This window comes from Mastigoproctus giganteus, chromosome 8 (genome assembly GCF_048544385.1).
Source record: "Mastigoproctus giganteus isolate SK-2022 chromosome 8, ASM4854438v1, whole genome shotgun sequence".
Classification (NCBI taxonomy): Eukaryota; Metazoa; Arthropoda; class Arachnida; order Uropygi; family Thelyphonidae; genus Mastigoproctus; species Mastigoproctus giganteus.
The window spans coordinates 132419206-132491294 of record NC_143582.1 but is presented as its reverse complement, the minus strand read 5'-3'; the positions used below and the strand labels follow the sequence as shown (position 1 = coordinate 132491294).

Genomic DNA, 72089 nt, shown 5'->3' with positions numbered 1-72089 from the left:
TGTTACGATGGTGTCTCTGGAGCAGATTAATATCGTAAAGTGAAGGTACATCGTATCATATAGCTATGAGCGTGGTTTGAAATGTGGTATTTATGAATGTTTAACAATCATTTTTTTGCAATTAACGTTCATATTTTTGACATTGTTGGTATGTGATACTTGAAAAAAAAAAAAAAAAAACTTGTAAAGCGGGAACTGCCTAAGAAGGTATTAAACATAGTAATAATCTTAATGGAAAACAATCAAATAACATCTGTCCTATTCTACCACATACGGAGACACCCAAGATTTCTATGGTAAGGGTAGACCTGATGAGGTGTAGGTATCCTTTCCATGTTTCTGACATGGCTTGAGCTACAGGCCTGAAACACTGCACAACACGATACCCCATCCTATGATGCCAAGTTCCTGTTAAATGTTTATGCATTTCCAAGCAGCTTTCTAGTTTTATGGAGTTTTTTTTTTTTTTTTTTTTATGAAAACCCCAAACACAAGAAGTATTAAAACCTAAAGTACTACCATGCATGGGTTGGAGGGTAAGAAGTTACTTGTTGACATTAGACTTGAACTTCTGTAAACTGTCATTTTCAGGAAATAAGATGGAAGGTTGTTCCATTATGTATTTCCTGAAAATTGAAATTGAATAAAATGGAAGTTGAAGGAATAATGAGGAAGAAGAAAATCTGGTTCTATGAGTTTCAAGATGGACAGTAAAAGAATTGCCCATGGAAATATCTATAGAAAAGGAATGCGGACAAAACAGAAAATGAGACAGATAGTGGAGATGCTGTTAGAGACGAGTCATTAAGTAATCTAACTGCCCTCTTTTGAATGGATTCTAGAAGTGTGAGAGAGGTTTCGGGGGCACTGCCCAGATGTGAGAACAATATTCCATGGTAGGGCAGATTTGAGATTTGTAAAGAGTGAATAGCTGTTTGGAAGAAAAGTAACGCTAACAGGGAAAGAGAAAACCCAGTTTTTAGATGCAGAAGGAGCAATATTTGTATATTCAACAACCTGAAGCTGTTTAAGCAGGGCAAGATTTCTCAAGCTGGAAGGTGAAATGCATTATCCTATCATCAGCAAAACTATGGATAGGATTTCCGGTCAATGGAAGATGGTCATTAATATACAAAAGAAAAAGAGTGGGAGAAAGAAGTGAACTTTGGGGAACACCAGCATTAGTGGAGAAGTTAGAAGACCGCCATCTACCATCACCTGCAGTGAGTGGTCAGAGAGAAAACTGAATATATGGATACCCAATTACAAAAAACAGTTGGCAAACCATAAGATGGAAAGGTCTTCTAACATATTTAGAAGACCTTTCTGCCAAACACGATCAAATACCTTTGAAATGTCAAGAGCAACTGCTTGAGTTTCATCAAACGTTTCCACTGAATTTTGTTCACAGATGGGTAGCATAAGCAAGAATATCATCAGTGGATTGGCATTGATGGAATCCATACTGGCAATTGTTAATCAGATGGAAAGTTTCTAGATAGTTTAAGAGTTGGCAGTTAATTGATTTCTCCATTACTTTAGAAAGAGCAGAGGTAAGTGTAATGGGATGATAGTTGGATGGAAGAGATTTGTCACTCTTTTTAGGAACTGGCTGGATATGAGCAAATTTCCAAGCAGAAGGGGAAAACACTTTGGAATAATAAACTGAATAAAGGCAACACAGAACAAGAGTGAGTTCAGGAGCACAAGTTTTGAGAACTAATGGAATAATACCATCAGGACCTGGAGCTTTCTTAGCATCAAGATTGTTCAAAGTCCTTCTCACATCCTTTTATTATTATTATTATCATTAGCTATAAGGTATATGGAAGCCTGAGGCTTTTGCTGCACCAGCCAAAAAAGCTCTGAGTCTCTCTGATCTCTCCACAGAGAGACTCAGAAGTAGAGGATATCCAGTTCAGGACCCTGAGTGTACCAAACCCATACTCACCAGATGCGAGCCGGTGGAAAAAGATGTTTTTTAATGAAGACCACAGGAGGCACTGAATGGAATGTATTGGGTATGGTGGGAGGTGGTTTACCAAGATCATTAATACATGAGTTGGAAGAAAAATAGGATGCTAGCAGGTTAGCTTTATCCTTAGCTGAAGCTGCAATAGAACCATCTGGTTTAGACAGAGGTGGGAACAGAGATGGGCAAAAGTTGCAGCTAATAGCTTTGGCAAGATACTAGTTTGGACTGATTAATAATTGCTTTACAATTGCTGTGAGCTTTGGCGTAGGCAGAAAATGAACCTGGAGATTTGGATACAAACCAATTACGACATATGACATTCTTCTCTTGAACAGCCTTAGCATATTTAATATAAAACCAAAGTTTAGATAAAAGACGAGATTTTAAGGTGGAGTATGGAATAAAGGATTCCATCCTTCCTTACAAGAATAATTTCACTGACACAATCTGATCAAGTGTTGACATCAGAAGTTTTGAAACAGTAATCCGACCGAGGAAAAGAAATCACATAGATCATCCCATTTTGCATTCTTGTAATGCCAAACAACAAGAGGTTGGGAATGGCCTTGAGAGAAAGGCTCTATTGGAGAAAAGACCATCAGGTTGGGATTTGAGGAACCTAGAGAACCACTCACCTCGACCGTGTACTTAGAAGGGTTGTTTGTGAGAAAAAGATTAAGCGTGTTGGCTGAATGGTTAGGATTGTCTGGTATCCTGGTAGATAAATGAACAATCTGTGAGAGGTTGTTAGCAATTACAAAAGCCTCAGCATCTCAACCAACTAGGTCCATATAACTAGAAAATGGAAGCCAGTTGGAGTTGTGAGCATCAAAATCACTGAGGAAAATTACCTCACTGTTAGAAAAGTTGGACTGGAGAAAGTCAAGTTTCAAAGAGTTCCACGTGATTAGTGGAGTTGAGAGAATGACAGAGGCAACAGATGAATTTTACAGAATGTGGTCGAGAGATTTTAAGCTAGAGAAGATCGAAAAGAGGAGATTCCAGATTACTGTCTCTGACAGAGAATATCAGAATGGACATATGCACAAGTACCACCTTTGAAGCGAAAGGAATCAAACAACAAATAATTCGGACAACTGAGATGAGAAGTGGTTGAATCAACCGATAACTGAGATTCTGTCCTAAAAAGTATGTGAGGTTAGGCAGACTGTAAGTGGAAATGGACATCACTGAGATTAGAATGAGACCACGTATATTTGTGTAATGAATGAGGAAGTGTTTGAGAGGTTTAGATCTTTTCGCAGATGTTTGCTCAATTAGTTTGGCAATTCTTGGTGTATTCAGTAGTAAGAAAAAGTGAAGGACATGCTGCATGAAGTAATGAAATTTTTGGATATGGCATACACATGGTAAGAATATACCCAGATCCTTGACATAACGTGGCCTCGACAATGCCCCTGCAAATACACACTACTCGGACTCCCTCCAGTCACTATCTGGCAGATAGAGGTAGCAAGATTATACACAAGCTGATCCGGAAGCCTCCTAGAGAGTTACCAATAGGTTCGGTCCAGTGTACTTACTAGCGGCCGGCCTGCGAACACCATTTTAGAGCTGTAATGTAAGGAAGATTGGATCTCACGATTTACATCATGATCTTAAAAGACATCAGTCATACTGCATGGCGGAAGAAATGGGGGGGGGGATTTAACCAGAGCTTTGCTCTGGAGACTAAACATGGGTTCCACCACTTCAAGCCTCCAATAAGCAGTGGTTGCGCCAATTGATGAATCATCTACCACCTAGTATTGCCTGGTAACACAGAGGGGTGGCATTTGTCCGCGTGGCGTGGGTGCCACACCTCGACCCCTGCTTATGTTGGTTCATACCTGGGTGGTCACCCTCAGTGTGCTAGGTGCTATATTTCAAAACTTGCATGTGGGGGTTATACCGAGGATTACTAACAATTTCACCATTGTGAAGGTGCAAACAGATGATTTGGCTTGCATAGATTGACCGGACTTCACCGATATTAGGTCCACTTGACTTGAGTATTACCCAAATATCAGTTCCATCAGCATTTTAGTAGCAGGCACAACTTGGCATCTCTGATAGAATGTCTGTGACATCAAGTTTCCATATTAAGTGTTTGTGTGTACAGCTGCAGTTTTTTTATTACTAGTGTAAAAATGCATGTTCTATGGTTGTGCAAAGTGGTTTTGTTTATTGTATAAGGTGGTTGGATTGAGATTATGTTATGTTGGTGAGATGGATAGGGGACTGCAAGACTATATTAAAGAGCAAGGGGAGGCTACTGGCACTGAAAATTTTGCTTGTTCTAGTCTTACCATGCTTGGTACAAGGAGCAACAAACTAATTTCCATAATGTTGAGGTGCTTGGCCATTCCCACAATTTCTGTCTACCCTCATGACTTAGAGGTACTCAATATTTTCATTGTTGGCCCTAATATTAATTGTAATAAAGGAATCTGCAGTGAAGGTAGAGAAAGCCAACATAAGGACCACTGCAAACTTACTGGACAGACTGGTTTTCCACTACCGCAGTTTCTCCCTGCATTCTCAGTAAACAGACACTACGTGTTATTGGTAGTGGCAGTAGAAGTTGAGAACAATTTATTGATTGACACAGTAGGCATAACAGATGATGTACTGATTGGTACGTAAACACATAGCATCAAGTGATTGATTGATGTTATGATATATATATATATATATAAAGGATGTTGGTAAAACAGGGTGTGCACTCCAGCATAACATAACCTAACCTTTTTTCACTGGCCTGCTTGAATTTGTCCTGGATTAGTGGCATAAACTAACATAACCTTTTTTCAATAGCCAAAAATAAGTCTATTAAAAAATCCATACTTCTTTGCCCTGTTATAAAGTTTGACTGATTACAAACATCATTAATTGCTTGAATCCATTCCGAATTAGTGGCGTGAACTAACCTAACCTTTTTTTAACTAGCCTGCTTGAATCTTTTCCAAATTCATGTCGTGAACTAACTGTTAGGCATGACGTAGCCAAGTGGTCAGGAGCACTAGTATAGTAGTACACACTCTTTGAGTGGATCCGGGTTCAAGCTCATGACTGCTAAATACGATTAACATTTGTATTGAAGAACATTATTATAACTAACCTTTTTTCACTAGCCAAAAATGAAAGTCTATTAAAAAAAACCCACACAATTAAAAAACACCAATAGTCTGAAGTGCACACACTGTTCTGAAGTTTAGCCGAAATGGGTGAACCTTTTCCTTTTTTCATAACCTAATGTTAGCCTTTAATGTTAGGCTACAAAATCTAACCTTAAAAACAAAGAAATCAGTAATATGTGTTTTTTAATAGTGAAAACCTTCATGAACTGCAATAATCTGTATAACTGCTTTTAATAATGAGAAAAAACTAATCATTACATCGTTCTCCACTTCTACTGCCGCTACCGATAACATGCACCGTCTGTTTACCAAGAATGCAGGGAGAAACTACAGTAGTGCCAAACCAGTTTGTCTGTAAGTTTCCCATAGTTCTCATGTTGACTTTCTTTACCCTAACCAAATCTGCATATATTCTATATATTCCCCTTCTATTACATGATGACTCCACTATTTAAACTGACCTGTGCCACCCACTGTTAGGCTGATAAAGAGGCAAGAGTCTTGCAATTTTGCCTATTTTTGGAAAAAGACAGACATATGACTTGTGAAGAAATGGCCAAAGAATCTGGAATGCCAAAATAATTTGTTCATTGAATTTTAACTGTTGTTACAATGATGAAAAGTCACTGCCCAATAGGTCCCACATTTGCTATCAGATGAACAATGGGCAAAGTGTAAAGAAATTGGGATGCAGTCACCAACATGTTACTGACAAGAAAGTGAAGTAGTAAAACACACTGTTGCCACTGATGAGACATGGACCTCAACTGAAGTCACAACCAACTCAAATGGAAGCTCTAAATGTTGTCGGCAACAATCAGAGGTGAAACAAATGATCATCATGGCCTGTGACTATGAGGACATTGTTACTGCTGATCATGAGCCACTTGGAAGATCAGTAATTGGAGACTACTATGCAACATTTATGGGCCTCTGCAGCTGAGTGGTCAGGAGCAAGAAGTGCAGTAGCACATTTTTTTTGAGTAGACCCGGTTTCAGCTCGTAACTGCTAAATACGGTCGATCTGCCAATCCGCACTGGACCAGTGTGACAGATTATGGTCTATTTCTCTCAACATGATTCATTGAGGAAGCTTCCATCCTGAAGTGGATTGATAATGGCTGCGGTTTACTTTTTTTTTTAATGCAACATTTTAATATTGCATAATTATGCCTGAAAATTTGTCAAAAGCAGCCACAGATGTTGGAAGGTACACTCATACTCCACAATAATGCAGGGCCTCAATCACACAGCTTGTATTTTCTGATTATAAGTAGGAAGCACCACACTGCCCCATAGTCCTGATATGAGTCCTTGAATCCTATTCCCCAAGCTCAAGGAATGTTTAGGTGACAAAGATTTCTGGCTTTAGAAGCACTGAGATTGCAGTATGATCTAATACACCAGACAACTTAAATTCAGCACAGTTCAATGGCATTCAAAATTGTCCAAAATGTTGGGAAGCAGTTATAAGGCATGAAGGAAACTGCGTCAGAGATTTTTAACGTAATTATACTATAAAATAAATCTGGAGAGGTTATCCAGGAAACAAACTAAACCAAATAAAACCAGAACCAAAGCTGTGGCTCTCCAGCTTCCAGAAAAGCAGATGAGAAGAAACAATTTTAGGAAGGCTTAGGATTGGGTATACTCATCTCACTCACCTGTATCTATTAACTAATGACAGCGCTCCCCAATGTACATCATGTGAAGCACAACTGACCATTCACCATTTGCTAGTGGACTGTCTCCACTTTCAAAACATCTGCCTAGACACCTTTAATCAATTGCTAATACACAGTCATCAATAAATTTATTGCAGATTCTGGAAGATGATCCTAATAAAAAAGAACTATTTACTATCCTAAACCGGACAGGAATATATCATAAAATATAGTTATTATTTCATATTCACCATTAGAAAGACACAATATGGCCCTAGCAGCCTATGTGTCATTAAACTCAACGACAACTATAAAATAAATACACTTCAATTTCTTTGTGCATTACTTTTTGGGGCAACCCTCGTATTTTATTAATGTTATGGTAGTTTGTTAACAAGAAGTTTTGAAATAAAAATTCAGTTTTTTTATAAACGAATTTACACTGTAAAAATCAATTAGCACAGTAATTTAAAAATTAACAGAATGTATTAAATGCCTTAAAAATAAATAAATAAATCTCATTGAACAAGCATAGTAACCAATAAAATTAAACAGAAAACTGAATGCACATTTTTCTGTGATGTTTCAATTAATGTTTTGTTTCATTTAATCTGTTTTTAATGAGCACACTACACTGCAAGGAAATGACCAATAAAACACAGTAGTGCAATTCAGCCCCATGTGTGTACCAAAGGGTGAAATAAAAAAGGTATAAAAGTCTTTCAAAACAGCTGTTATGGCAATGCATTCTAAGATCACATTTTTAAAGATAACCTACACGCTTTACACTCTACAAAGTTTTACTACATATACAGTGTGACTAACAATGGTTGGCAGCCATTACACCAAAAAAATTTTTGCATCCAGTTCTTTATGACCACAGTATAGTAGCTGATCAGATAAGCCACAAGATTTTCTTAACAAATCCATGTTTTAATAGCCATAATATTCCTGTCAAAATGATCCTGTTACTTCCTTAATCACCAACTCCATTATTTTCCCAGGCACAAAAGTAAACTTATAAGTCTAATTCTTCACTTTGCCCTTTGATTCCCCCTCTGTGAATAGGCATGACCAATGAAAATCATATATTGCAGAGTATGTTAATCAGTGAAACAGCCAATAAAATTGATGCTGATCAAGTGCTATTGATAAATATGCTATTTGGGGAAGCAAACATTTGCTTTCCTAGTATAGCAATCAGGGGCATATATTCAGGGTTGTAGTGCACACCCACGGAATCGCAATGTCACAGATATATTTTTGCATTTTTTTTTCTGTTAAAGACTTCCCTAATTGTTTGCTGGCTTTGCGTGATTCCTAAAATTAAATTCAATATACAATGTTTCATGAAGAGAAGTTTTGCTGCTTAAACACTGTATCACATTTGCGTTAACAGCCCGGGTATGCAGTCACAAATACGGATGCCTTTCAGCTCTCTAAACAGACATACAGATGGTGGAGTGGGTCAAATTCTTAGCCTTCCAGTGGCTTTAAACCACCCCGAAGGCATGGAAGAGTGTGCACTATACAACAGCACCCAGAAGTAGTTAGTGGTTGTGATTGGCTATTGTGTGAAGCAATCCAATTCAACATTGTCACGTCATGAGTTGCTGTATTTTAATATATATTTATAATTTTTTTTGATATAATTTATAACCTTTTTGCCCTATTTACAATGGGAAACTGTTGACGGTGTACTAATTGTCCCGTTTTCTGCCAGAGTTTTTACAGATTGTATGAACATAGTTGAAGAAGGTAAGCCTCGTCCTCCTCTTCCAAATTTACTGAACAAGCACAAAGATGCAAAAACTGAGTATGGATGTGAAGTGTGGTCAAGACTTTTTTGTTGGCCTTGTTTATTATTCTCCAAAGAGAAAGGAGTTTGGAATAAGTATAGGTATCCTGATCTTAATCATTTAGCTGCAGCAGTGCAAAAACATGAGCACTTCCATTCACATATTCAGTCATTTTTAAATCCTTAGATGTTTGGAAAACAAAGAATTGACGTTCTCATTGACAACCAAAGAAAAATTGAAATTAGCGCAGTCATAATGAACAAGTAAAGAAAAATAGAAACATTTTAAAAAGATTAATTGATGTTAGCATTAGCAGAGGCATATGATGCAAGAAAGCAAGCTTATGCAGCATCAGCCAAAAAAAAAAAAAAAAAAAACTTCCACTTCACCCCTCCATTCGTTCGAAATACCTGTCCAGCTGAGCAGTAAATTTTATTTAGACTATCAACTTCCACAACAAGGGATGGAAGCCTGTTCCACCAACCAACTACCCGCTGGTTAAAAGCAAATTTCCGCACATCTATCTTACATCTGTCTTTCCTCAATTTGAATTTATGCCCTCTCAGGTGATTATTCTGAGCAAGAGGCAGAATCCCATCAGCATTGAGCATGTTCAAACAATTCTAGGCTTTATACAGATCACCTCGCCGGTGTCTAGTCTCCAGACACTGTAATTTGCAAAACTTAAAGCCTTTCTTCTTACGAAGAAATACAACATTGCAAAACTTAAGCCTTTCTTCTTACGAAGAAAGGCTTAAGTTTTGTTGTATATTATTTGGCTAAACAAGAGTTTCCTTTGAGAGGTCATGATGACTCTGAAGCTCAGCTAATCAAAGGAATTATACATTATTTTTAAATGTGCTCCGTGAGTATGATCCTCTTTTAGACAGTCAGTTAAAGGAATCGACTGTATTTCGAGGAACTTCCTCCACAGTACAAAATGATATCATTAACGCTATATCTGATGTGGTTAAAGATGCTATAAAGAAATTTCTTCCGCTACATTTGTGGCCATTCTTCTGGATGAAACTTCTGCTGTCATGTCAAAATTGCAGCTATCAACTGTTTTCCGTTTTGTCCATAATAGGCAAACACATGAAAGGTTCATCGGATTTACAGACGTAAGTGATGATAGCACATCTAGTGGTATTTTTAAACGTGTTGTAAACAGAAATGAGGAATTTAATATTAAGGACAAGTTGGTCAGCCAAACTTATGATGGAGCCTGTGTCATGAGTGGGCATATTAATGGGTTGCAGAGTAAAGTTATTGAAGCCTATCCTTTAGCAATATTTACACATTGCTACACCCATGTTTTGAACTTAGTTCTGATGTAAAGCCTCTCAAATATCAAGGAATGTAGATTGTTTTTTCCAAACTTGGCAGCATATTTTTATAATTCATCGAAAAGAGTAAATGCTCTGCAAGGTATTGTTGCTAAAAAATTACCCTCCATCATCACACCAACCAGATGGAACTTTACTTCCCATTGAACAAGAGCAGTAAAACGTCACAGAATTCAACTTATTGAATATTTTGAACACATTGTGGGGAATTCTGGGGAATGGGACGTGGATGCTGTAATCAGAGCCTGTGATTTTTTGTATTTCTTGTAAGATTTTCAAACAATTTTGTTGCTAGAAATTTTTTTTGTTTTGTTTGGCTATACCGATGTCTTGAATAACATATTGCAAACTTCATCCTATGACATTGTATAGTTGTGAAAATGTGCATTATAATATGAAACAGGTTAGGAATGACAAGGAACATGGATTTGATGATATTTGGGTTTCTGCAAAGGAAAAGCATATGGTTGAGGAGTCAAAGTCTAAAAGACAAAAAGGATCAGAAGAAGAGGAGAAGAGTGCATGCCTTCGATTATACCTGGGTATAGTCGACTGCATGTGCCTGGAAATGGAAGAAAGATACTCTTCACTTTCGAAACTTTTTTCAACTCTTTTGTTCAAAAATGACCAGTATGCAAAAACTTTTCCTGATGGTATTCTAGAAAAATTAAAGGATTTCTACAGACCAATTTTTCACTAAATTTGTTTGAAAAATTAACTAAAGGTACTCTTTTATTCTGATGAAACTCTTGCAAGGAAACCAGTACACCACCTATTAAAATTCATGCAAGAAAATCAGTTTCAGGTTGCATTCAAGGAAATTTATAAATTAGCAGAACTTTCACGACGATTCTGAGTTCTGCAATAGTCGAGTGTTCTTTTTCAGATATGAAGAGAATACATGCGTGTTATAGAGGAACACAAATGCAGGAAAGGTTATGCAGCTTAAGTTTACTTGCCATTGAAAAGACATTGCTGGTGGAACTGAAGAAAAGGCCATTTTATGATGTAGTAGTAGTAGTGGCATGTGATGCAAGAAAGCAAGTGTATGAGCTTATGCAGCATCAGCCAAAAATAAAATAAAATAATAATCACACCATTCCCTCCAAATGCCTGTCCAGTTCTTCCTTAAATTTATTTAACCTATCAACTTCCAACAATGACAGATGGAAGTTTGTTCCAGCAATTAACCACCCGCTAGCTAAAGGCAAATTTCCGCACATCTATTCTACATCTGTCTTTTCTTAATTTGAATTTATGCCCCCTTAGGTTCGTAATCTGAACAAGTGGAAGGATCCCATCAGAATTCAGCGTGCTCAACACATTCAAGGCCTTATACACCTCAATCAGATCACCGCACAGGTGCCTAGTCTCCAGACACTGCAATTTGCAGAACTTAAGCCTCTCTTGGTAAGAGGATCCCTTCATTCCCCTCACCAATCTTGTTGCCCTTCTCTGTACACGATCAAGCAAATCTACATCCTTCCTAAAATGAGGCCTCCAGACCTGTATGCAGTACTGTACTAAAGGCGTGGCCTGACCGTTGCCTTATACAGAGGGACAATCACCTCCTTTTCCTGCTAGCAAAATTCCTATATATCATTGACAAAACCCCATGACCTGCCGTCTGCATTGTTCAGAAAACTTCACATCTGACTGCACAATTACTGTAATTGTAGTACGACACAGTTGGTACGTTTCTCTGGGGGTTACTTCTACCCATATGCAGTACTTTGCATTTGTCAACGTTAAACTTCAGCTGCCACTTCTTAGCCCATCTGCCCAAATTTTCTAGATCCTGTTGCAGTAGCACACTGCCATTACTGTCATTAACAACCCTGCCAACCTTTGTATCTGCAAACTTTGACACTAAACCTGATATACCTTCATCAATATCATTGATAAATATACAAAACAACAGTGGACCCAACACTGAACCCTGTGGGACTCCACTAATAACATTAGTCCACGAAGAGCAGCACCCATTGATTACTATCTTCAGTCTTCTCCCACTTAACCATTCTTTTATCCATTGTAGCAACTTACCCTTAATACCATCTACTCCAATTTGTACAATAGTCTTTCATGCGCAACAGTGTCAAAAGCTTTCCTGAAATCCAAATATATGATATCAAAATTATTTTTTGCATCCAGTTCCTTTGTAACCACATCATAATATCCTATCAAATTTGTCAGACAAGACTTTCCCTTAACAAACCCATCCTGTGTCTGAATTATTGCTGCAGTCTTGTCTACATGATCCTGTAATGCATCTTTAACCAGTGACTCCATTATTTTACCCGGAACAGAAGTTTAACTAACTGGTCTGTAATTACTCATGTCACCCTTCGATCCCCCTTTGTGAATTGGGGATACATTTTCACATCTCCAGTCCGTGGGAACCTCCCCTGAGTCCAAAGATGCTCTCATAATTATGCCTAAGGGTTTGCTTAGTTGCTTTGCCGCCCCCTTTAATATAACTGGATAGGTCCCATCCACCCCAGGTGCCTTTCTTATGTTTAACTTCAACAATTTCTCCTCCACTTTGCTCTCAGTTATTACAAAATCATTAAGCACCCTGCTACAATTTGATAACCTTCTGCCATTTTCAAACCATAATAACTCCTCATGTGTGAATGTAGATGCAAAATACTCATTCAGTTTGTTTGCTATCTGAGCAGGATCATCAACAGCTGCCAAAGAAATGTGCTAACACAATTCTTAAGGCAAAACAGGAGATTGGAACTGGTGTATAAATAAGTAAATTGAGTTTAAGCCCTTCTTTGATTCAATCCTGAAAAATAATAATTTTCCAAGTAATTATTTTTTCAGATTTCTGTATGGTTGTATTTAAAAGTCGTATATGTATTATATGGTTTGTATTTAAAAGTCGTAACAAAATACAGGTAATTCGTGCCTCACTCTGGTATTTGCCAATGATATTCTAATCTTCTCACCACAAAGTGTAAACCCTCTGTGCTTCTCACATAAACAGTGCACATGACGCATAGCCATTGTTTATTTGACAGGAACCATTAGTTGTTCATAATTATGGATTTTATGGTTAAAATTACATTAGTTAGTAAATTAAAGTATTCAAAATTATTCTACAATTAATCTTCTGCTCTTCTTTGATTGGTCCAACTGCATTGGACCAATTAAGAAGAGCGCTGCTGCACTATGCACTCTTAAAACTTTCACACGATAAAAATACAATCATACGTTCAAATTACATGTGAATTGCTGGTAACTTGTTTTTTAGCATGTGCTCAACCTTCACCTGTCAGTCAACCACTTTGATCTGCAGCATTTGTGTGCTCAGTGGACAAAATCATGTGATCTTCACAAACTGTGGGCATTATTTTTTTTCTTTTGTTAAAAATACCTACAGCATATCAGTCCCATTGTCAAGCATGATGAATGGGCCTTTAGTTTTCCTTTCATAATAAAATTTTATTCCTATATGCAGGGAACACCCTTGAGCTGATGCTCACAGAAGCAGTAGGTATGCTGTGCAATATGCACTTCACACAAACAAAAAAAGGGTTATGTTGGTAAGGTCACATGATGTGGTCTAATGTATATGCAGCAGAAAACAAGCTGCTAATGCATTTTCCTGTTACTCCTATGATTTAGACAAAAAGTCTGTGTACATTTATGTTATGGAATGTCAAAATTTTCTCCTTTCTAGGATTACTGTAGTCCTCGTTATTCCCATGAATGGTAGGAAAAAAATCAGGTCGGTAGTAAAAAAGAATGATCTTCTGGGATCAGATCTAAACACTACGGCAAATAACAGTACTACATAAAATTCTGGTTGATAAAAAAAAAAAAAAAAAAAAAACATAGAATAATATTAATAATTAAAAGCACTAGAGCTTTGAAAATGGGCACAATGGATTTGTTGGACAAGATATAAAACAAAAGAAAAAGTGACTATCAATTTTCAGCAAAGTTTAATTCAACATTTACCAACTAAATTTTGTCATTTCCAATTTATTAACAACAGCAGCAACAACAAAAACCTATTGAAATGAAGGATATATTATCATATACAGTGTGTGTGTATATATATATATATATATATATATATATATATATCTAGTTTTTTTTATTTATTTTAATGGACATCACAAAACGATATCATGGGGGGGGGATGTTAAATGCTATTTGCATTCCATAAGCATTTAACTGTCATGATATTACTTCTTTAACTGCTATTCTACTGACAACTGCATCTAATAAGGAACCAGAAAGAAGTTCAGTTTCTTTTATATTATACACCTTCTTGATATCATATTCACTCCTCAACGTGGATAATTTTTCCACTGTCACCATAGTTCCACTCACAATTCTACATATTTTTTGTAGATTACTTTCACAATTATCATTTATCAGTATCACTAAAATTTCAGAATCTGTTTCTCCAATCCCAAAGGTACATAATGATTCATTAATGTTTTTAGATGGTGAAAGGCAGTATAAAATTTCAGAAAAAACATTTTTTGTTTTCATTTGTTGGTGGATTTGATTAAAAACAGCTTTATTGGATGCTATCAAAATCTGAAAAATATCAGCTATAAGACTTGGCTTGGCAAAACTAGCTTCCACATTGCTTTCTAAAATGTACTTTTTAATTTCTCTGCAATTCTTAACATCCACAAATAAGGCAAGGGTGACAGAAGCTTGCAGAGACTTATCCAAAGATAGAGTTACTGAAATCATATCACTTCTCCCTGCAACAACAATAAAAATTGACTACAATTTTTTTTTCTAGTAAATTTTAAGCAGAAATCATAAAAAAACAAACATCTCAATACAGAAGAGCATGCAACTAAAAATTCTGTATACATACCTCAACTTATTATACTCAACTAAATGTAGACTACAGGTCTGTAATTTATTTAGCTTAGTTTAGCTAAATAAATTATACACCTGTAGCTGATGCCATCTGTCACACACCAAGTATCCTTTGTAATAAGGGAATCCCCTCATATTAAATAAAGAAAATCCCTTATTTAATATAAAATATAGAAAATAAAACTCTTTTATAGAAAATACAACTTTGTTATTCTAAATTATATATTTTCTATAACTATCTTCTGTGGCTATTAATAATTGCAAGCAGAATCCAAATGTATACAGTATATGGCTTATGAAGCTTCAAAACTTCGTTTGAATTAAATTGGTCTTCTTCATATTAAATTAATCCTTATTCAAAGTGATTTCTAGAAGAACAATTTGTAATATTTAAATTTAGCTCAGTTATTGTGGGTTCCAGGCTAAACCCGCATTTTCATGATACAGTGCATACATAATGAAAGAGAACAGAAATGTTTCGTTTGTGTTGTTTGTTGCCGGTGCGGACGTGCCTTTCTGCCGCTCTTGGAACAGAGAAGTTTTTTCTGATTTATTTTCTGCTTTATTAGTTTAAATTGACATATTAACTTATTTCCTAGAGTAGCTTTATATTCCTATTTACGGTACTTAAGTTTAAAGTAACTTAGATAGAGATTTTGTAGGTATTACTTAATATCGGAAAGGGTATCAAATCCACATGTTTACCGTTCGTAAATAGCCGCCATTGTTACGGGAAAATTAATCAGTAAAATCTATTAATCTTGTCAAACTTCATTGGCAATTAAATTGTACTTTTAACTATACATATAACCACTTAGGTTACGTAACATAAATAATTAGTAAAATTAAATAATTAATACATAACTTGATACGGAAGTTATATAAAGGGATTTCGTAGATAACACTCGTTACTGAAACATAAATATTTCGTAGATAACACTCGTTACTGAAACATAAATATTTCGTAGATAACACTCGTAGATTTTGTAGATAACACGCGTTATTGAAACATAAATATAGCGTTATAACTGTGTTGGGATACAAGTTTAGGATTTAATTTTGTACTGAAATTGAAATTTTATTGAAAGTAAATCGAAATCATGACTCAAACCAGAGCAGCAAAGCAAAAGGCTCAAGCTAATGGGAATGCTGTGGCTCAGGGGAGAACTGAGGGGGGGGGGACAGCTGCCCTCTGAATCACAGCCTTTTAAGATGCACTATTTGCTTGATGTTTGCGGAGCAATCAGGTACGGGACATGATACTGCCATGGGGGGGGGGATGTCTTTGTATGTGCGCGATGCAAGGAGTGTAAGGAAATCAGGCGACAACTCAGCGTTGTTATGGGCCTATATGAGAGCTTGAAGGACAGGGTGGATGCCCTCGAAGGATTACAAGTGAGGGGCCCATCAAGCTCTCAGCTGCCCACACCAATGCCAGAGCTTGCACTTGGTCATCGCGCAACACAGCGGCAGCCCCCAAGGCAGAATGCGCTGGTCCCAAAGGCACTAGTAGTTGTTGGTGACTCTATTGTCAGGGAAATGGGAAACATGCTTTGTAAAAAGGATAGGTGGAACAGGACCAGGGTATGTCTGCCAGGGGCAAAAGTTGATGACGTTGTAGAGCAGATATCATCTTTTAAGGGCACAAAAGGTGATCTAGTTGTACACGTTGGCACTAATGATATTAAGAGTAGGAGACTGGTGGAATTACTTAACAAGTACAGGTCACTGATGAAAAAAAGCCATGAATTAGGGTTGAATTTGAAAGTGTCTGCAATTCTGCCCAGACACGATAGGAGGGAGTATATGATGAGAGCCCTGTCGATCAATTCGGCCCTGGAAAGACTGTGCAGGGCTCAAGGGGTAGAATTTTTTTCAGCCTGGCGTGTACTTGTTAACAGAAGAGACTGCTTCTACAGAGATGGGATACACTTAAATAGAAAGGGTGCAAGAATGTTTGCTGATGCTATCGAGGCAGTGTTAGATGGGTCGGAAAACTGCTAGATTGGGGGGATACAAGGACTAATAGATTAACAGTAGCCACTGGCAGAGGAGAAAGGGATTCTTGCACTGCTTCTATTGGAATGAGCAGCAGCCTGGAAAATAAGAAGCAGGATATTCAGAGACTACTGGGAATCATGGGGGTACATGTAAACACATGGGTTGTGTTAGAGTGGCTAAGAGGAATAGCAGGTGCATGTATACTTGCATGTACACCAATGCTAGGAGTTTAGTAAATAAATTTGAATTTGAGGTATTGCTCAAAACATCAAAGGCAGATATTGTTGGGATTTCAGAGACGTGGTGTCACACAGATATAAGGAATGCAGAACTGGAATTTGGGGAGTACAATATCTACAGAAAGGATAGACAGGATAGGAAGGGAGAAGGGGTTATGCTTTAGTTAAGAAACATAAAATCCAAGGAAGTGAAGCCAGTCAACATCGCTGGACAGTGCAGTGTCGAGTCAGTTTGGTGTGACATAAGCATTGGGAGATCAAAATTGAGAGTAGGAGTGTGCTATAGGCCTAATGACTCTGATGAGTATAATAAGAAACTGTACAGAGAAGTAGAGTGGGCCAGTAAATCAGAGAGTCTTATAATGGGGGATTTTAATTTCCCAGATATTGACTGGAATTTGGGGGCTGGTCACTCACACACTAGCAAGGCTTTTGTGGATTTATTGGATGATTGTTTTCTACATCAGCATGTTCGGGAGGCAACTAGAGGGAGTAATACTCTTGATTTGATTATCAGTAGTGATTCTTCGTGCATTAAGAATCTGCAGATAAATGAACCACTAGGTGGCAGTGATCACAGTGTTCTGAAGTGGGAGTTACTCAAAGAGGTAGCTACCATTAGGGGTAAAGGGAAGGGGTATTGCTTTCGTAAAGGCGACTACGATGGACTGAGACAGTATTTAAATTCTATACAGTGGGATCAACTGATGATGTTACCAACAGCAAATTCAAAATGGGAAGCATTCAAAGAACTTATCTTGGAAGCTACTAGGCTTTACATACCAACTAAGAAATATTGTTCAAGGTTTAGGCCTAAATGGATGTCAGATGAACTAAAGAGGCATATGGCAGAGAAGAAAAATGCATGGGATACATACAAATTAACACGTGACACAGAAGCTGCTTATGATAGATACAAGTTGATCTGAAACCAAGTTACAAAGGAGGTTAGGCAGGCGAAGGCAGATTACGAGAGATCCTTGGCAAGGGATGCGAAGAAAAACAGCAAAGAGTTCTTTACTTATGTAAACTCTAGAAGGAAGGGGATGAATCAGATTGGTCCACTTGATATCGATGAGTCAACTGTTGATGACCCTGCTCAGGTAGCTAACAAACTAAATGAACATTTTGCATCGACATTCACACATGAGGAGTTATTCAGCGAGGGGAATGCCAGAGGTGTTTTCAACTCTAGCAGTAAGCTAGAGAATCTTGTAATAACTGAGATTAAAGTGGAGGAGAAATTGTTGAAGATAAACACGAGAAAGGCACCTGGGGTGGATGGGATCTATCCAGTTATATTAAAGGAGGCAGCAAAGGAAGTAAGCAAACCCTTAGCCATAGTTATGAGAGCTTCCTTGGACTCAGGGGAGGTACCCATGGACTGGAGAAGTGCAAATGTGACCCCAATTCACAAGGGAGGATCAAAGGCTGAGACAAGTAATTATAGACATGTGAGTTTAACTTCTGTTCCCGAAAAATTAATGGAGGCACTGGTTAAAGAAGCACTGCAGGGTCATCTAGACAAGACTTCAGTTATAGCTCGGACACAGCATGGTTTTGTTAAGGGGAAGTCTTGCCTGACCAATTTGATTGGATACTATGATGCAGTCACAAAAGAACTGGATGAAGGGAATAACTTTGATATTATATACTTGGATCTTAGAAAGGCTTTTGATTACTGTTGCACATGGAAGACTGCTGCACAAATTGGAGCAGTGTGGCACTGGAGGCAAATTGCTGCTATGGATAAAGGGGTGGTTGAGGGGGAGAAGACAGAGTGGTAATCAATGGACACTGCTCATCGTGGACTAATGTTATTAGTGGAGACCCTCAGGGTTCAGTATTGGGTCCTTTATTGTTTTCTGTATTTATAAATGATATTTATGATGGTATATCAAGCTTAATGTCCAAGTTTTTCGGACGATACGAAGGTTGGCAGGGTTGTCAAGGACACTACTGACACTATGCTGCTGCAACAGGATCTGGAAAAAGTTGAGCAGATGGGCTGAGCGGTGGCAAATGAAGTTTAACATCGACAAATGTAAAGTACTACATATGGGGAAACAGCAACCCCAGAGCAACGTATCAACTCTGTGGTACTACACTGACAGTGGTAGAGAATGAAAGGTACCTGGGGGTAGTTGTGCAGGCAGATATGAAGTTCTCTGAACAGTGCAGATGGGCTGCAAGAGTAGCTCATGGTGTATTGTCAATGATATACAGTAATACCCCGAAGTTACGCGATAGGTGGGTCCGACGAAAATCGCGTAAGTCGAATTCGCGTAAGTCGGGGTACAACTTTGCATATAAATACATATAAATTTTGCTTAATTGGGACCAAGGACTAACAAAAACACTAGTTTAGAAGAAAAATATTAATAAAATTGCAGTTCTTTATACATATTAATACAAAATATGTATTAAAAAACAAATGACTTACGTTAAAAAGTTATTTCGATGTCGATGGCTTCATAAAATCTAACAAATTCGTCTGCCGACACAGAGACTTCTTTTTTTCACGCAGAATTTCTTCGTAGCAAGCTAATAATTTTTTTATTCCTTGCTTTGTAGCTATAACGCGTTCTTCGTTGGAGTCTATGTTTTCTAAAATTTTTAAGCCCTTTTCAATTGAGCCCTTTTCAATTTTCAACCTGTCAAGTTTGCAATTGTCATGTGCTTTTCGCCGTTGCTTCGTTTAGGCCTGTAGCACGTGCAATATCACATGGTCTTTCATTTTGCTCAAAGCGTTTCACAATTTTATATTTTTTCTCTATCGACAGAGGCGGACTGGCCATAAGCCTCGCCGGGGAAACCCCGGTGGGCCAGTGTGATTTTGGCCATAAACCATAGTATGAGGCCACTATAAATTTTCCCGGGTAAGAATTTTTGACCCAGTCCGCCTCTGTTTATCGATAATTGCTTTTCTTTTTCTCTCTGAATCTGCAGTGTCTTCACCAGGACGCTTCCTTTTCACACCTTTTAATTAAGTATTTTACTCATTTTTAGGGAATAAAGCACAATTACAAAACGAGGAGGCACGCTTGATACGCATAAACAAAGCTGCGCGCATGTAGCAACTGAATAAACAACACCATAAAGGCAGAGATACACTACAGTATTAACACCTCACATTTCTAGGGGTTACTACCATAAAACAATAAAAATCCAGTTGCGTTTCTGGTAGTGAAATCTGTTATAAACTGGTAGTAAACTCGATCTAATTGCATTTGCGATTATACCGATAGCTGGAATTGTGTTGGTTTTTACATTATGGTGAAATGTGTTTCCCCTTCACTGATATAAAAAAACATAAAAGCAGCAAAGTTGAATTTTGTTCATCTTTCGCTCTCATTCTCCGCCGTCGCACCGTATATCGATAACATATGAAAAACGACCTTGAAGATAGCGGGCGGCAGCGTTGCCAAACGAAAAAAATCAAGAACCGCGTAACTCCGAGTTCGCGTAAGTCGGGGTATTACTGTATAGGAATTTTTCTAGCTGGGATAAGGAGGTGATTATTCCCTTGTATAAGGAAATAGTCAGGCCACACCTAGAGTAATGTATACAGGCCTGGAGGTCTCATTTCAAGAAGGATGTAGAGCTGCTGGAATGAGTACAGAGAAGGGCAACAAGATTAGTGAATGGAACAAAGGGGTGCTCTTACGAAGAAAGGCTTAAGTTTTGTGAATTACAGTGTCTGGAGACTAGGCACCAGCGAGGTGATCTGATAGAGGTGTACAAAGCCTTGAATGGTTTGAGCATGCTCAATGCTGATGGGATTCTTCCTCTTGCTCAGAATAATCACCTGAGAGGGCATAAATTCAAATTGAGGAAAGACAGATGTAGAATAGATGTGCGGAAATTTGCCTTTAGCCAGCGGGTGGTTGGTAGGTGGAACAGACTTCCATCCCTTGTCGTGGAAGTTGATAGCCTAAATAAGTTTAAGGCTCAGCTGGACAGGTATTTTGAACGAACAGAAGGGTGAAGTGGAAGTGGTTATTTTTTATTTATTTATTTTACTTTATTTTTTTTTTGGCTGATGCTGCATAAGCTTGCTTTCTTGCATCAAATGCCTCTACTAATGCTAATGCTAATTTGGTTTTTAGGAGCATCAGCAACCAAGGCCATATTGCTCCGGGATATGCGGTGGTTATTCCCTGACCTTTCCACCTCCTCCGTATTTGGTGGTGACGGGCTGAAACCCTGGTCTAATCAAGAAGCGTGTGCTACGCACTACCGCTCCTTCCAACCTGGCTACGGAGGCACCCCAGAAATGTTTCACTTTGGGATTTGTGAACAGATATTGCTCAACAAAAGCATATCCAGCATTCAAAATTAAGTGCAAGCAACAGCCATAAATTATTTTGTAAAGCTGAAGTGACAAGATCTGAAGTCCAATGCAGGCCAGCTGGTTATAATGTGGTTGCGTAAATTGTGAAAATTTTGAACTAATACCATTTAGGATAATCTTTAGCCTATTGAGCTGTTTTATTTCCGAGTATTTTGTAATTATTAATGGAAAAATCCATTAAAAATAGCGAAATTGAGTTAAGTATTTTTCTAAATGCAAAACATAAACACACCCTGTTTTTTTTTTACAAAAACAAACATGACAGGCATTTGAACCTATAGTACTTAGTACTGTGCATGGGTGGAAGGTTGAGAATATGAAAGAAGATACTTGTTGACATCATTAGGCTTGAATTTTTGTAGACTGCAATTTTTGGAAAATTGTGTGTGAAGGCGGGTTGTTCCTAAAAACAAAGTTGAAGGAATAAATAATTAACCTAACAGCCCTCTTTTGAATGCAGGGAAGAAGCCTGAGACAGGTTATGGGGGCACCGCCCAGATGTGCAAACAATATTCCATGGTAGGACAGATCTGAAATCTGTAAAAAATGAGTAGATGCTTAGATGAAAAGTAAAGCCAAGAGTGAAAGAGAAAATTCAGTTTTTTTTAATGCAGAGGAAACAACAATATCTGTGAAGAGCTTATGCCAAGAGAAATTTGAGTCACATTAGAGATAGGCACAGGAGCAGAAGAGCCCTTTTTGTAAAATATAACACAAAATTGAGTTTTATAAGGAATTGAACTTAACTAAGTTATCTTTACCCCACTAGAGAATTACTTGGTACATTAAGGATTTGGTAGTGGATATTCGACAACCTGAAGCTGTTTGAACAGGGCAAAGTTTCTCAAAAACTGGAAGGTATAATGCAATGTGCTGTCATCAGCAAAACTATGAATAGGATTTGAAGTCAACGGAATAAAATCATTAATATACAAGAGGTAAAGAGTGGAAGAAACAACTGAACCATGGGGAACGCCAGCATTAATAAGAAGTCAGGGAAAAAACTGGATACCCAACTACAAAAAGCCATAAGATAGAAGCTTGATAAGACCACCCTTATGCCAAACGTGATCAAAGCCCTTAGACAGGTCAAATGCTTGAATTTTACCAAACTTTTCCATTGAATTTGTCCACAAATATGTAACCAGCCAAAATATCCCCAGTGGATTGGCACTGGTGGAATCCATACTGGCAGTCATTGTTCAGGTGAAAGGGGATGAGATTTCTTAGGGATTGACAATTAACAGATATTAGCATTAGTAGAGGCATGATGCAAGAAAGCAGGCCTATAGGCACCTCCATAGCCAGGTGGGAAGGAGCAGCACTGCGTAACACACACTTCTTGATTAGACCAGGGTTTCAGTCCGTCACCACCAAATACGGAGGATGCGGAAAGGTCAGGGAATGACCCCCGCATATTCCCGGAGCAATATGGCCTTAGTTGCTAATGCTCCTAAAAACCAAATAACAAACAAAATAACAAACAGCAGGCCTACCTATATGGCATCAGCCAAGAAAAAAAAAAAAAAAAAAAAACCTTCCCATCTCACCCATCCATTCACTCCAAATGTTTGCCTAGTTCTACCTTGAGCTTCTTTTAAGTTTTCAATCTCCACTACAACACATAGAAGTTTGTTAAAACAATCAACCAACCACTGTCTAAAGGCAAATTTCTGCACATCTATTCTACAACTGTCTTTCCTCAATTAAAATTTATGTCCCCACAGGTGAGTAATCTGGGCAAGAATAAGAATCCCATCAGCACTGAGCTTGCTCAAACCATTCAAGGCCTTATACACCTCAATCAGATCACCTTGCAGGTGCCTAGTCACCAGACACTGCAATTTTCAGAACTTAAGTCTATCTTGGTAACATCAACTTTTTGTTCCATTCACCAATCTTGTTGCCCTTCTCTGTACTCATTCCAGCAGCTCTACATCCTTCCTAAAATGAGGCCTCCAGACCTGTATGCAGTACTGAAGGTGTGGCCTGATCATTACCTTATACAAGGGGATAATCACATCTCCTTATCCCTGCTAGCAAAATTCCTATATATCATTGACGAGAAACCATGAGCTGTGCAGTCTGTCTGCACTACTCAGAAAACTTCATATTTGACTGCCCAATTCCCCAGGTCTTTTTCGTTCTCCACTGCTCTGAGTGTAGTATCCAACAGTTGGTACATTACTCTGGTGTTACTGCTACCCACATGCAATACTTTGTACATTTGTCAATGATAAACTTCAGTTGCCACCTCTCAGCCGATCTGCTCAATTTTTCTAGATCCCATTGCAGTAGTGTACTCTCAATAATGATGCAATAGTTTATGTAAGATTTTCATGGCAAATATTAAAAATGTATTAAGAATGATTTTTTTTTTACTATTAGATATCTACTACTATTTGATCTGTATTATGAAGTTGGATTTTTGGCACTGGCAGTCATGAAATCTAAGTACAGATCAAAATTAAAATGTTGAAAAAGAAATATGTGTCGCCATTTCAGAAATGATGTATAGGTTCGAAGAATTATGCCAGCGGTTCCCAAACTGGGGTCCCTGGAACTGGTCAAGGACCCTTGGGGGGCCCTTGAGTAGTTCCAGAGGGTCTATGAAACGACCCTCTGGAACTGGTCGAATTATTCGTTCTATGTACAGCAAATTGATGATAAATAAAGTTATTATTATATATTTATATAAAAATAAGAATAAAGTTCAGTTGTTTTAAGCATAAAACTGAATTTTCTTTTCAGAAAACAGTGTTCATACATATATATATATATATCGACACACACACACACACTCAGAAACATATATAGGGGGGGGGGGGGTCTGCAAACGTTTTTTTCATTTTTGAAGGGATCCATAGATCTCAGTAGTTTGGGAACCACTGAATTATGCAGTCTGTTTGTAAAAAGCAAGCACAAACATCACTAATATTTTTTAAGAATAAAATATCCCGATTATTATTTTATGTATTAATAATTATTATATTAACATATTAAAAATAAAAAAAATTTGCACAATTCTAGACATTTTACTTAAAGGGAGGTGCCGGGAAAATTTTACAGGTCAAGGGAGGCGTGGGCTCAGAAAGTTTAAGAACCGCTGGTCTTAACAAACAGTTGAAATGAATGATGTGCTGTTTCTTTTGCTTGAATTCATTCCAAAATCGCGTAAAAATCTAACCTTTTTTCACTAAACAAAAATCAAAGTTGATTAAAAACGTGACCCTTCCTATAAGTATTTTTTTCCCCTCATCGAATTTCAACTATTATTCTCAGTTCACATCCTTCGTGTAGCCCACAGAGTGGACACTTGTTCAATTACTCCCAGCGCTCCCAGTTTGAGAACATGAAACTAATGTAGCCATCAAAACCCACAGCATAGTAACACACATGCCTAACGCTAATAAAGTTGCTACCATGTAGTTGCTACTGTTTTTCGAGTAGATTAGTGTTTGTTGAGCGTAGCAATTTTGTTTTACGTAACTTTTTTTCTACTATTATTATAATTATCTGCTGACATCATGCACAGAAATAAGTGTTTTGTGTGCGATTGTACCGATTTCCAAAAGAACATTTAAGGTAATTTATCATAACTGATAAAACCAGGAAATGTTTAGTGAAACATTAAAAAAAAATAAATAATAATAATGAATAGCTAATTAATAACTGACTAAAAAAATTGAATGGCAAATGCCTAAAAAACGGTACTCACCTTGTATAAATCTGCAATAAATTTATTGGTAAATGGTGGCTCAGTCAGTTTTGTCACGGTATTATAAGACTACTATAATTTCACTATAGTCAAACTTATAAGATATTTTAATGTAATTATCAACACCTTATCTGCACCGGGTTAATATCGTTCACATATTTTCAATCTCATCTCTGATGCCTGATAGAAAAATACAACTCTCCAAAGCGCTTATCAAATATTTCTCCAACAAATTACACATAGCTTTCCTACAAAAATGCTTATATCACAACGTCATCCCCAAATTCGCCCGCATCTTTCCCAAAAATAACTGTAAAAAATAGCCACATATCATACACCGCACGTCCATCGCGATCATACGCGAAGAACTTAAGAAAAGATTTAACAAAAAACACCAACTTTTAAACTGCATTCACCAATCACGATTCTTTCTCAAAAGAAATATGCCATCAGACGCCTGGTTTTTTTTTTTTTTTTGATTTGGTAGTTGTTGGCGCATCGACTTCTGTGGCCATATTGCACCTCCCAAGGTTTTTGCAGTACTTTGATCCAAGCCCGAGGCGGGAATCGAACCCGCGACCTTTGGGTTGCCGGGAGGGTACTTTACCCACTCGGCTAGCCCGGTCGGCTTCAGACGCCTGGATCGAATATACTAACCACAACAATGTACATATCAACGCCACCATCCAACACATAACACAAAAACACACCAAAAAAAGGGAACACACTCACATCCAAACCCCCCCCCCCCCAAAAAATTTTCCACCGTTAACCTCTCTTCAAAATCCTTCACCCCCCTCCGAACTCTGGGGCCTAGAATTTGGCTTTAATTTTGCCATTAAAGAACAACACTATCCAATAAAAGATTGTATAATCGAACTCCAGTCTAAACTTGACCAACATCCCAATAAGTGGCGACTTATACACCAGTCTAACAGATAATAAATTCTAAACTCACATCTCTCCCTAACATAAAAAAACAACAACTCTCGGATTTACAAAGACTAAGCAAAACCCCAGATATCATCATCCAAAAAGCTGACAAAGGAGACACAATCGTTATCCTGGACAAGGACACCTACACAGAAAAAATGGAATTAATTTTAGCCGACCAAGATACATATACAAATGACAGCAACCACAACATTACAAAACTTAAAAATAAACTTGACACTATTCTCAGAAAACTCAGACAGAACAAAGAAATCAACCTCTTTACTTTACAACAGATAGGTATTCGCAACAACATTCTGCCCCACATGTTTGGAATAACCAAGCTACACAAACCTGGCCACCACTAAGACCTATTGTTTCTTTTAGTAGATCAGCTTTTGCTAATTTATCCACCTTCCTTGAAATTCCACCTTCCACCTTCCTTAAAATTATATCCCCACTCACTCGATTTGCTACATTCAAAATTAATAATACAAACCAAGCGTTCCAAAAAATCAGCAACACCACCATATCCGACGAAGACATATTAGCTTCTTTTGACGTCATATCCTTATACACTAACATGCATATTCCTTTCACCCTACAAGCATTATGCTTACTTCTAACAGCTGATGCCACTTTAACGAAACATACCTCTCTTTCAGTTGACCACATCCTTGAACTTACTACTCTTTTACTAGACGCTAGATATTTTAGATTTAATAATAAAATTTATCGACAAACATTCGGTTTACCAATGGGTTTAGGCATTTTTGCTCCCCTTTCTGAAATTTATCTTGCCACTATTGAAAACCAAATTTTACAAATTTTAACAATTTTACAACTTTCCCTTCTGAAATTAAATTATACATCTGCTACACCGATGATGTCTTAATAATAGGCAACAGAACAACCATAGACAATCTTTTTTTAAAATTCAATACAATACATGACAGGCTAAAGCTTACCCTCAAAATCGGAATGGACAACCAAATTAATTTTCTTAATCTCACTATTTATACAGACACAAATTTAAATACCAAGATTTTCAGAAAAAACACGCACACAGGTAAATATCTACATTTCACTTCACATCATCCCCTTAGTACCAAAAAAGCCGTCCTATACAACCAAATCTACAATGCTATCAAATTCAGCTCTTCACAAAACGATCTACACAATGAACTTCAATACCTTACTGATAAATTCATAGCCAGGAGCTATCCCCCTCAACTCATCCAACACACAATATCCACCGTTAAAAACAACATTAATAACCCCATCAGACACAGTAACAAGACAAATACTTGCATACTTCTCCCATACCATAGTGAACTCGCAGCACAATTCCGACGTACATTCAGAGATACCGATATCTCCCTCACTTTCTCTACTTATAATAAACTAGGTTCCCTATTTAATTCTTATAAAGAAACATACAAGTATCCCATCGATGATCTCAATAATATAATATATCTCATAAAATGCCAACCAAACTGCGACACCTGTTATATTGGCAGCACTACCACCAAATTCGGTTCCTCCACAACTTCTAACACCCGCGCATACTACCACTTCAACAGTTTCAGGACAAGTCAATCCTGCACTGAGTTAACGACCCATGCCCAAAACCACAACCACACCCCCCCTTGTTGACTCTGCAATCACTATTATTAAACTTAGATCGAGCTACAGAATTCTTCAATATGAAGCCCTCACCATCGAATGGTACCGACACCATTCCGATCTCAATATTATTAATGCAAAACTTCCCTTCAACCTCTCACTGGCTTGGAACCTCTCGCAGCTAAAGTTCCCACATGTCAAAAAGAGCATCACGAGAGTATAGACCGACTTTAAATACAACACGCGCTCACTTCTCTTCCATTTGCCAACTGATGACGGTTCATTTAACGAAAGTCTCTCGCAACGACTATTGGCACCACCGGTCTTCTCTTTTATTTCATTCTTTCATTCGCGTCCTTCAACCTTTTTATGACAACCAAGGATCTCTACTTCCTTGTGCTCGTTTTAAATTCTGTTTAAAAATATTTTTACCCCATTCTCTGCCTTAGTTCTTTTTAATGCTTCTTCCAAACTAAATTCAGCCACCATTTACCGATAAATTTATTGCAGATTTATACAAGGTGAGTACCGTTTTTTAGGCATTTGCAATTTAATTTTTTTAGTCAGTTTTGTCACAGTATTATAAGACTACTATAATTTCACTATCGTCTAATTAATAACTTATTACATTAATTAATATTATTATTATTATAGCTATATGGTGCAAGGAAGCCTGAGGCTTATGCTGCACCAGCCAAAAAAAAAAAAAAATTCCCAAGTTACCTTGAGAGAGAGAGAGAGAGAAGTAGAAAGGAATCGCCAAGAAAGAGAAGAATGATGATATCCAGCTCAGGACCCTGGGTGTGTCAAGCCCATACTCACCAGATGTGAACCCCTGGGATTAATGAATCAAAGTAACAGTTTATGGAATAATTAAATTATTCCATAAAAAAAAAAAAAAAAACTTCACGAAATATGTCACAGCATCTTTACTGTTTCGGAAATCAAATCAAGTCATAGCAAAAAAAGACACACTGACAGTTATAATCGCCCAGGTACAGTGAGGATATGGATGTTTATGATGAAAATGTATTAGCATATGTCTCAGGTTACCTAGCCAGAAATATTTTAAACAGCAATAATTGTAAAACATGTAAGGATTTATTATTAGGCCCAAAAGATCTTGATATGGACAAATTGTTGTATTTTAAAAATGTTAATGTGAGAGAGAGTATGGATTAAAATGGCCATCAAAGGAATTGTTGAATACAATGAGAAGTGTAACAAATACAGTGGATTCCGGTTATTTGGGTTAATCAGGGCAGCCATTTATTTGGGGCAAATCTTAAAAAACAGAAACCAATCGAGAAAATAGCCAGGGTTTACTTTGCTTAATTAGGACAGCATGCTGTTTAATCGGGGTAGGAGACCACAACACTGGAGATTACCCTACAATTGTCTCCGACGGTACCAAGTGGTTCAGTCAAAATTCACAACCATAAAACAATTAGCAGTCTCCTGTTTATTGGGCTTTTCTGTTAGTGAAATCTATCATAAACGGACAGTAAACTCGATCTTACTGAATTTGCGATAATACCGACAGCTGGAATTTTGTGGGTTATTATGGTGAAATGTGTTTACACTTCCATGAAATCTTCAATCATATAAAAAAATTAATTTTCAGATCTTCTCTTCATTCTTATTTTTAAAGCTTTGTAACTCGTTACTCGGTTCTCACTTGCGCATATTGTGTTACTTGCAATTTGTGTGTGCCGTGTTCTTTGTTATTGATTGCTTATCTTTTTACTGTTTTAAATTTTAACCCCCACCCACAAATGTCAGTGAACAGAAATGTCAATTAGTTCGTACATACATATTACAGTACATATTAATTATTCCGATTATCACATTTTTTTTAATTGGTAAGGTAATAAAGTGTAAGTTTCTTCTTAACATATCTTTGCTTTTATAGCCTGTGGATAATATTCCTCCTATTTTTGCTAATTACAATCGCTGTTTAATAGAATTAAAATTCAATTCACAAACGTGATCATAATGACCGGCGCTTACTGCAGATCGTATAGTGAACGGTACTTTACTATGTCGAGTTCATCATAATGTGATTTGATTGTACAGTGAACCAATTGTAAAAAAAAAAAAAAAGGTGGGGGGGGGGGGTACATTGTATTTTTAACTATTTACGTGAAACTTCGGATAATTGGGGCAGCCGCTTAATCGGGCCAAAATGCACTAGTCCCGATATGTCCCAAATAACCGGAATGGACTGTATTTTGCTTTTCTGAAGTCAATTTGGTATTTCATGAGGAAAATGTTCTACAAAAACTTTATGCTAAAACAAGTTTTATTGAGTGGTTTGGGAACCAGGAGTACCAAGCACATGTGCAAAAAGTGCTTATTATGTTAAAACAAAAAAGTGAAAAATATGAATTTGGCTTACCTGTCCAGTCAAGCATCAAACTCTCTCCAAAAACTACTGAAACATGTTAAACACACGTTTTTAAGCATTTGCTGTGAAAGACAGAGGGAAAACCTGTGTCATGACTTTTCTTTTATAGAGATCACTTGTATCAAAGCAATATTAACTAATCTGATCAATACTGGATTAACTGACCATTCTGAACTACATATACCTTAATGATAAATAACATATAGCTCCATAATTCGGTTGAATTCTGTTGTCTGATGAATTCCACATCACTGAAGTACTTGCCAAACAAATGCTCTTGTGCATTTGTCAAGGATTAAGACTATTGATACGGAGCCTTCGGTTTCATTTCCTGTCTTGGTTGAGATATGTTGATCGATGAGGATGACCAAAACTCAGCATTGAAGAATATGAACAATGATAATATGAAAGACCCAGATGACATACCAACTGTATTTTGGAAAAAGTCTGTAATCACTCTTAATCCTATCATGCTTCATATTTGCAACTTATCTCAGAGACTGGGCATTTACCAAAGCATTTCAATCAAGTTAACATACATCTGGTATTCAAAAAAGGTAACAAGTTTGCTGTATAAGATTTCAGACCTATTCCCCAGAAAAAAAAAAGCCTTTCTAAACTATTTGACACAGTAGTGCATAAACAACTCTTCAATTTTTTCAAGCCTTATGTGATCAAAATCAACATGGCTTTGGTCGTGGAAAGTCAGCAATTGCTAATTTGATACCCTTCTGTCAATGTACATCCAAAACTATTTACAACCATTTTAAATTAGACACTGCTGATATCTCTAAGTAATTTGATAAAGTATCTAGTGGTACTTTATCAAATTGCTTAATGAGTACTCATTGAAAAACTAAACATTTTGCAACACATTGCTCTTGTGGCTAAGGAGCTGTATAAAGCAATGCTCCCACAGCACCATCATCAACCAAGTGAAGTCTGAATCTTTTATCACATTCAGTGCATGTGTGTGTGTGTGTGTGTGTGTGTGTGTGTGTGTTTGCTGGAAGCCCTATTGCTGTCACGTAGGGTCACATTGCTCTTGTGGCTGAGGAGCTATATAATGCACCGTTACCATAGTGTCATTATCAATCAAGCGAAGCCTGAATCATTTATGTATTATGTAGGATCACATTGCTCTTGTGTCGGAGAAGCTATATCATGCAATGTTCCCACTGTCATTAACAATCAAGCAAGGTCTGAACTTTTTATCCAACTCAGTGTAAATGTATGTATGTGTGTTCTCTGGGAGACCTATTGCTGATAGGTTGGGTCACATTGCTCTTGTGGCAAGAAACTATATAATGTAACATTACCATAGTGTCACTGTTAATCAAGCGAAGCCTGAACCATTTATCCAACTCAGCGCATGTAAGTTTTCTCTGGGAGACCTATTGCTTTTATCTAGGGTCACATTACTCTTGTGCCTAAGGAGTTACATAATACAACATTCCAACAATGTCATCATCCACCAAGCGAAGCCTGAAATGTTTATCCAACTCAGTGTATATATATATGAGGGTGGTTCAATAAAGAATCGCCCTGACCTAGATGCAGAGGTGCTAGCCTCTTGATTCTTGGCACAGGTTTTAGTCCTTCTCTACATAGCCACCATGCAGATTTACACATTTTTCCCATCGATGGATGAGGCTATGGATACCGTTTTTGTAGAAGTGGTGAGGTTGGTCTTTGAACCAACCTCACCTCTGACTCTGTTGCAGAAATGATTGTCTTGTCTTGTCGCCAGGGAAGTGGGTCCCCCAAAGAAATGATTTTAGGGAAGGAAACAAGAAGTCCAATGGTGCAAGATCGGGTAAGTAGGCTGGATGGGGCAGAATTTCATATCCACAGGTGGCCGCTTGTGTTGTTGCAATTTCAGAAGTGTGAACTGGGGCACTTATTGAAGCATTCTTACACCTTTGGACAGCATGCCACGCTTACATGTTTGATTTTCTCCCATAATTTTGTGAGTAAGTTGGTATAATAGGCACCTGTATTGTCAGCAAGACCTTTCCTGCTGACGCTTGGACCCTTGCTTTCGACCCTGAAAGTAAAAAGCAGTCCATGGAATGGCTATCGCCATTCCATGGACTGCTTTTTACTTTCAGGGTCGAAATGGTGTATCCAACTTTTATCCCGAGTGATTAGATGAGAGAAAAAGTCTTCCTCGTTTTTTTGGCACAGGGCTAACGATCTTGCAATTTCTGTTGTCGATCAGCCTTCTCGAAACCAGTCAATAATTGGGGAATCCATCTTGCACTCAATTTCCGTAAATGGAAGGACTGTTTCAACAAAGCCCATACTAATCTTCAACTCCTGGGACAATTTGCGCACAGATATCCAGTGATCTTCCATGATTAACGACTCCACTTTTCTGATCGTGCTGTCATCAATGGCTGAATAGGGACAACCTGGAATGGACTCAAATTCTATCGACATCCAACCACACCTAAACTGTCTATGCCAATGCTTCACAATGCCATAGGATGGGGCTTCATCCTTATATACAGCAGTCATCTCCTCATCGATTTCTTTAGATTTCCCCTTCAAGAACAGATACCAGATTACAGCTCTGGCTTCAACTTTGTCCATGATGCTACTTCGTCACACTTTTAACTCTGTAAGAGATGTTATTTGTTAGTTTGTTTGTTATTTGATTTTTAGGAGCATTAGCAACTAAGGCCATATTGCTCCGGGATATGCGGTGGTCATTTCGTGACCTTTCCACATCCTTCGTATTTGGTGGTGACGGGCTCGAACCCCGGTCTAATCAAGAAGCGTGTGCTATGCACTGCTGCTCCTTCCCACCTGGCTACGGAGGCGCCTCTCTGTAAGAGAAAAACAAATTAAGACACAGGGCTGAAATTTTACACCTTTAATACAGAGATATGTATGATGCTACACAAAATATCATGACTCTGCTGCGATATGTGGAAGTAGGTGAGGGCGATTCTTTTTTGAACCACCCTCGTATGTGTTCTCTGTGAACCAATTGCTGCTATGCTGTTATGTAGGGTCACACTGCTGTTGTGTCTGAGAAGCTATATAATGCAACGTTCCCACAGTGTCATTAACAATCAAGTGAAATAGTGAAATCAAAACTTTTTATCCAACTCAGTGTATGTGTGTGTTCTCTGGGAGCCTACTGCTGTTGGGTTGGATGACACTGCTCTTGTGGCTAAGCAACTATATAATGCAACATTACCACAGTGTCATTGTCAATCAAGTGAAGTCTGAATCTTTTATATAACTCGGTGCTGTGTTCTCTGAGAGACCAATTGCTGTTATCTAGTCACTTACTCTCATTGCTAAGGAGCTATATAATACAACGTTCCAACAGTGATCATCCACTGAGTGAAGCCTGAACCGTTCATCCAACTCAGTGCATGTAAGTTTTCTCTGAGAGGCCTATTGCTGTTACCTAGGGTCACATTGCTCTTGTGGCTAAGGAGCTATATAATACAACATTCCAACAGCATCATCATCACCAAGTGAAGCCTGAACTGTTTATCCAACTCAGTGTATGTGTTCTCTGGGAGATGTATTGCTGCTAAGCTGCTATGTAGGGTCACATTTCTCTCTGGTGTCTAAAGAGCTATATAATACAACTGTTCCCACAGTGTCATCATCATCACCAAGTGAAGCCTGAACTGTTTATCCAACTCAGTGTATGTGTTCTCTGGGAGATGTATTGCTGCTAAGCTGCTATGTAGGGTCACATTTCTCTCTGGTGTCTAAAGAGCTATATAATACAACTGTTCCCACAGTGTCATCATCATCACCAAGTGAAGCCTGAACTGTTTATCCAACTCAGTGTATGTGTTCTCTGGGAGATGTATTGCTGCTAAGCTGCTATGTAGGGTCACATTTCTCTCTGGTGTCTAAAGAGCTATATAATACAACTGTTCCCACAGTGTCATCATCCACTGAGTGAAGTCTGAACCTTTTATTCAACTCAGTGTATGTGTTCTCTGGGGAGACCTTTTGCCGCTAAGCTGTTGTGTAGGGTCACATTTCTCTCTGAAGTCTGAGGAGCTATATAATGCAATGTTCCCACAGTGTCGTTAACAATCAAGTGAACTCTCCAACTCAGTGTACACGTATGTATGTGTTCTCTGGGAGACCTATTGCTGCTAGGCTGTTATGTAGGGTCACATTGCTCTTGAAGATGAGCTATATAATGCAACGTTCCCACAGTGTCATCATCTACCAAGTGAATTCTAAACCTTTTATCCCACTCGGTGCAATACTTCACACAATATGTCATGTCATCTCTACAGATTATGAAATCAATGATTGGATTATGGACTGGGACACAGTGCTTTATTAGTAGTATTGTTGTTCTTACATTATTACTGATTGGGTGGTTCCACCCCGTAACGGGTACTACTACCAAGTGAACAGGGTGGTTGTTATGTGTTGTGTTACTGTAGGTCCAGGAACTCTCTGACTATCCTACAGGTGTTCAGGATTGCATCGTTCTGGAGTTCCTTGTATATGTTCTCTGGGAGACCTAGTGCTGCCAGGCCGTTAGGGTCTTTGGCACCATAAAATTAACACTATACACATTACAATTAACACTATACACTACATTCAGCTATTATGTTCTGGCTCTCTAAGTGGTGTGATATCTTCTTGGTTACGCAGCTGGTCATAATCTTGTATATCGTTGGGAGACAACTGATAGGCCTGTCTGGATTCTAATGATCTCTGTGGGGTTATTATTTTTATTATTAATTAATTTATTTTTGTTTCTTGTACTGGGTATACAAGTCTTGCTTTTAATCTTATGAATTAAATCAACATTCTTTTTTTATATATATATTAGCATTAGTAGAGGCATATGATGCTAGAAAGTAAGCTTATATAGCATCAGTCACATTATAGGACAGTTCATGTGAATGATTACCAATTCAATTTGCAGAAGACTACATGTAAATATCTTTCATATGTAATGAGAAATTTCATAAATAAAAACAATTTCAATTATATAGTGTGTTGTTTGTCTTTGTTTTTTTTTTCTAATGCTAACTCAAATAAATAGTGATCGAAATGAAAGAATGCTAAATTACTTTTGTTAAATAAAATAACTTACTCAGCAAAAAAACAGTCAAGATTTAGTCACAGAGAATTGTTTTCCAAATTTTTCATTGATTCCAGATTCTTTGTATTTCTGTGAAGTATTATTAAAAAAAAAAAAAAAAAAAAAAGTATTAGTGGCTCTGGTTAGCAGGTAAATGATGCAGTGTTCATAAGATGCCAGACCTAAAACAATAAATGAATAAAAGGTAAAGAGAATTAAATAAAAATTAGAACCGAAGTCAAAAGCAGTTAAATTCATTCATTACATTGAAACCAAAAATAACAGTTGTGATTAGTCAAAATGACAGATGTAATTTTATGGAGTTAAGGTCAAATAAGTAATATTTTAAAATGTAATGGCCAGACATTGCCTAAAATGCAACCTAGAAGGATATTAGGATGACCGTTATGTGTGCCAGTTTCAATAAACATTAATAAATACAGAATTTTACTACTGGGTTCAGGTGGGTTAATAAAAGGCTCCAATACAGTGATACAGGTGCACTGGTCTCATTGTACTCACAGAATTGTACAGAAACCTGCTACCCCGGGGACTCACATCTGGTGAGTATGGGCTTGGCACACCCAGGGTCCTGAGCTGGATATCATCATTCTTCTTTCTTGGTGATTCTCTCTCTCTCTCTCTCTCTCTCTCTCTCTCTCTCTCTCTCTCTCTCTCTCTCTCTCTCTCTCTCAGGGTAACTCAAATATTTTTTGGGCTGGTGCGGCATAACTCAGGCTACCTTGAACCATATGGCTAATAATAATTAGCCATCTGAACCCAGTAGTGTGTATATAAAAATCTTTATTTATTAATGTTAATTGCAACTGGCACATATGACTGTCATCTTAACCTCCTAAGCTACATTTTTAGCGAATGTCTGGCCATTATATTATAAAAACCGTTAAAAAAAATTGAAGGTATTATTCTTTGTACATCAGTTCCACTAGGTGTCTTTTTGATATTTGTTTAAAACAACATGCAGCGTCGGTTAGGGCAAGGAGGGCCACGGCTTCTGAGTTGTCATTTCATTCCATAAATGAGGATCAAGTATTTTTGTTTAATGAAGCTAAGGTTTTGAGTATACAGCACAATTACACATGACTTTTAATAGGTTAAACCTTAGAAATGAAAATAAAATATAACACGATTAACATACGAAGACCTTTCCCAGTGTTCTCCCCCAGGACCTATCAAATGGGCACACCGCCTGGCGAATTTAACTGACTGCCCAGCTAAAATTTAAGTGATTCTCGCGGTACCATATGGTACTGCTTACTGATTTTGATCAATATTAATTCGAACATACTATGCGATCGAGATTAATGCGACAGGAGCATATAACGTTAAATTATGCAATTAACTTTTGCTCTGGTTTGCTTAAGTCACATTTATAAATAACAGAAAATTTTATAATATTGTGAAGTATTACACTTCACCCGGTTACTTCATAATGCCACCCAGCTACTTCATAATGCAATGCGGCTGGCAAAATTTTCTGGGAGAACACTGCTTTCCTCATATCAGATCCGTGGACTTTTTCACACATGCAGGTTAGCAAGTAATCTCATAGTATAAATAGTTCACAGTTCACATTAGTCAGTTTCCTACCTGCGATCATGACAACAAGTCGAAAAGTTTTGTCCCTTTAGGAAGGAAAGTAATTTTATTTATTAACAAATATTTATATATTCGTGATTTTTAACGATGTTTAAGTTTTAAAACTCTTTATATGACACAAAGGTGTGTTGGATGGATGGATCTGGGGTCGGATTGGGGCCTTCTGATGCAATTCCAGGGAAGTCTAAGCATTCAGTAGTTTAGAGAATTGAATGCATTTAGTAGATGTTAATGTAGTATACTTTTAATAATTTTATTCCAATACATGTATAAACAAGTAGAGTTTGGAATAAAAGAATTCCTATGAAGGAAAATAGAGGTAGCTCTTGTGAAATTTTTAATTTAAGGTATTATTATTAAATGTGTGAAAACATAAGTAAATTACCATTTACTTATGTAAATGAATTCAATTAAAATTCCTACGGAGAAATCAATTAAAAGTATAAGGGGAGAAAAAATAGGGGGAAGGAAAATGCTGGGGGGTGAAAACAGGGATTCGAACTGAAGAAAGAGAAAATGTCAGTATTCAACATTACCACATGGCTACTATAACTGTTAATATAAGTTTGCAGAAATCTTCATGTTATATTTCGATATTCTTCTGCAGTTCTTAGTGTCTTTTTTTGTACTAGAATAAGAATTAATTGTGAATATCTCATACTAATAATCAGTGAATTGATATATTGTCCATCGCAATTACAAAACTTTAGAAAATTCACCAGGAACTCTTGACAATATTCTGGTCTGTTTTTATGTGCTCAAACTGGTGGCTCCACTGTCTATGTGTTTTAACATGTAACTGGAATTAACATTGTCATCTATGAGAGCGTCCACTCAGTATGTTACTACTGTGTGGTGTAGCCTCTCCCTGTAACTTGTCACGAATCAGTGGGAGGAGAAATCACATCTTTCAGTTCATTGGCCACACACAGTGGCTACCAATTAAGTTCTTCATTTCGACAGAACCAATCATATCCTCCACTTCGGCAGTTCATCTGCCACACCCAGAGATAATGGATACTAAATTTCAGCCAAAAGTAGTTTTACACTCTTAGTCTATTCAAAATCTTGTTTGCACTGATTAATAACTGCTTTATAGTCAATCAAGGGTAAGGATTCAGTTACAGGTATAGCCTCCAAAAATGGCAGTCAGGAGAAGAGGAAGAAAGTGATTGACGGGCTGTGACTACGCCCACTCATTGCGTTCCACCTCTTTCCTCGACAGAATGTTACAGGCAGATGTCATGTGACATAATACAGCGGAGCTGAAAAATGAAGGAAAATAGAATGGGGAAATAGCATTTTTTTTTTTTTTTAAATAACAAAAATGCACGTTATTTGGGGATCGTAATATGTAATGTGACATCACAAAATCGTAGCTGAATTGAAGAAGAAAAAAAAGGGCGAAACAGCAATATTTTTAAAAACAAGTAACAAAAATTCACACCACATGCAACCACTGATTCATGTGGCCTGTACATTACGAGACGATTTTGCAAGCATTAACAATGAGAATTGCTGATGCACATGAACAACAGCAGAAATGTTTACTTTTTTTAATTTTTGGTGGGGGGTGCTGCCCCCTAACCCCCACTGTTTTTTTTTTTTTTTAATTTTTTGGTGATTTTTACTGCACAATTTCACAAGCAAAATGAGAACTGCTGATGCATGTGAACAACAGAACTGCTTTTTTAATTTTTGGTGGGGGGCTGCTGCTTCCCCCCCCCCCACTTTTTTTCTATTTTTGGTGATTACTACACGATTTCAAGAGTTAAAGACAAAGAACAGTATATTTCACGTGCAACCACTGCTTACTAGACGATTGCACGAGCATTAACACTGAAATTTGTCTTTGTTCTTTGTCTTTAGTTCATGAAATGTTTTTAATAGTAATCACAAAAAAAAGCAAAAAAAGTGGGGGGGTTAGGGGGTGGCAGCGCTCACCAAAAATTTAAAAAGCATTTCTGTTTTCACATACATCAGCAGTTCTCATTTTGCTTGTGAAATCATGTAGCATAAATTACCAAAAAAAAAAAGTGACAGCCCAACCAAAAATTAAAAAAAAAAAAAAAAAAAAAAGCATTTCTGTTGTTCATGTGCATTAGCAATTATCATTGTGAAATATGGGCCACATGACTCAGTGGTTGCACATGTGAATTTTTGTTATTTGTTTTTTAAAAAATTACGTTTCACCTTTTTTTTTTTCTTTATTTCAGCTCCGATTTTGTGATGCTATGTGATATATGGTGATCCCCAAATAATGTGCTTCTTATTTGTTACTTCTTTTTTAAAAAAAATTGCAGCCAAACTCCAGTTAGTGGTGCACCCTTCAAAATGGGGATGGGAAGCGGGAGAAAACAGTGATTGCATGGCTGTGACTTCGCCCATTCACTGTGTCCCCCCCTCTTCGTATCAGGTAAATGGTAAATGTGAAATTCATTACGTTTGTTTCATGGTCTCATTTGCTTTGCCTGTGTTTTCTGGTAATATATAAGAGAACTATATAAGCCTGAGGACTAATGAGGTGAATTTTATTTGTATATTTCAGTATTCTATTCCTATCTCACTATCCTAGTATTGTGTCAGTTATGTTCTTTAAAAAAAAAATTCTATTGGTGTATTGTGCATATACAAAGAGTAATTTTATTGTTAATTGCAAGTGTTATTGTCTTGTTAATTACAATGAAAAAATGTGGGGATTTGGGTGCGGCAGCACACAAGATTTAAAAAAAAAACATTTGTTCATTGCGGAAGTTGATAACGTAAATAAATTCAAGGAGAAACTGGACAAACTTTTAGAGGGAATGGATGTGTGAATTTTTTTTTTTTTTTTGGCTGATGCTACATAAGCTTGCTTTTTTGCATCACATGCTTTCATTACTACTACTACTACTACATTTATTTTGACATTTTGTGCATTTTCAAAGAGCAATTTCATTGTTAATACATGTGCAATTGTTTTGTTCTGTTTGGCCGAGTCACCTATTGCACGTGGTGTTAGTGCACAATGGTTAGGTTTTTAAGTGACTTCGGCAGGGATTCAAGCAAAAACTGGTTGTTGGAAAAAAAAAAAAATAAAGAATAATAATAATAATAAGAGGGGTCATGTTTCATTTGTGTTTAGTGAAAAAAGGTTAGGTTTTTATGTTAGTTAGGAAAGCATTCAAGCAAAAACCAGTCAGGGAAAAATAAAAATTGTAAGAGGGATCTTGTTTTTAATCAACTTTCATCTGTGTTCAGTGAAAAAAATATTAGGATTTTACACGACTTCGGGAGGAATTCAAGCAAAAAAACAGTCGCTCGCCACACGTGGTATTACTTTTTGTTTCTTGTTTCAAAAAAAAAAATTGTTTTCTACTTCATTTTTCTTTATTTTAACTCAGATGTTATGTTATGTGAAATTTTGTCTTCCCTGAATAATGTGTATTTCTGTTGCTTGCTGTTCCTAGAAAACTGGCGTTCCCTTTCAGCTCTGACAGTGTTATGTCACGTAACATCTGCCACGTGCAGTCATCGAGAAGAAGACAGGGAACACAGTGAGTGAGCAGAGTTACAAACTGTACGTCACTGCTTTCCCCCTCTTCTTCTGAATGCCATTTTCTAAGGTGTACCACTCTCTGGATTTTACCAAAATTGCTATTTCCCGTTCCATTTTTCTTCATGTTCAGCTCGCCCGTATTGTTGTCACGGACATCCAGTCGAGGAGAAGAGGGGGGGGGAGCAGTGAGTGGACAGAATCACAACCTGTCAATCACTGCTTTCCCACTCTTCTCCTTGCGGGCATTTTTGGAGGCTGTACCTATAACTGAATCCTTACCCGAGGTTTGAAGGTAGAGCGTGGAATAAATGATTTCACCCCTACAAGAATAATTTCACTGACACGATCTGCACATACACCAACATTGGTTGATCATTGCAAGTAGCAGTAATTGATTTGCCTAGCCGGCGCTATGGTTAGTCTTAGTTAGGGTATTTATCCCCCACCTTACTGCTGTTTTAATAGCAGAAAACAAGTTTCCTATTTCAATGGTAAGAGGGGGGATAAACACCCTAAGACTAACCATAACCGCCTATTCATATGCAGTGACATCATACCTCCTTGCAACCATCAACCGGAAGGGCACCAGCTTGTAAAAAAAAACACCTCCCATTGCACCTATTCATTAACCCAAATAGTTTGTCTAGTTCTTCCTTGAATTCATTTTAACTATCAACTTCCACAATGGAAGTTTGTTTCAACAATCAACCAACCATTGGCTAAATGCAAACTGCCGTACATCTATTCTGCAACCGTCCTTTCTCAATTTGAATTTGTGCTCCTTAAATAAAGGTAATCAAGCATTAATATACTTTACAAAAAATTTTATAATAATAAAAATAAATGTCAAGATTCAGGTAAGGGTACAGTTACTGCTTACCGACCTCAGCAATACAGCCATGATTGACGAGTGCTGACTCTGCCCAGTGTCACATGATCTCCTGAACATACAGAAGCATCTGGCACTGCATGTCACCCGTGCCAGATGTTTCCGTATGTTCATGTTATGAACTTCGTTGTTCTAAATGTCACGTGGTGTTAATATTTGATTAGCCAATTATTTAATTTTATGGACGCATAATTAAAAACAAAAAAAGAAAAGTTGTTTGGTTTTGGAAAAGGCTGAATAATACGTGTATCGGGGGATGGCGAGGCAGGAGGGCCTCCCCCGCTTCTGCGGGAGCCCCCACAAAAAGCGGGGGTTTGGGGGCTTTGCCAGTGATTTACTTTTTGCTTTGCCTTGGTAAAGTGCAGGTGTCTCTACTGGGTGATTTATTCCTGCAAAATATTAGTGCGAAAATGTTGGATTGTTTAGAAAACATAATTCGATTGATGAGGTAAGTGGTTTCTGTCCTTTTATCATTTCTGTTTATGGGCATCAGCAATTTTCAGTGTTATTGCTCGTGAAATCGTCTGGTAATCAGTTGTGACACGTGGTGTTAATTTTTGTTACAAATAATATGGCAATTACTTGTTTTTTAATATTTGTGCAGAAAAGCAGGAGAGATAAGGATTGGCAGCCCTATCCCCATCTAGTAATGTAAGGGCAAGAAGAATCAGTAGTTGCATGTTGTGTGAATTTTTGTTACTTGTTGTTTAAAAACAATAAAAACAAAATTGCCATTTTTTTTCTTTTTCTTCATTTCCTCTTTTTTGATGTCTTGTGACATATTGCGATCCCTGAATAACATGCATTTTTGCTATTTTCTTTTTTAAAAAAAAATTACCATTTCCCATTCATTCTATTTTTCTTTTTGATTTGCCACAATGTTGTTGATCAACAATAAAAATTTATTTGCTGTTCGATTTCTATTGTGAAATTTCCTTAAAAATTACGTTTCGCCTTTTTTTTTTTTTACTTTTCAGCCAATCTCGTTTTAATGCTCGTCAAATATAGCATAGAAAAACGAGCATTTTTGTTTGTTTTATTTTTAATAATTGTTAATCGGCCCTTTTCTTTCGCAAAATTTCTTTTTAAATTACCTTTCCCCCCCTTTTTTTTCTTCTTTTCAGCTCTATCTGACTTATTCAAACGTCATGTGACTTTTGTGATCCCCGAAAAAAGTGTATTTTTGTAACTTGAATTTTTAAATTTATTGGATTTATCCTTTGTTTTCAGCTGCCATATTTGTTGCTGTACCATCTGCGTATCACTTGACATCTGCTGGCGAGAAGAGGAGGGGAAACGCAGTGAGTGGGCAGTCACAACCTTAATAACTTACTGGTAAGGATTCAGTTACGGTTAAGGCCGCCAAAAATGGCAGCAAGGAGAGGAAGGGGGGAAAGCATTGATTGCCAGGTTTGACTCCGTGGGGGCACCTGCCCCCAAACTCACAATACACATATTATTCAGCCTTTTCCAAAACCAAACATCTTTTCTTTTTTTGTTTTTAATTATGCATCCATAAAATTAAATAATCGGCTAATCAAATATTAACACCACGTGACATTCCGAACAGCAAAGTTCATATAATTTACTTAAAGTAAAGGCAGTAATCCAGTTAATGGTACACCTTTCTAATTGGCTGTGATAACAGGAGAAAAACAGTGATTGACAGGTTGTGACTCTGCCTACACAATGCATCCCCCCTCTTCATTTCAGGCGGACATCATGTGATACGTCACTGGAAAGGTTGTTGTTGTTATTTGGTTTTAAGGAGCATTAGCAACTAAAGCGAGATTGCTCTGGGGATGTGTGGTGATCATTCCCTGACCTTTCCGCATACCCCGTATTTGGTGGTCACGGGCTCAAACCATGGTATAATCAAGAAGCGTGTGCCACGCACTTCTGCTCCTGCCCACCTGGCTACGGAGGCACCTCTGGAGCGGTAAATGTGAAATTTTTCGCATATGGTTTCGTTTGCATGCTGTTTTCTGGTGTGTGCTGTTTGATTGTTGCTGCTTGTTACAGTTAAATGTTCCATTGCTGCTAGGCACGTAGTTGCTTATTGGTTGTTTTTTGCTGCCGTGTGTTGCCATCACATTTTCTTAATTTCTTTTTGTGTTTGTTATACAAGCCTACAGGCCAGGACTGATGAGGTCCATTTTATTTGTATTTCTGTGTTGTTTTTGCATATCATTAACCTAGTATTGTGTTAGTTGAGTGTTGTGTCGGTTGCATTCTTTAAAAAAAAATTCTATATTGTCGTTTTGTGCTTATGCAAAGAGCAATTTTATTGTTCATTGCACGTGTTCATTGACTTTCGTTTCTGTTTAGCAAAAAAGGTTAGGTTTTTATGCGACTTCGGAATGGATTCAAGCAAAAACCGGTCATTGGACAAAAAAAAAATTATAACAGGAGTCATGTTTTTCATTGAATTTCATTTGTTTAGAAAAATGGTTAGGTTTTTACGTGACTTCAGGAGGGATTCAAGCAAAACCGGTCCTTGGACGAAAAAAATAAAATTATATAATTATAATGGAAGTCATGTTTTTAATCGACTTTCATTTGTGTTTAGAAAAATGGTTATGTTTTTATGTGACTTCGGGTCGGATTCAAGCAAAACCGGTCATTGAAAAAAAATATATATAATGGGAATCATGTTTTTAATCGACTTTCATTTGTATTTAGTGAAAAATGGTTACGTTTTTAGGTTACCTTTTTTTACGCGACTTCGGGAGGTATTCAGCAAAAACTGGTCGTTGGTTACATGTCATGTTACTTTTTGTTTCTTATTTTGAAAAAAAAATTACTGTTTTTGTGAATTTTCTTAATTTGAACTCTGTTGAATACACACAATGTACATATTATGTACATGTTATGTTGCGTGACATTGTCTTCCCGGAATAAACTGTATTTATTTTATTTGTTACTACAAAAAAAAAAAAAAATTGCCGTTAATTTCGTTGTTTTTCAGCTCCGACATATTGTTATGGCGCGTGACATCCGCCACGTGCAGTCGTCGAGAAGAAGAGGGGGGGAACGCAGTCAATGAGCGAAGTTACGAACCGAACGTCAGTTTCCCCCCCCCCTTCTTCTCAGCGCCAATTCATAAGGGGTACCGTTATCTTGAGCATTACCAAAGCAAATTATATTAACTTCGCTGAACTTCATAATATGAATAGTACTCCCCTTAATCTGAAATATATTAACTTAATAATTTACTTATTAAAATATTACTTTAATTAGTAAATTATTATATATATATATATGTGAAAACATACGTAAATTGTCATATTATACTGGAGAAATCAATTAAAAGTATAAAGGGAGAAAAATTATGGGGGGAATGCCAGGGGGGGGGGTGGCACGAAGGGATTTGAACCGAAGAAAGAGAAAATGGCGGCGTTCTTTCCAGAAATTGAGTTTTTCTGAGACGATTATTAAATTTTCTTCGGAATTTCGATTTTCTTTTTAATACTGCGAATAATTAACGCACGATTGAAGATATAAAAAGCAGCTTACCTCTCTAAATATCAGAAAATCAACTTCAGCTCCACTGATTAAATAAAATACCTTCCATATACGTAGAACGTGATTGACGAAACGATCGACTGTCGAATACTAGATATATCCAAGTATAAGCTTAAAAACATCCATTGCTCTAAACTATCTTCACTTAATATTCCGCGTTTATTCTCTTAAATTAACTGCAGAGAATCATTGTTCACTCCTCCGTAATTAACTTTCAAATTCCCTCTTCGCCCCACTCTGAAAGACGTACGATATGTTATTACTCGTAGCTCCACTTTCTTATGCACCCATTTCCTCTACTCTAGCGCTTCTGAATTACAGCGGAATCTAACCACAACTTCTAAAGTACCCGATTCTAATATAATCCAATTACCAAATAAAGACGACGAGAAAAGGCAGGGAATATGCATAAGTGGGAATAGGACTTTTCTTTAAATATTTTTAAATTATAAATTTCAGAAATTGACGCCCATTCATATAAGGAAGAAAAAAATTCAATAAATTCTTCCACGCAAACCAACAGTTCAAATAACATTAAACAAAGCTAATACGATTCACAGGACAATTACACACAGGCCGGATATCATCATTCTTCCCTTTCGTGGTGATTTCCCTTCGACTTCTGACCACACAGAAGTAAGATATAGTGACAAATGGGCCTGGAGTACTGGGGTCCATATTTTTAAATACAGATATATACAGTTATACCCAGATATTTATTAACAAATAAAGTACAAATAAAATAAAATATAAGTACAAAAACCAGTAGCTTTCGGAACACATGTCCCTTTATCAACTGATAAGTTAATATAAAATTTGAATACACTACAAGCAAAGTGTGGCACGTTAATCATGCGTCATTGTTGTAGCACGGACGTGTGCTGCCTTACGCCAGTGATCATCCATCAATAAAACGGTCGTCTCTAGGATGGGATGCAGACGCATGCCTTTCTGGCGATTTAATGCTTTAGGGTTGTTTATTATGTTTAGTGACTCTAGCCATAGGCGGTGGCGAAAGTGTCGCGCGTGGTCCACTATCTCAAAGTCGCGCTTGGGGTCAAGATCGTGGTTGGTAGCCCAAAAATGTTCTGCGAGCACGGACTGGTCAGTTTCGGCAAGCCGGATTGCTCTGTCGTGTTCCGTGAGGCGATCCTGGAGACGTCTCGATGTCTCACCTACGTAGCAACTGTTACAGGCCTTACAGGTGATACGGTACACTACATTGCTGCGTAAGACAGGTGTGACAGGGGTCTTCACACTGGAGACAAGTGAACGTAGGTTCCTACCGGGTAATTGTACACATTTGATGTTGTAACTTCTAAGGATCTTCGAGATACGTCCTGACACTCCTGGATAGTACGGAATGTAGGCGGACGATATGCCGACTTGCTTCGGAGGTCTTGGGTTGAATGTAAGTTCTTCTGCCTGTAACAAGCATCTGTTTAGTACATGGGATGGATAACCGCATCTGGTTAGGTCCGCCTTCACACGAGAGATCTCGTTACGTCTAATTGTGTCGGTGCTGGAATGGCTCCAGGGCCTGGAGAATAGGGTGCGGGCAGTGCTATTGAGATGGCTTGGAGCGTGGCCGGACCCGTAGTTGGTGAATTGACCGCACCACATGGGTTTGCGGTATACTGAGGTCTCTAGACGTGGGCCTACGCGATGCACTAGTACGTCCAGAAACGGGAGCGAACCGTTCACCTCTGATTCTACGGTAAACTTGATGAAATTGGATAGGGAGTTGAGGTGTTCTAGTAGTACCGTTTCAGAACCACGTGGTATTATGGTAAAAATATCGTCGACGTATCTACACCACGTTGTAATAGGTGTAGGCGGGTTCTGGTGTATCTGCCCCTCTAGATCTTCCATGGCGATGTTAGCTACTACGGAACTGACAGGGGCACCCATAGCAGTGCCATGTACTTGTTTGTAGAGTGAGTCTTCAAAGGTGAAGATGCTGCTAGAGAGGCATAGGTTGAGGGCGGTACAGATGTCATCAGTGGATAGTGACGTCCTGGATTGGAGGCTTAAGTCGCTCTCAAGGAGCCTTCTGGCGCAGTGCACGGCCTGTTGGACGGGAATCGAGGTGAATAAAGAGACCACGTCAAATGATGCCATGACAGAGTTGTCAGGAATAGAAATGTCCTTAATGATATTAATAAATTCACTGCTGTTTTTAACGGTGTGAGATGTATTACCTATAAGAGGCGAGAGGAGGCTCGCGATGTGTTTGGACAGTTCATACGTTGGGGCACTGCAGCAAGACACTATGGTTCTGAGAGGAATACCCGGTTTATGGATCTTTGGTAATCCGTAGAATTGCGGTAGTTGGAAGCCAGTAGCACGTAGAAGATGGTGAGTCGCGGTCGGGATCTTCTTATCTTTAAGCCATGCGTGGACAAATTTATTAACATTTGCTTCCAGACGTTTCAAGACTTTAACGGGAGGATCAGGTAGAGGTGCCGCCCTGTCATCTATAAGAAAAGACAACTCCATCGTTGTACATCCTGCGGATAAAGGGCGCCGGACTGTTGTGCTGGACCGATCAGCCTACCGAGAGAAAGCCTTGGCCCTATTACTCGAACCTAACGTATATGAACCTCTACCTGATCCTCCCGTTAAAGTCTTGAAACGTCTGGAAGCAAATGTTAATAAACTTGTCCACGCATGGCTTAAAGATAAGAAGATCCCGACCGCGACTCACCATCTTCTACGTGCTACTGGCTGCCAACTACCGCAATTCTACGGATTACCAAAGATCCATAAACCGGGTATTCCTCTCAGACTCATAGTGTCTTGCTGCAGTGCTCCAACGTATGAACTGTTCAAACACATCGCGAGCCTCCTCTCGCCTCTTATAGGTAATACATCTCACACCGTTAAAAACAGCAGTGAATTTATTAACATCATTAAGGACATTTCTATTCCTGACAACTCTGTCATGGCATCATTTGACGTGGTCTCTTTATTCACCTCGATTCCCGTCCAACAGGCCGTGCACTGCGCCAGAAGGCTCCTTGAGAGCGACTTAAGCCTCCAATCCAGGACGTCACTATCCACTGATGACATCTGTACCGCCCTCAACCTATGCCTCTCTAGCAGCATCTTCACCTTTGAAGACTCACTCTACAAACAAGTACATGGAACTGCTATGGGTGCCCCTGTCAGTTCCGTAGTAGCTAACATCGCCATGGAAGATCTAGAGGAGCAGATACACCAGAACCCACCTACACCTATTACAACGTGGTGTAAATACGTCGACGATATTTTTACCATAATACCACGTGGTTCTGAAACGGTACTACTAGAACACCTCAACTCCCTATCCAATTTCATCAAGTTTACCGTAGAATCAGAGGTGAACGGTTCGTTCCCGTTTCTGGACGTACTAGTGCATCGCGTAGGCCCACGTCTAGAGACCTCAGTATACCGCAAACCCATGTGGTGCGGTCAATTCACCAACTACGGGTCCGGCCACGCTCCAAGCCATCTCAATAGCACTGCCCGCACCCTATTCTCCAGGGCCTGGAGCCATTCCAGCACCGACACAATTAGACGTAACGAGATCTCCCGTGTGAAGGCGGACCTAACCAGATGCGGTTATCCATCCCATGTACTAAACAGATGCTTGTTACAGGCAGAAGAACTTACATTCAACCCAAGACCTCCGAAGCAAGTCGGCATATCGTCCGCCTACATTCCGTACTATCCAGGAGTGTCAGGACGTATCTCGAAGATCCTTAGAAGTTACAACATCAAATGTGTACAATTACCCGGTAGGAACCTACGTTCACTTGTCTCCAGTGTGAAGACCCCTGTCACACCTGTCTTACGCAGCAATGTAGTGTACCGTATCACCTGTAAGGCCTGTAACAGTTGCTACGTAGGTGAGACATCGAGACGTCTCCAGGATCGCCTCACGGAACACGACAGAGCAATCCGGCTTGCCGAACCTGACCAGTCCGTGCTCGCAGAACATTTTTGGGCTACCAACCACGATCTTGACCCCAAGCGCGACTTTGAGATAGTGGACCACGCGCGACACATTCGCCACCGCCTATGGCTAGAGTCACTAAACATAATAAACAACCCTAAGGCATTAAATCGCCAGAAAGGCATGCGTCTGCATCCCATCCTAGAGACAACCGTTTTATTGATGGATGATCACTGGCGTAAGGCAGCACACATCCGTGCTACAACAATGACGCATGATTAACGTGCCACACTTTGCTTGTAGTGTATTCAAATTTTATATTAACTTATCAGTTGATGAAGGGACACGTGTTCCGAAAGCTACTGGTTTTTGTACTTATATTTTATTTTATTTGTACTTTATTTGTTAATAAATATCTGGGTATAACTGTATATATCTGTATTTGAAGTAAGATATGTTTCCACTCTGTGCTTCTGACTCTAGTTCTCTCTCTCTCAGAGCAATTCAGATTTTTTTATTTTTTTTTTTTTTATTTTTTTGGCGGATGCAGCATAAGCCTCAGGCTTCCTTGTACCATATGGCTAATTATAATAATAATAATTTTAAAAGCTTTGAAAAAAATAATGCTTTAGCGGTATTGTCAGTTCTAGCGTCCAGTTGTAGCTATTTCACTGTTAAACGGAAGCACTGCAACCAACTGTAAAGATACTGTTATACAACTTTACCGAGAATACAGAAACATACCTTTTAAAATATATGCCGTTATAGTTTATTGTCAACTGTCTTCTCGTTTCGAAAAAAGTTAGAGCGCCACTTTAGAGAAGTTCCTAGATGTATTTGTAACACATACTACTCTGTGACTTTATTATTATTATTATTATTATTAGCTATATGGTGCAGGGAAACCAGAGGCATTTTCTGCACCAGCCGAAAACAAATTTCGGAGTTACCCGGTGTGTGTGAGAAGTAAAAGGAATCACCAAGAAAGAGAAGAATGATGACATCCAGCTCAAGACCCTGGGTGTGCCAAGCCCATACTCACCAGATGTGAGCCCCTGAACTTAGTAGAGATTGGTCAAGATTCACTGCTACTATAAAGTCACAATTACAGTTAACTATATCTGATACTAAATCACTCGTAGAGAATACCGTGCTGTACTCGTTCTGTCAACTGTTAGAATTACACTATCACTCCAACAAATTACTTGAGTAATATACAGTAATTATCATCTGTGTTGTTACTTACAATGGTTAACCGTCAGGAAATATTTTGAAACAGGTTTTTTTTTTTTTTTTTGCCTTGGTTTTTATGCTTGATTGATAGATTACGTTTTTAAAGGCACATTGGCAGCTTAGGTAATAATACTTCAAATTAAAGCGACCAGATGTTCCAGATTTCAGTCGTTTCCCCGCTTTGCAAACTATCCAGTCCAGGATAGTTTGCAAAAAAAAAAAAAAAAAAAAAATCACACAATTCCCTCCAAATGCCTGTCCAGTTCCTCCTTAAATTTTTTCAACCTATCAACTTCCACAACGACAGATGGAAGTTTCTTCCAGCAATTAACCACCCGCTGGCTAAAGGCAAATTTCCGCACATCTATTCTACGTCTGTCTTTTCTTAATTTGAATTTATGACCCCTTAGGTTCGTAATCTGAACGAGTGGAAGGATCGCATCAGAATTCAGCGTGTTCAACCCATTCAAGGCCTTATACACCTAAATCAAATCACCGCGTAGGTGCCTAGTCTCCAGCCACTGCAATTTGCAGAACTTATGCCTCTCTTGGTAAGAGGATCCCTTCATTCCCCTCACCAATCTTGTTGCCCTTCTCTGTACACGCTCAAGTAAATCTACATCCTTCCTAAAATGAGGCCTCCAGACCTGTACGCAGTACTCAAGGCGTGGCCTGACCGTTGCCTTCTACAGAGAGATAATCACCTCCTTTTCCCTATTAGCAAAATTCCTATATATCATTGACAAAACCCCATGACCTGCCCTGGCAGCCTGTCTGCATTGCCCAGAAAACTTCATATCTGACTGCACAATTACTCCCAGGTCTTTTTCATTTTCTACCACCTTAAGTGTAGTACCACACAGTTGGTACGTTCCTCTGGGGTTATTTCTACCCATATGCAGTACTTTGCATTTGTCAAGGTTAAACTTCAGTTGCCACTTCTTAGCCCATCTCCCAAAATTATCTAGATCCTGTTGCAGTAGAACACTACCATTACTGTCATTAACAACCCTGCCAACCTTTGTATCATCTGCAAACTTCGACATTAAGCCTGATATACCTTCATCAATATCATTGATAAATACACAAAACAACAATAGACCCAACACAGAACCCTGTGGGACTCCACTAATAACATTAGTCCACGAAGAGCAGCACCCATTGATTACCACCCTCTGTCTTCTCCCACTTAACCATACTTTTATCCATTGTAGCAATTTGCCCTTAATACCATTCTGCTCCAATTTGTACAATAGTCTTTCATGCGCAACAGTCTCAAACGCTTTGCTGAAATCGAAATATATGATATCAAAATTATTTTTTGCATCCAGTTCCTTTGTAACCACATCATATCTTATCAAATTTGTCAGACAAGACTTTCCCTTAAGAAACCCATGCTGTGTATGAATTATTGCTGCAGTCTTGTTTAGATGATGCTGCAAGGCATCTTTAATCAGTGACTCCATTATTTTACCCAGCAGAAGTTACTCTGTAATTACTCGTGTAACCCTTCGATCCCCATTTGTGAATTGGGGATACATTTGCACATCTGCAGTCCGTGGGAACCTCCCCTGAGTTCAAGGATGCTCTCATAATTATGGCTAAGGATTTGCTTAGTTGCCTTGCAGCCTCCTTTAATATATAACTGGATAGATCCTATCCAACCCAGGTGCTTTTCTTAGTTTAACTTCAACAATTTCATACCGGAAAGGTTTTTTCTATAGTAAATAAACTGTAGACGTTAACAAAAACACAGCTCATCGTAGAAACGCTGAAAGCAATACAGTATTTTTTTTTCAGTAAGATTAACTTATTAAGGTATTACTTTAATAAGAAAATTATTATATATATTTGAAAACATAAGTAAATTGGCATGCTATATTGGATAAATCAATTTAAAATATAAGGGATTAAAAATTAGGGGGGAAAGTTTGATGACCATACGTCCATCATTATAAAGGACAGTTCTTTTTTTCAGTTATTTACATTTATTTATTTTTCCAAAATCCACTTTTGTCCTTTATTTTTGTTTAGTCATTTAACCTTTATTGTACGAATGGAACCATTTAAATTTGAAAGTGTGCAAATCTACCTAGACACGATAGAAGTGTGTATATGATGAGAACCCTGTCGATCAATTCGGCTCTGTAAAGATTGTGCAAAGCTCAAGGGGTAGAGTTTTTCATCTTAGACTGTACTTGTTAACAGAAGAGCCTGCTTCTACAGGGATGGGACACACTTAAATAGAAAGGGTGCAAGAATGTTTGCTGATGCTATTGAGGCAGTGTTAGGTGGCTCAAAAAACTGCTAGATTGGGGGGGGGGATACAAGGACTAATAGATTAACAGTAGCCACTGGCAGAGGTGACTGTGATTCTTGCACTGCTTCTATTGGAATGAGCAGCAGATTGGAAAATAAGATGCAGGAAATTTCAGAGACTGCTGGGAGTCATTGCGGTACAAGTAAACGCATGGGTTGTGTTAGGGTAACTAAGAAAAAGATCAGGTGCATGTATACTTGCGTGTACACACTGCTAGGAGTTTGGTAAATAAATTGGATGAATTTGAGGTATTGCTCAAAGCATCAAAGGCGGATATTATTGGGATATCAGAGACGTGGTATCACACAGATATAAGTAATGCAGAACTGGAATTTGAGGAGTACAACGTCTACAGAAAGAATAGGAAGGGAGGTGGGGTTATGCTATTAGTTAAGAAACACATAAAATCCAAGAAAGTGAAGCCAGTCGACATCGCTGGACAGTGCAGTGTCGAGTCAGTTTGGTGTGACATAAGCATTGGGAGATCAAATTTGAGAGCAGGAGTGTGCTATAGTCCTAATAACTTTGATGAGAATAAAAAGAAACTGTACAAGGAAATAGAGTGGGCCAGTAAATCAGAGAGTCTTATAATGGGGGATTTTAATTTCCCAGATATTGACTGGAATTTGTGGTTGGTCACTCCACACTAGCAAGTCTTTGGTGGATTTATTGGATGATTGTTTTCTAAAACAACATGTTCGGGAGGCAACTAGAGGGAGCAATACTCTTGATTTGATTATCAGTAGTGATTCTTCATGCATTAAGAATCTGCAGATAAAGGAACCGCTAGGTAGCAGTGATCACAGTGTTCTGAAGTGGGATTTACTCAAGGAGGTAAGTACCATCAGGGGTTAAGCGAAGGGTTATTGCTTTCGTAAAAGCGACTACGATCGTGTGACACAGTATTTAAATTCTATACAGTGGTACCAACTGATGATGTTACCAACAGCAAATTCAAAATGGGAAGCATTCAGAGAACGTATCTTGGAAGCTACTAGGCTTTACATACCAACTAAGAAATATTGTTCAAGGTTTAGGCCTAAACAGATGTCAGATGAAATAATGAGACATATAGCAGAGAAGTAAAATGCATGGGATACTTATTTATTATTTTATTTTATTTTTTTATTATTATTAGCCATATGGTGCAAGGAAGCCTGAGGCTTATGCTGCACCAGCCAAAAAAAATTTGAGTTACCCTGTGTGTGTGTGTGTGTGAGAGAGAGAGAGAGAGAGAGACGTAGAAGGAAATCACCAAGAAAGAGAAGAATGATGATATCCAGCTGAGGACCCTGGGTGTGCCAAGACCATACTCACCAGATGTGAGCGCCTGGGTAAATTAACACGTGACACAGAATCCGATGATAGATACAAGCTGGTCTGTAAACAAGTCATAAAGGAGGTTAGGCAGGCAAAGGCAGATTATGAGAAATCTTTGGCAAAGTATGCAAAGAGTTCTTTTCTTATGTAAACTCTAGTAGGATGAATCATATTGGTCCACTTGATATCGATGGTTAAACTGTTGATGATCCTGCTCAGGTAGCTAACAAACTAAATATTTTGCATCGACATTCACACGTGAGGATTTATTCAGCGTGGGGAATGCCAGAGGTGTATTCAACTATGGCACTAAGCTAGAGAATCTTGTAATAACTGATAGTAAAGTGGAGGAGAAATTGTTGAAGATAAACACAAGAAAGGCACCTGGGGCGCATGGGAAATATCCAGTTATATTGAAGGAGACAGCAAAGGAAATAAGCAAATCTTTAGCCATAATTATGAGAGCTTCCTTGGACTCAGGGGAGGTACACATAGACTGGAGTTGTGCAAATGTGAACCCAATTCACAAAGGAGGATCAAAGGCTGACACAAGTAATTAGAGACCTGTGAGTTTAACTTCTGTTCCAGGAAAATTAATGGAGGCACTGGTTAAATAAGCACTGCAGGATCATCTAGATAAGACTTCAGTTATAGCTCGGACACAGCATAGTTTTGTTAAGGGGAAGTCTTGCCTGACCAATTTGATTGGATGCTATGATGCAGTCACAAAAGTCCTGGATGCAGGGAATAATTTTCATATTATATACTTGGATCTTAGAAAGGCTTTTGATACTCTTGCAAATGGAAGACTGCTGCACAAATTCGAGCAGTGTGGCATTGGAGGCAAATTGCTGCTATCGACAAAGGGGTGGTTGAGAGGGTGAAGACAGAGAGTGGCAATCAATCGACACTCCTCATCGTGGAGTCCCTCAGGGTTCAATGTTGGGTCCATTGTTGTTTTCTGTATTTATAAATGATATTGATGATGGTATTTCAAGCTTAATGTCCAAGTTTGCAGACGATACAAAGGTTGGCAGGGTTGTTAAGGACACTACTGATGCTATGCTGCTGCAACAGGATCTGGAAAGGTTGAGCAGATGGGCTGAGAGGTGGCAAATGAAGTTTAACATTGACAAATGTAAAGTACTACATAAGGGAAACAGTAACCCTAGATCAACGTATCAACTCTGTGGTACTACACTGACAGTGGTAGAGAATGAAAAGGACCTGGGGGTAATTGTGCAGGCAGATTAGAAATTCTCTGATCAGTGCAGACGGGCTGCAAGAGTAGCTCATGGTGTCTTGTCAATGATATACAGGAATTTTTCTAGCAGGGATACAGTGATTATTCCCTTGTATAAGGCAATGGTCAGGCCGCACCTTTAGTTCTGTATAGAGGTCTGGAGGCCTCATTTCAAGAAGGATCTAAAGCTGCTGGAACGAGTAGAGAGAAGGGCAACAAGGTTAGGGAACGGAACGAAGGGTTGCTCTTACTCATAGAGAAAGTGAAAAAACAGGAACCAACTAATAAACGACCAAAACAAAAGTATGATGACAGTTATTTGAATTTCGGCTTTACATGCATTGGAAATAAAGATTCTCCTGATGCACAGTGCTTCGTATGTAATAAAATATTAGCAACCAGTTCTTTGGTTGCCGTTAAACTTGTGTTTTGTAAATGTTCTGTAAATATATAAGTGTACCATAAAGAAGCATTGCAGGATCATCTAGACAAGACTTCAGCTATAGCTCAGACACAGCATGGTTTTGTTAAGGGGAAGTCTTGCCTGAACAATTTGATACTATGATGCAGTCACAAAAGAACTGGATGCAGGGAATAACTTTGATATTATATACTTGGATCTTAGAAAGGCTTTTGATACTGTTGCACATTGAAAGCTGCTGCACAAATTGGACCAGTGTGGCATTGGAGGCAAATTGCTGCTATGGATAAAGGGGTGGTTGACGGGGAGAAGACAGAGAGTGATAATCAATGGACACTGCTCATCGTGAAGTAATGTTATTAATGGAGTCCCTCAGGGTTCAGTATTGGGTCCATTATTGCTTTCTGTATTTATAAATGATAGCGATGATGGTATATCAAGCTTAATGTCCAAGTTTGACGACGATACGAAGGTTGGCAGGGTTGTCAAGGACACTACGCTACTGCAACAGGATCTGGAAAGGTTGAGCAGATGGGCTGAGAGATGGCAAATGAAGTTTAACATTGACAAATGTAAAGTACTACATATGGGAAACAGCAACCCTAGAACAACGTATCAACTCTGGTACTACACTGATAGTCGTAGAGAATGAAAGGGACCTGGGGGTGGTTGTGCAGGCAGATATGAAGTTTTCTGAGCAGTGCAGACGGGCTGCAAGAGTAGCTCATGGTGTATTGTCGATGATATATAGGAATTTTTCTAGCAGGGATAAGGAGGTGATTATTCCATTGTATAAGGCAATGGTCAGACCACACCTAGAGTACTGTATAGAGGTCTGGAGGCCTCATTTGAAGGATGTAGAGCTGTTGGAACGAGTACAGAGAAGGGCAACAATATTAGTGAATGGAATAAAGGGGTGCTCTTACGAAGAAAGGCTTAAGTTTTGCAAATTACAGTGTCTGGAGACTAGGCACCAGTGAGGTGATCTGATAGAGGTGTATAAAGCCTTGAATGGTTTGAGCATGCTCAATGCTGATGGGATTCTTCCTCTTTCTCAGAATAATCACCTGAGAGGGCATAAATTCAAATTGAGAAAAGACGGATGTAGGATAGACGTGAGGAAATTTGCCTTTAGCCAGTGGGTGGTTGGTTGGTGGAACAGACTTCCATCCCTTGTCGTGGAAGTTGATAGCCTAAATAAGTTTAAGGCTCAGCTGGACAGTTATTTCGAACGAACAGAGGGGTGAAGTGGAAGTGGTTATTTTTTATTTATTATTTATTTTTTTTGGCTGATGCTACATAAGCTTGCTTTCTTGCATTAAATGCCTCTACTAATGCTAATGCTAATATTGTGAGATAAAAAGCGTTCTGTGACTAAATAAGTTTGGGAAAAGCTGGTATAAAGGAATTTTGCTAGTAGCGATAAGGAGGTGATTATCGCACTGTATAAGCAATGGTCAGGCCATATGATAAATACTGAATACAAGTCTGGAGGCCTCATTTTGTTAAGAATATAGAGCAGATGGAAGGGGTACAGTGTGACAAGATTGAGGAGGGGAACAAAGGTGGTGACGCCTTTGTTCCCCTCGTCAACTAGCGATGAAAGCTTATATAGTTTGCCTAACCAAGAAAAGTTTCAGCTCTGAAAATTGCAGCATCTGGAGACCAGGCACCTTTGAGGTGTCTGATTGAGGTTTCTTAAGGTGTGATTGGCTTTGAGAAATTCAGTGTTGATGGGATTCTTCCTATTATTATTATTACTCGTATAGTGCAAGGAAGCCTGAGGCTTATGCTGCACCAGCTAAAAAAAAAAAAAATTCCAAGTGAGAGAGAGAGAGAGAGAGAGAGAGAGAGAGAGAGAGAGAGAGAGAGAGAGAGAGAGAGAGAGAGAGAGAGAGAGAAGGGAATCACCAAGAAAGAGAAGAATGATGATATCCAGCTCAGGACCCTGGGTGTGCCAAGCCATACTCACCAGAAGTGAGTCCCTGGGGTGAACACATTATGCACATAAGGGGACATAAATTTAAATCAAGGAAGAATGGTTATTAGCATTAGCAAGGGCACATGATGCAAGAAAGCAAGCTTATATAGCTTCAGCCAAAGAAAAAAAAAAAAACATGCTCTCTTCTCATTTCACCCATCCACTCACTCCAATTGTTTGTCTAGTTCTGCCTTGAATCTGTTTAAGCTATCAATTTCTACAATGACAGATGGAAGTTTGTTCCAGCAGTCAACCACCCGTTGGCTAAAGGCAAACTTCTGCACATCTATCCTACAACTGTCTTTCCTCAATTTGAATTTATGCCCTCTCAGGCAATTATTCTGAGCATGAGGTTGTAGAATAGATGTATGGAAGTTTGCCTTCAGCCAATGGGTGGTTGATTGGTCAAACTAGTGATGAGTATACTAAAGAGATATAGAGAGTTCCAGTGAAACTAATGAGATATAGAGAGTGCCAATAAATCAGAATGTCTTATAATGGGGATTTTAACTTTCCAGATGTTGACTGGATTTGTGGGTTGGTCACTCACACAGTAGCAAGACTTTTGTACATTTCTTGGATGACTGTTTTCTACAGTAGCAGCATGGTAAGAAGAGGAAGAAATGCTCTCGATTTGGTTATCAGGTGATTCTTCATGCATTAAGAATCTGCAGGTAAAAGACCCACTAGGTGGCAGCGATCAGAGTGTACTAATGTGGACTTTAATTAAAGACGTAACAGACAAAATTCTGGGTGTGTATCTCAGCAATGCACCTGTTTTCTCCCAAAAGAACTGGCCCAAATCGCTGAGGAAATGGAGAAGAGTGTGCTCTACATCTTCATTGAGAGGGAGAGTGCTTGTAGTCAACCAGATGGCAGCAAGTGTTCTCTGGCACATCTTCAAAGTCCTTATTCCACATATTGCCTTCTTCCTGTCAAGGAAAAAGCTTTTGCTTTCTTTAGGGTTACTACTGTAGTCTCAAACAGTTTTTAAATTCTATAGTGGGACCAACTAACAATGTTACCAACAGCAAATTCTAAATGGGAAGCATTCAAGGAAGTAATCATAGAAGATACTAGGCTTTTCAAAGCAACAAAAAAATACTGTTCAACCCTTAGAACACTACAGATCATACAAACCCACTTAGAACACTCTGCGAAAGGTGTCCTACTGAGATCTAGACACACCCACATAAATCTATCTGATGCTCCAACTAAATACTTTTTGTCATTAGACCACAGATATCAAAAAGCAACAACCATCACTGCCATTCAGCTGCAAGATGGAAACATCACTGAAGACTTGGAGGAAATCTTCTCTGAAGTAACCAGATTTTATAGAGAAATTAACAATTCCCAAGAAACCTCTATGAAGGCAACTGAGGAAATCCTTTCAGGACTTAAAAAAAATCTCAATGAAGTATGGAGAAACCAATCACCCTAAGTGTACTTACTTGTTAGTAAAAGAAAGTTTGTGACCTAAAAGATGAAAGAGTACTGGTTTCTTCAAACTAGGATCATGCAGTGGTTTCACATTCTAAAACATTAAAAAAAATTTTTGGTTAAAATATCTATATGATGTGCATTTGAGTGAAAATGGCTGTAAGTCCTAATTAGGAGCATCCAATGAGAAACAAACAACATTGGAGTCTGATTAATTAGTGACCCTTCCACCGACACTAGAGCATAATTTTGATTGATATTGGAAGAGATGTAGATTTGAAAAAGAAAAAAACTTGGGGTCAGTAAGTTACATATGACAAATTTTTATTAAAAATGCACAGAATTTATTCAGATGGCATGCTCAGTTATTGCGCAAAATAGTTTTGTCAAAATACAGTAAGCGCCATCTGTTCACTGACATCTTTTTTGGTAGTAAAATTTAAAACACAGTAAAAAAGATAAGCATCAAACAATAACGAAGCACATGGTACACACAAATTGGAACTAACATGACACACACACACAAGTGAGACAAAGTTTAGATATAGAAACGAAGAGCAGATTTCAGCGAAGGGAGAAACACATTTCACCATAATAATGTGAAAACAAAGAATTCCAGCTATTGGTATTATTGCAAATGAATAAGATCGAGTTTACTACCTGTTTATTGCGCTAACAGAAAAGCCCAATAAACCGGAAACTGCAAATTGTTTTTATTGTTTTATGGTTGTGACCTCCAGAAATGTGCTTTAGAAAAATATCACAGAGGCGTTCAAAATTGATTCTTATAACCGAAAATGTGATTCTAGTAAACAATGAAAGTATAGTGCATTTTATTGATTTGGATTGGTCCTTTGAAATTTGATTCTATTGAATGGCTGATTCTAATAACCAGTGATTATTATAACCGGCGCTTACTGTATTTACCTTACATGTTCTGCTAAGAAAGCATTACATTTCATCAGTATTGTGGGCAAAGGTAAAGAAAGTGACTGCAAGGACTATTGTAACTTTTCTGCTTGGTTGCCCTCTATTGACAAGTTTTTTCTTTCTATGTACTTGGTCAGCAGCATTCCGATATCTGCGTATTACAAGTTGACAGGTGGTCCTGCACTGAGTATGAACACTGTAATGTCATTGACGACAAACACACTGACATGAAATTTGGATGTATTTCTACTAATTGGTTATTTTGCAAATTTCTCTGACCTTCCTTGACATTAATATTCTATTTTTAAAACTTTTGAAATATTTACTTTCAGGTTTAGAAATGGTTGCCAGAGGCTAATATAACTAGTTGCCTAGCAGGAATGGTCACATGAAGACACTAAAACGAAGAAAACCTCTGACAGCAAATAAATGTAATTCATTTCAGTAATTTACATATTCACAGGTCTGCAACATAAAACGAGAACATCATAATTTGTAATAGCTAGGTATCCTCTTATGCTATTAGTAAAATATATATTACAATGGACATATGACAGTTTGATCATATTATCCACCAGCAAATGTGGCTTTTTTTTGATAGAAATTAGAAAGTCATATACTGCAGGTAAATTTTTTTAACAATGCCCAACGGACCTGTGTGTAGGGGTGTGTGTGTGTGTGTGTGTACACATTTTGTATTGCGGGGAGCTTTACATGAAAATCATATATGTGTGCATACTCCAGGTGTTATTTGACAAGAAATCCCAAAATATGTTCCTAAAACTATCAGAAAAAACAAACACGAGGAGGAACCTTTTAATTTTGAAGCAGGTCTTAACAACGAAAATATAACTCAAGAACAAATTATAATAACAAATTATTTAACACATATAATATAATATATTTAACAAATTAAAACACTCCACAAAATATCTTCCCAATTATGAAATCTTTATTTTTACACTACAACAGAGAAATGACATCGTGGGCCCAAGTAGAAGGAATGCAGGGACAATATTCAAGGATAGAAGAGGAAAATTATCTCATGCAAATTTTGAAATACAAATATTATTGAAATTTCTTATTCTAAAAACATATTCATTGTAAAATGATTTAAAGAAAAAATAAACTTGAAAGTAACTTCATGAATTACTTTTTTCTCAGAGCACATTTAAATGAATTCAGTTACCCTTTACAGCTAACTACATTACTTTGGATACAGTGTAATTGTTTAAGTGATAATATTTCCTTACCATTCCAATGGAACATAGTATAATTGTTTTAAAATAGCTGATGAACTGTGCACTTTACTGTTTTTGAAGGTGGGTTTTTATTGACCTTGGTATTAGGTTTCAAAATCATGAATTTTGGAAATGATTAAGTCCCAGTGTAACCAAATTCAGATCTCCTGTATTATCATCTTGATTTTACGATTTAAAAGTTTACATTTTGCCTAATTAACTGTTTTTTTTTCAATGGAAAAGTTGTTTCCCATCATCAGTTATAGTGTAAAACATCACTGCAGTAACAAAACTGTTATTCACATGTTATGTTTTCGAGTTGTGTATGTAAGCTGCTCTCAAATACAGGGCTGGCGTAAGACACGATCGAGCGGTTTCCACAAACAGGACACCAAAATTTAGGGGACACAAAATGCCCTGAAAATTCACTGATTTGCTGTAAATTTCAAGTTGGAGAGGGCACACCAAAAAATCTAGCACAGGATACCGATAGACCTGCTCCAACACATTTCAAAGTGTGGTAGTTAATTTTTTTTTTTTTTTTTTTTAGAAATGAAATCAGTTTTAAGTTGTTTTAAAAATACATAAAATTATGTACTTTTAAAATAAATTCTTTTGAGACAGAAGAGGAAAATCTGATATAAATTTTGAATGAAATGCAATTACTACAGAAATTTAATGAATATTTTGGATAACTGAGATTATATAAAATATTTATTGGATAAATATATACAGGGTGATTCACTACCAGTGCGACAAACTTGCAGGAGGTGTAGGGGGCACAAAGACGAATCGGAATCACATAGCATTGCAGGGTCCGAAATGGCTTCGTCATGCGGTAGAGGACATTGAACGGGAGGTCGCGTGAACAGCGATCCCGCTGGAAGTCAGCATTTGCGAACCGTTTCTGTTGAAGAAACCAAGTAGCAAAAGTCCTCCGGAGTGGATAATTCGCAGGCTCCAATGATTGGATGCATTGCAGATGGTATGAACTCATTTGGTTTGTTGACAGTATCTTCCATACAGTGGATTGGGAAATACCCAATCGTTGGCCTATCGCTCGAGTACTCATACTTGGATTGCCTTCTGCAAGGTGTAAGACATTCTCCTCATTATCTGGCGTCCTCGTTGTTCACTCTCAATTCATGGTACCTCTCGTGAAACAACTAGTCTCACGTAACCTTCTGTGCACACGTGTGAAAATCGTATGATGAGGAGCACGCCTGTGCGGAAAATTTTCCTGGTACAAGCTCAGAGCGGCGCGCCCGTTACAGTCCACAGCTCCATACGCGAGTTGCATGTTGGCCAGTTCAACGTTTGAATCCTTGTCCATCCTACTGCCTCGGGAACCGGTTCACAAATGCTGACTTCCAGTGGGATCGCTGTTCATGCAACCTCCCGTTCAACGTCCTCTACCGAATGACGAAGGCATTTCGGACCCTGCAATGCTGTGATTCTGATTCGTCTTTGTGCCCCCTACACCTCCTGCAAGTTTGTCGCACTGGTAGTGAATCACCCTATATACACAGGGTAATTCAGGAGGAATGGTAAATATTTTAGGAAGTTATATTATCGATTATTCAGAGTAAACAAGTTCATATAAACATGGGTCCAATTCTCAATGGATATGGAGATACAGCTGTTTGAAACCGGCACACACAAAGCCATTATGACAGGTATTAAAGAACGATAAATGATATTGTTTATATTTATTGACTTTTTGAATGATACAAAATATAAATAATTGACAAATTTTTTTACAGTTCACAATAAATTTTCAAAAATCCCACCACCAACCTCAATGCACTTTGCAACTCTTGTGGTAAAATGAAGTGTTGTTCTTCTGAGGTAGTTTTGGCGTTCCTTTATGGGGGCAGTAGTAGTATCCAAAATGCAAGTGAGCAATTCGTCTCTTGTATTCCCCTTTTCTTTGTATACTGTGCTTTTCATCCATCTTCACAAACAAAAATCTAATCGACTGAGGTCTGGAGACCTTGGTGACCAATGAATGGGACCACCGCAGTCGATCCATCATTCAGGGAAAGTTCAATTTAGATATTGTATCCCCCGGACGGGTATAATGTGCAGGAGCTCCGTCATGCTGAAAGTGCATACCAATCCTTTTAGCCAAGGGAACATCCTCCAATAGTAGTGGAAGTTCGTTTTGAAGAAATTCTAGGTAAACGCCCTGGAAGACGATTTTATAACACAACAGGCCAAATCAACTGATTGTCGATGATACCGCACTACACATTTACAGAGAAGTGATGTTAAAAATTTATTTCTACAGTGGCATGTGGATTTTTGTTTGACCACTTATGAGAGTTATTGTTATTTGGTTTTTAGGAGCATTAGCAACTAAAGCCATATTGCTCCAGGGATATGCAGTTTTCATTCCCTGAACTTTCTGCATCCTACGTATTTGGTGGTCACGGGCTTGAACCCCGGTCTAATCAATAAGTGTGTGCTACGCACTGCTGCTCCTGCCCACCTGGCTATGGAGGCGCCACTTATAAGAGTTACGGGTTGTCGATACCATCACGGTTAAATCATCGCTGAACAGTATTAATGGAATTAATTGGCGATTAGTATTTACCCACCGACAAAATTCCAATCGCTGGGCGTCATCTCCTGGTTGAAGATGATGCATCCACTGTATGTGAAATGGATACAGGCCATAATGTTCGCCATACTCTTGTCTGTGGAACACCGATACGCATAGAAATTCTTTGTGTTCTATTTCATTCACATTTTGTTCATTTGCATGTTCAGAAAAAATATGAGTGTCGGGAACTATGCTGGTTTCACACAGTTTGGTGTAAACGTCAAAGGTAAATGCTCTTAAATCCGGTATTCTGCGGTTAGGAAACCATCGATGGCATTCTCTACAAGAAATAGTAGCACTTCCACCACAAAAACCGTAGACAAACACCATTCGGCATATTCAGCATGTGTGAAAATGTGTGGCATTCTTAACAACACTTCTACCACCAAACGGCATCAGGTTATAACTGCTTTTTGGTCACATCTGATTCAGGGAGCTCTGCGTGCCAGTTTCAAACAGCTGTATCTCTGCATCCATTGAGAATTGGAAACATGTTTATAGGAACTTTTTTACTTAGAATAATCGATACTATATCCTCCCAAAATATTTACTATTCCTCATGAATTACCCTGTATATTAGATAAATATTTTAGATAATCCAGAGATGAACAGCATTCCTACTGATAAAAAAGCAATAAAATTAGAAACCATAGAATTGAAATAGATGTTTAGCAAATTTTAATATCAAATTCTAATACTTAATTTACTTGTTTGTCAAACTTTTATTCTTATATGTGATACCACACTAGGTAAGATCTAAGTGTAGCACAGCACAGTGTCAAATCACGGATGTTGCTGTTATATATAAATATCACTGCAATTAAAGACAGGTATTAGCATTAGTAGAGACGTATGATGCAAGAAAGCAAGCTTACATAGCATCAGCCATAAAAAAAACCTCTTCCCATTTCACCCATCCATTCACTCCAAATATTTGTTTAGTTCTGCCTTGAACTTATTTAAATTGTCAATCTCTACTATGATAGATAGAAGTTTGTTCCAACAATCAATCACCCACTAGCGAAAGGCAAATTTCTACACATCTATTCTACAACTGTCTTTCCTCAAGTTGAATTTGTCTGCTCAGATGAGTAATCTGAGGAACAGAAAAATCTCATCAGCATTGAGCTTGCTCAAACTTTTAAAGGCCTTATACACCTCAATCAGATCACCTCGCAGGTGCCTAGTCTTCAGACACTGCAATTTGCAGAACTTAAGCCTTTCATGGTAACAGCAACCCTTTGTTCACAAATCTCATTGCTCTTCTCTGTACTCCTCCAGCAGCTCTACATCCTTCCTAAAATGAGGCCTCCAGACCTGTATGCAGTATTCAAGGTGTGGCCAGACCATTATACAAGGGGTTAGTCACCTCCTTATCCCAGCTAGCAAAATTCCTGCATATAATTGACAAGACACCATGAGCCACTCTTGCAGCCTGTCTGCACTGCTTAAAAAACTTCATATCTGACTGCACAATTACCCCTAGGTCTCTTTCATTCTCCACTAACACAGTTACACACATCGTTAACCACATATTAACCACACAGTTGGTTACTATGGGGTTACTGCTACCTGTATGCAGTACTTTACATTTGCCAATGTTAAACTTCAGATAGGCACCTCTCAGCCTATCTGCTCAACTTTTCTGGATCCTGTTGCGGTAGTGTACTGTCATTACTGTCCATAACAACCCTGCCAACCTTCATATCATCTGCAAACTACGACATTAACCCTGATATACCTTCGTCAATATCAATGATATATACAGAAAACAATGGGCCCAAAACCGAATCCTGGGGAACTCCATTAATAACATTAGTCCATGAAGAGCAGTGTCCATTGATTACCACTCTCTGTCTTCCCCTACTCAACCATCCCTTTATCTATAGCAGCAACTTGCTCTTAATGCCATACTGTTCCAATTTGAACAGTAGTCTTCCATGTACAACAGTATCAAAAGCTTTCCTAAAATCCAAGTATAATTATTTTTTGCATCCAGTTCCTTTGTGACCACAATGTAGTATCCAATCTAATTGGTCAGAAAAGACTTTAACTTAATAAACCCATGCAGTGCTGAACTATAACTGCAGTCCTGTCTAGATGATCTTGTAGTGCTTCTTTAACCAGTGACTCCATTATTTTCTCCAGAACAGAAGTTAAACTAACAGGTCTGTAATTACTCATGTCACCCTTTGATCCTCCTTTGTGAATTGGGGACACATTTGGACATCTCCAGTCCATGGGGACCTACACTGAATCCAAGAAAGCTCTCATTATTATTGCTAAGGGTTGGCTTACTTCCTTTGCTGTTTCTTTTAATATAACTGGATAGATCCCATCTGCTCGAGGTGCTTTTCTCATGTTCAACTTCAATAATTTCTCCTCAAATTTGCTCTCAGTTATTACAAAATCATTTAGCTCCCTGCTAGAGTTTGATAAAGCTTCTGGCCTCCACTTTCCTACAGAATTCCTCATGTGTGAATGTAGATGCAAAGTACTCATTCAGTTTGTCAGCTACCTCAGCAGGATCATCAACAATTGAATCACCGATATCAAGTGGACCAATCTGATTCATCCCCTTCCTTCTAGAGTGCATGTAAGTAAAGCAGTCTTTGCAGTTCCTTTTTGCATCCTTCCAATGATTTCTCATAATTTGCATTCGCTTGCCTAATCTCTTTTGTGACTTGATTAACGACTAGCTTATATCTACCGTAGTCTTCTGTGTCACCTGATAATTTATACGTATCCCATGCATTTTTCTTCTCTGCCATGAGTCTCATTAGTTCATCTGACTTCAATTTTGGCCTAAACCTTGAACAGCATTTCTTAGCTGGTATGAAAAGCCTAGTTGCTTCCAAGATTATTTCCTTAAATGCTTCCCATTTAGAATTTACTTTTGGTAATATTATCAGTTGGTCCCAAGGTATAGAATTTTAAAACTGTCTGAGACCTAGTCACTCTTTCGACCTTTACGAACGCAAAGGTATTGCTTGAAATAATAATTAAAATTTTATAAAGAGTTCAATGCTTAACACCTTTTTTTAAAAAAAAACAACCTTTCTAAAATGTTTTGAACTGATTTGCAAAGGATATATAAATGGGTTTGGGGGTTTGCCATAGCCATTCAGTTAGTCTAAAGGTCGTGATAAAAGCACTTTTTTTAGTGAGTGAGTGAATGTGTGTGCTATTTAGTGATTCTAATTGCAATGCCATGTTTAATTATTTCTTCTAAACAACATTCCTCTAAACAACATCACTAATATGACATTGGTTAGAGGAATAAATATTGATAAAGAATGATCAAGGTTTAAATATTGATAAAGAAAGGGATGATTATGAAATGAATAGAAAAGAACTCAATAAGCATTTCTTTGTTTTCTCTGGAAAACTAATTCAAAGGAAATATTTCTCATTTGTCTATAACTCTGTTGATAAAAAGGAATTAGAATGACTGTCCCCCCTAAGACAAAAGAAAAGGGCTGATTTTGTTTGTGGGTATAGTAACAAGTACTGTATTTAAAACGTCTTTGTTTAGTTGGCAGCAAAGGAGAGTTTGTGAAGATATTTTTATTGAATGAAAGCATGAAACCAGCAAAGCTTGCTCAATTAGTTTCCTAGTTTGTTCATCTTTTCTAGTTTCTAGTATGCTCAACATTTTCTAGTTCTGGCTGCTTTAATTTGAAAGCAGCCAGAATGAAAATAAACCAATTTCTTATTCATGAATCTAATTCTTAAACTGCCAAAAAATTAATAAAATTCTGTTTAAAGGAAGTTTGTGTGAGCAGAAGTTTTGGGTCAAACAGCTGGAAACAAATTAGCATTTAGCATTAGCATTAGTAGAGGCATTTGATGCAAGAAAGCAAGCTTATGCAGCATCAGCCAAAAAAAAAAAAAAAAAAAAAAAACACTTCCACTTCACCCCTCTGTTCGTTCAAAATGCCTGTCCAGCTGAGCCTTAAACTTATTTAGGCTATCAACCTCCACCACAAGGGATGGAAGTCTGTTCCACCAACCAACCACCCGCTGGCTAAAGGCAAATTTCTGCACGTCTATCCTACATCTGTCTTTCCTCAATTTGAATTTATGCCCTCTCAGGTGATTTTTCTGAGCTAGAGGAAGAATCCCATCAGCATTGAGCATGCTTAAACCATTCAAGGCTTTATACACCTCTATCAGATCACCTCGCTGGTGCCTAGTCTCCAGACACTGTAATTTGCAAAACTTAAGCCTTTCTTCGTAAGAGCATCCCTTTGTTCCATTCACTAATCTTGTTGCCCTTCTCTGTACTCATTCCAGCAGCTCTACATCCTTCTTGAAATGAGGCCTCCAGACCTGTATACAGTACTCAAGGTGTGGCCTGACCATTACCTTATACAATGGAATAATCACCTCCTTATCCCTGCTGGAAAAATTCCTGTATATCATTGACAATACTCCATGAGCTACTCTTGCAGCCCGTCTGCACTGCTCAGAAAACTTCATATCTGCCTGCACAACCCCCCCCCCCCAGGTCCCTTTCATTCTCTACCACTGTCAGTGTAGTACCACAGAGTTCATACGTTGCTCTGGGGTTGCTGTTTCCCATGTGTAGTACTTTACATTTGTCAATGTTAAACTTCATTTGCCACCTCTCAGCCCATCTGCTCAACCTTTCCAGATCCTGTTGCAGCAGCATAGTGTAAGTAGTGTCCTTGACAACACTGCCAACCTTTGTATCATCTGCAAACTTGGACATTAAGCTTGATATACCATCATCAATATCATTTATAAATACAGAAAACAATAATGGACCCAACACTGAGCCCTGAGGGACTCCACTAATAACATTAGTCCACGATGAGCAGTGTCCATTGATTACCACTCTCTGTCTTCTCCCCCTCAACCACCCCTTTATCCATAGCAGCAATTTGCCTCCAATGTCACACTGCTCCAATTTGTGTAGCAGTCTTCCATGTGCAACTGTATCAAAAGCCTTTCTAAGATCCAAGTATATAATATCAAAGTTATTCCCTGCATCCAGTTCTTTTGTGGCTGCATCATAGTATCCAATCAAGTTGGTCAGGCAAGACTTCCCCTTAACAAAACCATGCTGTGTCTGAGCTATAACTGAAGTCTTGTCTAAATGATCCTGCAGTGCTTCTTTAACCAGTGCCTCCATTAATTTTCCTGGAACAGAAGTTAAGCTCACAGGTCTATAATTACTTGTGTCAGCCTTTGATCCTCCTTTGTGAATTGGGGTCACATTTGCACATTTCCAGTCTATGGGTACCTCCCCTGAGTCCAAGGAAGCTCTCATAATTATGGCTAAGGGTTTGCTTACTTCCTTTGCTGCCTCCTTTAATATAACTGGATAGATCCCATCCACCCCGGGTGCCTCTCTTGTGTTTATCTTCAACAGTTTCTCCTCCACTTTACTCCCAGTTATTTCAAGATTCTCTAGCTTACTGCTAGAGTTGAATACACCTACAACATTCCCCTTCCTGAATAACTCCTCATGTGTGAATGTCGATGCAAAATATTCATTTAGTTTGTTAGCTACCTAAGCAGGATCATCAACAGTTGACCCATCTGATTCATCCCGTTCCTTCTAGAGTTTACATAAGTAAAGAACTCTTTGCTGTTTTTCTTTGCATCCCTTGCCAAGGATTTCTCTTAATCTGATTTCGCCTGCCTAACCTCTTTTGTAACTTGGTTGCATATCAACTTGTATCTATTCACTTCCTTGGTTTTTATGTGTTTCTTAACTAATAGCATAACCCCTCCCCCCTTCCTATCCTGTCTATCCTTTCCTAGGCTTCTGTGTCATGTGTTAATTTGTAAGTATCCCATGCATTTTTCCTCTCTGCCATAAGCCTCATTAGTTCATCTGACATCCATTTTGGCCTAAACCTTGAACAATATTTCTTAGTTGGTGTGTAAAGCCTAGTAGCTTCCAAGATAAGTTCTTTAATGCTTCCCATTTTGAATTTGCTTTTGGTAACATCATCAGTTGGTCCCACTGTATAGAATTTAAATACTGTCTCAGTCCATCGTAGTCGCCTTTACGGAAGCAATAACCCTTCCCTTTACCCCTAATGGTAGTTACCTCTTTGAGTAAATCCCACTTCAGCACACTGTGATCACTGCCACCTAGTGGTTCATTTATCTGCAGATTCTTAATGCACGAAGAATCACTGCTGATAATCAAATCAAGAGTATTACTCCCTCTAGTTGCCTCCCGAACATGCTGATGTAGAAAACAATCATCCAATAAATCCACAAAAGCCCTGCTAATGTGTGAGTAACCAGCCCCCAAATTCCAGTCAATATCTGGGAAATTAAAATCTCCCATTATAAGACTCTCTGATTTACTGGCCCACTCTATTTCCCTGTACAGTTCCTTCTTATACTCATCAGAGTCATTAGGCCTATAGCACACTCCTACTCTCAATTTTGATCTCCCAATGCTTATGTCACACCAAACTGACTCAACACTGCACTGTCCGGCGATGTCGACTGGCTTCACTTCCTTGGTTTTTATGTGTTTCTTAACTAATAGCATAACCCCTCCCCCCTTCCTATCCTGTCTATCCTTTCTGTAGACGTTGTACTCCCCAAATTGCAGTTCTGCATCCCTTATATCTGTGTGACACAACGTCTCTGATATCCCAACAATATCTGCCTTTGATGTTTTGAGCAATACCTCAAATTCATCAAATTTATTTACTAAACTCCTAGCATTGGTGTACACGCAGGTATACATGCACCTGTTTCTATTCTTAGCTACCCTAACACAACCCATGTGTTTACTTGTACCGCAATGGCTCCCAGCAGTCTCTGAAATACCATGCATCTTGTTTTTCAGGCTTCTGCTCATTCTAATAGAAGTAGTGCAAGAATCTCTTTCACCTCTGCCAGTGGCTACTGTCAATCTATTGGTCTTTGTCTTCCCCCAAGCTAGCAGTTTTCCAACCCACCTAACACTGCCTCGATAGCATCAGCAAATATTCTTGCACCCTTTCTATTTAAGTGTATCCCATCCCTGTAGAAGCAATCTCTCCTGTTAACAAGTACAGTCCAGGCTGAAAAAAATTCTACACCTTGAGCCTTGCACAATCTTTCCAGGGCCGAATTGATCGACAAGGCTCTCATCATATACTCCCTCCTATCGTGTTTGGGCAGAATTGCAGACACTTTCAAATTCAACCCAAATTCAAGTAATTCTGCCGGTCTCCTACTCTTAATATTATTAGTGCCAACGTGTACAACTATATCACCTTTTGTGCCCTTAAAATATGATATTCGCTCTACAACGTCATCAACCTTTGCCCCTGGCAGACATACCCTGGTCCTGTTCCACCTATCTTTTTTACAAAGCATATTCCCCGTTTCCCTGACAATAGAGTCACCAACAACTACTAGTTCCTTCGGGACCAGCGCATTCTGCCTTGGGGGTTGTCTCTGTGTCACGCGATGCCCAAGTGCAAGCTCTGGCGTTGATGTGGGCAGCTGAGAGCTTGATGGGCCCGTCAATTTAGTTTCTCCGAGGGCATCCACCCTGTCCTTCAAGCTCTCATATAGGCTCACAAGAACGCCGAGTTGTTGCCTGATATCGATACACTCCTTGCATCGCGCACACACAAAGACATCCCCCTTGGCAGTATCATGTCCCGTACCTGATTGCTCTGCAAACATCAAGCAAACAATGCATTTTATAAGGCTGTGAGTCAGAGGACAACTGCCCCCCTCAGTTCTGCTCTGAGCCACAGCACTTCCATTTGCTTGAGCCTTTTGCTTTGCTGCTCTGGTCTGAGTCATGATTCTATTAATTTATTAATTAATTATAATTAATTATGTTATGTTATTAATTATGTTAAATATAATTAATTATATTACGTTTGTAATCTAAGTCGTTATATGTATTTATTTAAACGTACATTTTAACTGCTAACGAAGTTCAGATAACGCTATCTAGAACGGTATATAACTATCGTATCACAAAGGCGGGAAAATCACGAACGGTAGCGGAGTTGAAACACGTGGAAACCTTTACCTATACTTTTATGCAATTACAAGGCCGAGTAAAGAATAAATACACCAAATTAATCAGAAAATCACAAAATAATGTTATACTACTAAATTTAAATCAAAAGTTTCAGAAAAACAATAATTTCAAATCAATAAATAAGAAAAATCCACTTAGCGGCTTTGAACACGACCGTCTCTAGTTACCTCGTCAGCAAATGAATACTCTTCCTCTTTTTATGAGGTGAGTGGCTGCAATGCAAGATTTTTGAACAATCAGCAGACGATTGAAGACGCAAGATTATTTAGCATCAGCCGAAAAAAAAAAAAAAAAAAAACACAACCACTACTCCCATATTTCACCCCTCCGTTCGTTCGAAATACCTGTCCAGCTGAGCCTTAAATTTGTTTAGGCTATCAACTTCAGCAACAAGTGATGGAAGTCTATTCCACAAACCAACTGCCCGTTGGCTAAAGGCAAATTTCCGCACATCTATCTGACATCCGTCCTTCCTCAATTTGAATTTATGCCCTCTCAGGTGATTATTCTGAGCAAGAGGAAGAATCCCATCGGCACTGAGCATGCTCAAGCCATTCAAAGCCTTATACACCTCTATCAGATCACCTCGCAGATGCCTAGTCTCCAGACTCTGTAATTTGCAAAATTTAAGCCTTTCTTCATAAGAGCAAC

General features: G+C 38.3%; 1 protein-coding gene across 2 annotated transcripts; it reads right to left on the bottom strand.

Moving 5' to 3' along the window:
* Positions 1-14079: 14079 nt before the first annotated feature.
* Positions 14080-44995, bottom strand: LOC150081825 (EKC/KEOPS complex subunit Tprkb-like). 2 transcript variants are annotated; one of them, XM_090379735.1, is made up of 3 exons: positions 44712-44995; positions 35161-35238; positions 14080-14660 (listed from the first exon to the last, which is right to left on the bottom strand). In XM_090379735.1, the coding sequence occupies exon 3, from the start codon at positions 14647-14649 to the stop codon at positions 14119-14121; it is 531 nt and encodes a 176-aa protein (XP_090235861.1). In that variant the 5' UTR covers positions 14650-14660; positions 35161-35238; positions 44712-44995; the 3' UTR covers positions 14080-14118. The 2 variants fall into 2 exon arrangements, with proteins under 2 accessions (XP_090235861.1, XP_090235862.1); XM_090379736.1 differs by lacking the exon at positions 35161-35238.
* Between the last annotated feature and the right edge of the window lie 27094 nt (positions 44996-72089).

Bases quoted from the DNA above. Each gene is read 5' to 3' on its own strand.
- LOC150081825 (XM_090379735.1), bottom strand. From the start codon at position 14,649: ATGATTTCAGTAACTCTATCTTTGGATAAGTCTCTGCAAGCTTCTGTC.